Raw genomic sequence first — 72089 nt, forward strand, 5'->3', positions numbered from 1 at the left:
GCGACGGGTATGAATAAAACCGTCGCTAATTCAAAATTAGCGACGGAAAAAAACACGCTAATAGACAACGTTAGCGACGGGTAGCAATCAAGTCCGTCTCTAATTTTAGCGACGGTGAGTAATCAAGATTTCCGTCGCTAATTTGTTTCAAAAATAAAAAAAATACTTTTAATAATTTAATAAATCTATAAGAAACTAATAATCAAAACTAAAATCGTGTAAAAGAAAAAAATTTGAAGTGTTGTGAAGTAGTAAAATCGTGTAAAATAGAAAAATTTTAAGTGTTATGAAGTGGTTAGAAAAATTTAATGTGTTGTGTGAAAGTGATAAAATTGTGTAAGAGAGAAAAATTTTAAGTGTTGTGTGAAATGATAAAATGGTGTAAAAGAGAAAAATTTTAAGTGTTGTGGAGGAAAATGAATCGAAAATGGAGATATTTATAGACAGTTTGCGACGGGTTTTGGTTAAACCGTCGCTATTGGCGACGGTAATTGATAAACCGTCGCATTTATTTTATTTGGCAATGGTTTGGATTTAAACTGTCGCTAAAATTAGCGACGGTTTTAAAACAATGTCGGTAATTTTAGCGACGGGTTTTATTTAAGCGTCGTTAAATTTAAACATGCGACGGATTTTTTTAAAACGACCGCTAAGATTAGCGACGGTTATTGAAATAATCGTCGCTAATTTAAAATTAGCGATGGTTTTTCAAAAACCGTCGCAAAATATTGCAACGTTTTCCAAAACCGTTGTTGTTTGTGCAAAAAACTCGCTAATCGACAACGGTTTCTTCAAACCGTTGTCAATTGTCCAAAAAAAACACGCTAATAGACAACGGTTCTATGAACCGTTGTCGTTGACCCTAAAAAAACGCTCAAAGACAACGGTTTTTCATTCACCCCAACAACCGTTGTCTTTGACCCCAAAACGACGACGGTTTTTAAAAACCGTTGTCTTTGGCCCCCCAAAAGACAACGGTTTTCGATAAAACCGTTGTTAAAAAACATACGACAACGGTTTTTCACAAAAACCGTTGTCGTATGTGCGTTGTTGTATGCAGAATTTCTTGTAGTGACATGATCAAAACTAAACTTCAAAATAAAGTATAAAAATCTTTAAATAAATCATTCCCAAAATCTTTAATTTAAAACTTTAACTATCAAGCTAATACGGAAAATTAATATCTCTTAGGAGTGTACTGTCGGACTCGATCCACTCAAGCGTCAGCGCCTCTCTCAATATCATCCCCACCTGCAACCATCCAAACCTAATGAGTCTAATGACTCAGCACGTTCTAACCATATGTTACAAATAATATGTATACAGGCACATGCATAAAATCATACTTTTACTTAAAATAAGCTTGTAATCATAAATCATTTAATCGTAAAGATTTCCATCATCATATATTATTTTGGGTGAAGTTTTATCCTTGAAAGTGACTAGCTGTATCATGTGGTCGACTGATCAGTCTTACCTCACCATTGCGCATGGGGACGGGAACTAGGCACCGCCGTAAAATGGAAATACGATCGATGGGCTTCCTCTGGACCTTGTCCCATAAACGGTCTCTCTCTGGGGCCTTCTCCCTCATGATATTCTCAATCATCATATATCATATCATATTTGTCACAGTCAATTCACATCCTTGCAAATATTTTTCTTTCTTTTTTAATCATAAAATATTGTGTCCTTTCCAAATTCGGAAAATAGTATTTTAACAGTAAAAATCGTACAGTTTTATCATGCATCATAAAATTCCATATTTTCATCATAAACATTTTAAAATATCACTTAGCATGTATTATTATTCTTTGGGACAATGTCAAGCCTTTCGTACTACCTGAGACGTAAAATGAACATTTTGTCCTTGGACTCTAAAATTCACGATTTTGACAATTTCTTACTTTTATCAATTCGAGGCTATCTCAAACCATCATATAAGCTTAAAATTAATTTCTTATATTTTTCTTGGATGTAAACTCAAGCCTTTTGATTTATTTCCTTAGTTACTAAACTGTGAAGCGTTTTAATCTCGAATTAAATCAATACTTAATATTTTCTTCCCAAACTTTAATTATAAACTTTTCATACCTAAATTATCCCTGCGATCTACGAACTAGCCCTCGTGGAGCCATGGTTCGAACCATCTCCTTTGATCATAGCCAATCCGAACCCTAAGATCTAAGTCAAGAAACAGCGCCCAAACACCAAGCCACCTCGAGCCACCTAGGACAAGACCTAACCTGGACCCTACCCGAACCCTCCTAGACCAACGCACCAGACCCAGCCCACGCGAACCCCCTTGCGCATGAACTCCTAGCCGCGGCCCTCCCTCGTCAAGCCACCATGGACCATGCTACACTAGACCAAGCCTTGACCCCCAGCCATCCTCCCTAGACCCTACTGGACCAGCCTAGACCCCAAGACCAACCGCGAGCCCCTTGATACCGAATCACGCCGTGGGCGTGCATGTGGAGGAGTCCTAAGTTTTGTGGACTCTTCCCTCCTTCCCAAGCACCCTCCAGCCTGCCTAGGGACCCTTCCACAACTGCACCAGACCCTGTTGAGCCAGCCTCTGACCGGCCTTAACCCTTAAGCGCAGCCCCTCGTCCAAACTCCCATGCCGAGCCTTAACCCTCATGAAACCCTAGGTTGCGCCCCTTCAACATGCACAGCCCTAACATGCTCGTCTAGCCCTTAATCATCCTATATTGGCAGCATGTCCCTTAGAATTCATAACGTTCACAAATGAATCATAAAATCATCAAAACTTTGAAAATAATCATCAAAACGTTAAGCGATTTGTATTCAAATATTTATATGCTAAAATACGTAAAACATGCATATTATGATTTGAATTGTGTATCAAAAAAGTTTAGAAGGGTGCCTTTGCGTTTAAAACGCTCGAATATGCTATCGTTGGCGTGGGTTGCGATGAGAGACGAACGAGTGATGAACGAACTTGAATTTTTCTCTTGAAATTCTTGAAAATTTGTGTGTGAAGTGTGCGTATGTTTCAGCTGAATGGGAGTCTCAAGACCCTAGGTTTCCTTATAATATTTCGAAAATTTGATATTTAAAGGGGTTAGGGTTTTGGACTTTTTGTTTAGGAATAATTGGGCCCTTCGATCATTGGTAAATTAGTGTAATTTTAATCATATGTAATCATATTATTAAGCATAAAAAATATTTATCGAAAAATATTTTATCTTGGTCGTCCTCGATCTCTTTTCCCCAGCGTATTATTGAATATTTAAATAAAAGTCTTCAGTTTTCATGAAATCATGCAATTAGACCTTCAATCTTATACTAAGTATCATTCAAGCATTTAAAATAAATTAAATAAAGCAATTAAGTAATTTAAATCATTTGCATGTATGCGGTTTACGTTGGTTGATTTTTGATTCCTCCTCTCCTTATATAAAATTTCATGATCGAAATTAAGGCTTACCGAATAGTTCGAGGTAACGACTCCTCATATTTGACGCGGTCTCCCAAGTGGCTTCTTCCTCCGTGTGATTCCGTCACTTGACCTGGACCATTTTTATCACCTTGTTCTGCAGCCTTCTCTCTTGTCACCCAAGATTTGAGTAGGCCTCTCCTCGTACGACAGGTTTGGTGTAAGTTGCAATGGCTCAAAGTTCAGTACATGTGAAGGGTTTGATATGTACTTGCAGATCATCGATATGTGGAAGACATTGTGAACTTCTGCGAGATTAGGTGGCAACGCCACTAGATATATTAATGCTCCCACTCTTTCGAGTATCTCGAATGGTACGATGAATCTTTGACTAAGTTTGTCTTTCTTGCCAAATCTCATAACACCCTTCATAGGTGCTATCTTTATAAACATGTGCTTACGTACTGCAAACTCGAGATCTCGTTTTTTTTTTGCCCGTGTATCTCTTCTGTCGACTCTGAGCAGTTATCATTCTGTCTCGGATCTTAGCGACCATTTCTGCGGTGTGCTAAACTATCTCGGGTCTCATTGTAGCCCTTTCTCTTACCTCATCCCAATGGATAGACGATCTAAATTTCCTTCCATAGAGTTCCTCGTATGGAACCATCCCTATAGATGACTGAAAACTGTTGTTGTTAGTGAACTCCACTAAAGGTAGTTTCGGTTCCCAACTCTCTTGGAAATCGATTATGCAATCTCGGAATAGATCCTCCAAAATTTGTATGACTCTCTTAGACTGTCAGACTGACAGTCTGTCTGAGGATGAAATGTAGTAATGAATAGTAATTTGGTTCCCAAGGACGCATGTAAACTCTTCCAGAATGATGAAGTGAATCGCGTGTCTCTGTCCGACACTATAGAGACGGGAATTGCATGCAGTATGATTATCTTTCGAATATAAAGCTCCTCATACTGTGTCATGAAGAAACTCGTCTTTACTGGTAGGAAATGTGCTGACTTAGTAAGACGGTCCACTATTACCCAAATGGCGTTGAGTCCTTCCACCATCTTTGGCAATCCTACCATGAAGTCCATAGTAATGTTCTCCCACTTCCACTCGGGAATGGGAAGTGGTCGGAGCATTCCCGCTGGTCTTTGATGCTCTATCTTTACTTGTTGACACGTCAAGCATTCAGATACGAAACGCATAATATCACGTTACATTCCCGACCATCAATATAAAAGTTGCAAGTCCTTTTATATATCTCTGTACTTCCGGGATGATCAGAATAAGGGGAACTGTGGGCTTCAGTCATAATATCAACTCTAAGTGAATCTCCACTAGGAATGAAACGTCCACTACTCGTTTTGCTTAAAAAGTAATAGAATTTTTTTAAAAAAAAAAAAACCTAAACTATTGAATCAGCCGAACCCTCATGCAATTATATAAAATATTTTGCACCATTTTTAAAATAAAACAACCAACTAGTTTTTGAAAATAAAAGAAAATAGTCAAAACATGAAATTGTCAAACGTTTTACCAAACCTAAAAAGCAATAATTTGAAAATATAGCCCATACTAAAACCTCTCAAAAACCACTCAAAGCATAAATAAATAAATAGTCGTAAAATCTTTAACATAAATCATGAACGTAAATGTGGAAAGCTAGAAGCGCTGGTCCTCGGATTATGTGCACCTTCAGTCCAGTCAGGTCAACCATCAAGACCTCCATTAACATCATTATCATAACCACCTGCATCAATCACACCTATTGAGTCTAAAGACTCAACACACCATAATATTGATAACAAATAATACATATACAGATCACATTCAACAGTGAAAATATTTGTACTTAAAATAACATTTTTCATTATCAAGTGAAACATAACATTTTCATAATATCATCAACATATCCGTATCATTCATCATTTTATCATAATCATTTCCTTTTTTCATCATAAGTATATACGTTTCCTTTTATTGAATTTGGATCGTAAATTGTGACTTTCGTATCATCATAAGGTCGATGGATCCATCCATCATGTAACCACAGTATTGGGCGGCGGGGACATCAGCGACACTCTCACCCGTCAACTGAGCCTTGGCATATCATGATCATATGGAAATACGATCGTCGGGTTCTCTTTGGGACCTTCTCTCATAGACAGGCTTCCTCTGGGGCCTTCTCCCACGAATGAGCTCCCTCTGGGGGGCCTTCTCTTGTAAATGGGCTCCCTCGGGGGCCTTTTCACTCACGATATCCCCAATCATATCATCATAATATTATAATAATCACAATTACTTCACCTCCTCCAATGATGTGAGGCCTATTTACTCTAATGAAAATTAATTATCAAACAATAATGGTTTGATTTACAGCTGCAGCGGAAAAAGGTTTAAAATACTTTAAAACGGACCTTAGGGCCTAGAAAAATTTCGGCATGACCTCCCCGTAAGTAGGACATCCCGAAAACTCAACCAGCTATTTATATTAAAATATACTCCAACTAGAGTCATTAAAACAAAAACCGAAGTTAAACAACCTATAGCCGCACTGGCCAGGACTAAGCAGAAATTAAAACTTACCAAATACTCACCAGATCATAAATATCACAGAGTCGACTCAGAACGTCACAAAAACAACAAAATACCACTACAGATACACGGGGCATCTCCCCCAAAAAATAAACTACTACACAAGAATGAAACCAACTTAAGACATACATATAAACTAACAAGGAGACTCCACTGAACAGAACCAAGCAACCAACCTCAATCCCGAGCTCCACTGGCGGAACCTCGGCCTGATGCTGCAAAATGACTTGGGAAATCTACCATGGTGCCCAATAGCAACCACAGCAGGCCCCACAGAAAACAACTGAGGTTAGGATTCTGGTATGAAACAGTTCAACAATAATCATAAATTATGCATAATCATATAATAAAATGTAATATGCAATGCATGAAAGCTCAACGAATAATCGGGATAACAGGAGCCAACAAACGGTACGAAAAAAACTGAAATAATGCTCGAACAACAACACAGGGGAGCTACATCGTCATGCAGCTAAATCACCCTGCCAAGTATGCGAGGTATGCCAAGCTGTGCTGAATAACACCCTTGACTCGGCCTCCATACAGCTGATACGATATAACAGGATGGCACAACATAACGAACTAGATGACGCAATCCCAGCGCTCACCCAAAAGGCTGCACTAACCACGGTGTTGTTCAATCACATCTACAGTCTCATGTGTATAGGCCTATCAGTCACACTATGATCCCGAGATAAACGACAGTGGCAGATAACAACAGATATCAACAATGGGCTAAAAAGAATGATAGGGCTCAACATGAATGTCACAACAGTATGCCCTATGCTAAATGCCAATAATATGTCACAATAATAAATATATATCACAACGAAGGGATTTAACAAATTACAACAGTCAACAAGTCATAAACACGATCAATGTAACACAGAATGGCAATTAAACATAATTTATGTTTTACCGTCGTATGTTACCGAGCTGTAACATACCTATACCAACTTGACAATCCAATAACAACTTCACTTTAACACTCTCGGCCTAAACAAAACAACAATAAGCCGATCATGAAAACTACATTCCATACCAATGTCTGATTTGGCACAAAAAAGCATAAAATTCGTATCTCGCCCAATATTAACTCGAATCAATATCCGCCAATTGAAAATGAACGATAACTTGAATATCTAACTTTTTTTAGAAGAAACCATCTTCCAGATCTCAATAGATTAATCCCAGAATTATCAAGAACATCCTGACACTCAACAAATTTTCGGACAGAAATCTCCTACTGAGCAGTTTCTGAAAAACCATCATAACTTGCACAATTCTTACTGGAATTTAACGATTCTTATATCATTTTGAAGTTCTAACCAAAATTTCAGAATCTGAAGGCACGAAGGATAACATCCCAAATTACAGTAGGTATCCTGCACAGCACAATTGCAGAATTCAATTTCGGCACATTTTGGTAGAAAAATCACATCAAATCCGTTTCTAATCGAAATTCAATTATTCTAGCGGCTCTAGAAATCTAACCAACAGAACTACAAGTTCTATTGCAACCTAAAGTCGAGATTATTAGTGGACAATACACATAAACCCGAAATTCAGAAGCACAAAACTGAAACTCACCAACTATTGAACAGAAACAGGGCTCATGAAATCGAGCTTCGATCTGCTCGCTTCCTTGATCAAAATTCGTGTTTTATGACTCAAAACGAAGCTACTGATGTATGGAAGACAACGCCTCAAACCGATCGAGATTTCGACGCCGGAAGGAGGAAATATTGTGATTTTTCCGTGGGTGCTCCAAGGCTGACGGGAATGGGGTTTGGGGGAAAGTTTCTTTCTTTTCTTTTTCCTTTACTTCCTTCTCTCTGTAAGTTGTGTGTATGTATATGTATATTTATATGTTGTGTGTATGGTTACTAAAATAGTAACTCAAGCCCATTTATCTCGGTCTGTATTTATTTTGCTCTCGTGTGTTATTTAAACTCTATATGTATTTTATATCGTTAAATTTTCAGATATTCTAAAATACATATTTTTAACACACTTCTTGAATTTATTTGGCATAAATAATTATTTTAATTTACAACTCAATAATTATTCTAATTATGCCAAATTACCGAATAATTAATTACGGGACCTTACAAATGATTCATATTATCATAACTTTACAAAAATCATGCATAAAATATCATTTTTCTTTTAAACCAAGCATGCAACGTATCTTTTAATTTTCCATATTAAATCATGAAAATCCATAAACATTTAAAATAATTATTTTAACATATAAAAAAGTATTCAGAGCATTGTCAGTACGTTTACTAATTTTTAGGTGTACAATTACCGTTTTACCCTTAGACGTAAAATTTAACGTTTTTGACTTTTTTTTAATTCCATTGACTCTAACATGTCCCAAATAATTATTTAAGCTTAAATTAAATTTCTCATAATTTTATTTAACTTAAATACTAGACTTTTTAATTAATCCTTAATTATTCGTTTTTATGGTGTTTTAATCCTGAATAATTTCAAACTTTAATATAAAATTCCTAAATTAAAAACTTAGACTTTTTATATTATTTTAGCCCTCGTAAACCATGACTCAACCCCCGTGAGCCATGTTTCGATTTTATTTTAAAAGAGAAAACCCTAGGACCCTCGAACAAGCCCCTTCGAGCCATCTTGTTATTTCATCGAGCCAAGCTCGAACCATCATGAGCCAACCTCAAGCCAACCCTTTCCTAGACCCTACTGGACCCTAAGAACCAAAGGAACCTGAACCTAAGTTGAAAACCGAAGCTCCCTGTAATGCCCAAGAAATTGATTATCGTAATCTGCTATGATTTATTGATCATGAATTGATGTGAGTGTAGTTGGACCACTCCGAGACCAAATTGGTTAAAACATATGAGTTATGTGATTTTCGGGCAGAACCTGTGGCGCCCGAGCGGCCTGCTTTTGATTGCTAGCATGATTTACTGCTTTATAATGCATGTTTATCTATTTATCTGACTTGATTTGAAAACATGTGTTATTGAGAATGAATCAGCACCGATTCTGGATCAGCAGTAAGATGATCGGAGAAGGCCTGAAACATATTTGTGTATTGGGATTACTAATCCTTTTGATTATCAGATATGCCTCCGAGAAGAGTACCTGAACAGGGTAGTACTTCAAATCCTCCAATGGACGTTACAGCCACTCCAATGGAGACATTGTTGAAAAGGTTTCAGTCATTCCATCCACCGACTTTGAAGGGTACGAAGAACTCCGTGGAGTGTGAGAGTTGGTTGGACGATATTGAAATGATGTTCGAGTCTTTAGAGTATATTGATGAGCGGAGGGTGAAATTGATAGGACACCAGTTACACGACGTTGCTAAAAACTGGTGGATCACAACAAAACGGGCATTGGAACACCGAGGTACAATTATTACCTGGAATGTGTTTAGAACTGAATTTTATCAAAGGTTTTTTCCAGTGTCGTATCGGAAGGACAAGGGAGCCGAGTTCGCAAACTTGAGACAGGGCCAGCTAAATATTGAGGAATATGTGGCCAGATTCTCTACACTGCTCCGATTTGCTCCCCACGTAGCTGAACATGATGAGGCCGTTGCGGACCAGTTCATAAATGGCATAAATCCTGAAATCTTTACCTTGGTGAATACCTGGAGGCCAAACAATTTCACTGATGCCTTGAACAGAGCCAAGGGAGCCGAAGCCAGTCTGATGAGACAGAAAGAGGTTTCGTTTATGCCTTCAGCACCGAGATCACAGATGTCTCCACCATCTTCTCGATTAGAGAGCGGCAGTGGTAGTGGGAAGAAAGATATCCTGAAAGCTAAGAGAAAGCAATTCAAGAAATCTGGAAGTAGCTCCTCCAGTTCGAGTGGCTCGAGACAGACTGGTCAAGGCCAGAGTTATACAGGACCTTACTGTAGCACTTGTGGAGGGAAGCATTCCACAGAGCAGTGCCGAGGAGTGTTCGGCAACTGCCGCATTTGTAAACAGTATGTACACTTTGCCCGAGTGTGTCCACAGCAAGGTGCCCAGGGATCCCAGGCCGATGAGTCAGCTGGATCAGTGGCTCAGACAGGAAGACGATCTTCTGCCGTTCATTCCTTCCAGCCAGCACCACCTACCCAGTCACAGCCAAGGCCAGGAGGGAGCCAGACAGCGAGCCAGCCTCCTAGACAGCAGGCCCGAGTGTTCGCTTTGACTGAGGAGCAGGCACAGGATGCACCTGACGATGTTGTTGCAGGTAACTGTTTTATTTCTGGTTATCCTGCATATGTATTGATTGATACTGGTGCATCGCATACATTTATATCTGAGCGATTTGCTTTGATGCATTCTTTGCCTATTGAGTCATTGTCTGCGGTAGTGTTTGTCTCTTTTCCATTGGGGACATGTTTGATATCAGTGAAGTCTGTTAGATCGTGTATACTGCAGTATGATGGGCATGAGATTGAGTTGGACTGTATTGTGCTTGGGTTATCTGATTTTGATTGTATTATCAGTATCGATATATTAACCAAGTACAGAGCTACTGTTGATTGTTTCCACAAGATTGTTCGATTCAGACCTGAGATGGCTGAGGAGTGGAAATTTTATGGTAAGGGTTCTCGTGCCAGAATTCCTTGGATATCTACTATGAATATGGCTCGATTTATTGAAAGATTTTGATTGTGAAATCAAATATTATCCGGGGAAATCCAATGCAGCAGCAGATGCACTAAGTCGAAAGGTTTGTTCTTTATCCTTGTCGACGATTGGTGTTTCAAATTTGATAGAAGACTGCTGTTTGTCCGGATTAGCTTTTGAAACAGATTGTCAGCCTCTGAGATTATATACGATTCGCGCTGGACCAGAATTGATATTGAGAATCAAAGAGACACAAAAAGTTGATCAGAACGTACAGAAGTCGATTGCTATGGTCCGAGCTGGTCATCAATCGGAGTATCATGTTCGAAACAGTATTTTTATGTGAACAATCGTATTGTTGTGCCGAATGTTTCGGAGTTGAGACAACGTATACTAGCAGAAGCGCACAACAGTCGTTTTAGCATTCATCCTGGTGGTAGGAAAATGTATAATGATCTGAAGACACAATATTGGTGGAAGCAAATGAAATCAGATGCTACTGAATTTGTAGCCAAATGTCTGAATTGCCAACAGATGAAAGCTGAGAGGAAGAAACCAGGAGGATTGTTGCAGAGTTTGTCCATTCCTGAATGGAAATGGGATTACATTTCCATGGATTTTGTGACGCAGTTACCTAGATCCTCCAGAGGTTGTGATGCGATTTGGGTCGTGATTGATCGATTGACCAAATCTGCATGCTTCATTCCATATAAAATAACATACAGATATGACCAGATGGCCGATATTTATGTCAGAGAAGTTATTAGATTGCACGGAGTGCCGAAGTCAATTGTTTCAGACCGTGATCCTTGGTTTACTTCGCACTTCTGGCAGAGTTTGCAGCGAGCTCTCGGTACGAAGTTACATCTGAGTACCGCATATCATCCACAGACTGACGGACAGTCATAGCAGACGATTCAAACATTGGAAGATATGATGAGAGCTGTAGTGCTCGATTTTAGCACTAATTGGCAAGATGCATTGCCTCTCTGTGAGTTTTCGTACAACAATAGCTATCAAACGAGTATTGAGATGGCGCCTTTTGAAGCGTTGTACGGAAAGAAATGCAGATCCCCTCTTTATTGGGATTATATCTCTGAAGTTCCGGAGACTGGACCTAATATGATCAGAGATATGACTGAAAAAGTAAAACTAATTCAAAAGAAAATGAAGGCAGCTCAGGACCGACAGGCCAAGTATGCCAATGTTCGACGACGACCGTTGGTATTTGAGGCAGGAGACAGGGTATTCTTGAAGATTTCTCCTTTCAGGGGGGTTGTCCGATTTGGCAAGAAAGGAAAATTGTCTCCACGATACGTTGGTCCATATGAGATTCTCGAAAAGATAGGAGATCGTGCCTATCGACTTGCATTACCGCCTTCACATAATGTCTTCCATGTATCTATGCTGCGGAAGTATCTCCCCGATGATTCTCATATTATTCAGCCTGACGAGACCGAGCTGGATGAGACATTGAGTTATGTCGAGAAACCGATTCGGATTATCGATCGTAAAGAAAAATAGCTCAGAACAAAGACAATTCCGCTTGTGAAAGTTCAATGGACTCGGCATGGCATTGAAGAAGACACTTGGGAGACTGAATCAGACATGAAACAGGAATTCCCAGCATTGTTGCACTGATGTAAATTTCTATTACATCCTTTCTTATTGATATGATTAATTGCCTGTGATTTCAAGGACGAAATCATATCTTAGTGGGAGAGAAATGTAATGCCCGAGAAATTGATTATCGTAATCTGATATGATTTATTGATCATGAATTGATGTGAGTGTAGTTGGACCACTCCGAGACCAAATTGGTTAAAACATATGAGTTATGTGATTTTCGGGCAGAACCTGTGGCGCCCGAGCGGTAGAAGACGACCGCCCGAGCGCCAATGCATTACAAGAGCATGTTTTGGACAGAACGTCTGGCGCCCGAGCGGTAGTTCTTGACCGCCCGAGCGCCAGTGTTCAACAAAAGTATGTGTCGGACAGAAGGTGCCACGCCCGAGCGGTAAAGATTAACCGCCCGAGCGCCGCCTGAAAGTTGTGAAAAATGATGACACGTATCATTACATGCAATTGGATATATATATATATATATACAAATCCCTCAGAATTATTAGATAGAATCGGGAAAAGCTACGAGGGAAGCTTCAGAAATCCTTACGCCTTTATATTTTGATCCGTTCGTTAGATTTTGAATCCATCTTGGGTACTGTGTTCCTATCGACGTAGACCACAACTGGACGTAAGTTTTGCTACGTTTTGATATGTTTTGAAATTATGCTATTGTCAGAATTGGATAGGATTCATATATGATGTTCTTGGCATGTTAGACATCGTAGAATCGAAGTCAGATTGAGAAACAGACTGATTATGGAATTGTTATGAATTTTCAGGGTATATTGATTTATACCGGACATATTTGAATTGTGACTGGATTATAGATTGTATTGGATTTTGGTTATGGATTCTAACTGTTATCTGGTAATGTTGTATTGACGGGGATATTGAGATTTTACCGTTATGCCGTGGATTTTGAATTCAATCCAGAATAATCAGATTCAGTGTTGAATTGAGAATGTAATATTGATATTATGATTCTCGATATATCGTTTCAGATTTACAGAGACAGTCTTGAGTTCAGAACTGATATTGCTTCAGACCGAGACTACAAACAGAAGGTATAAGTCAATGTGGTATTGGAGATCGACTTGAGTCGGTTCAGACTTGAGTTTCCCTAAATCACATACTTTACTTTATTACATTGATATTTGCATGGATTTGATTGATGTACTTGTTCTCTTGATTTATAGATAGCAGGTATTAGACGAGTAATCTTGTGACAGAAGTGCCTGATAGTGGCGGGATCGCCACGGGCACATTGCACGATGTCACAAGATAGTGTATTGGCGAAAGTACCAAAGTCTGTCACCGGATGATTGGCTATCGATGTGGATAGAATTGTAGCTTCTTCTATTACTGGTGATCGGTACCGTATCGATGTGGATAGAATCCTAACTTCTTCTATTACTGATGATCGATATCGTATCGATGTGGATAGAATCGGAGTTTCTTCTATTACTGGTGATCGGTACCGTATCGATGTGGATAGAATCCTAACTTCTTTTATTTCTGATGATCGAGCTCGTACCGATGTGGATAGAATCGGAGTTTCTTATATTACTGGTGATCGATACTATATCGATGTGGATAAAATCAAAGCTTCTTCTATTACTGGTGATCGATATGGAATGCCAACTTCTGGAAACCGGGATCCCTAAACTAGGATTGAGTCTAGTCTGAATTGTAAAGTTACGAGCATTGTCGACGGTCTGATATTGATTATGTTTCAGATTTTGATACATATTGCTGTTATCTGTTACATGCTTTATATTTGTTTATATGATTGCATGTTTCGTTGATTTATACTGGGATTATATTCTCACCGGAAATATCCGGCTGTTGTCATGTTTGTATGTGTGCATGACAACAGGTGGGACAGGTTCAGGGTTGAGGAGATGAAGAGAGATCGTGATTAGAGTGGAGGCTCCGGACTTGGATTAGAGATAGGGTTGGACACTTGATATTAGCTGTTAAACCTTAGTTAAATTAATGTATGTGATACAGGACTTGTACTTTTATACTGAGATGTATATACGTTTTATTTCACTACGTTCCGCATTTAAAAAAAAATTTTAGACCCTGTTTGATAATTGATTAAATAGTCCCAATGATGATTAAGAACATGATTAGCGTCTGGGTCCCCACACTCCCCAACCATGCACATGCATGGCCGAGAACTCCTCACGTGAGTGGACTCCAAGTTTGTGCGCCTAGGACTCAGCCAACCAACCCAGCCCCTGAACCAGCACCAAGCGCGCAGCACTTGTGCGTTCGGGTTGGAAAAAAAAAAGCTAGGACTCCTCCCCAGCCCTCTTGACTCAAGAGTCCTGGTCCCAGCCGTGATCCAAGCCAAGCAACATGCCTCACAATCGAGCCACTTGATCAACCCCTACAAGATTCCGGTTCCAGCTTTTGTTATGTGTGTGCAACATGATCTCGTGCATGTTCTAGGACCCTAAAGCTTCGTATAAACACCCTTGATCATATTCCTAACACGGCAGCCCTCTTAAACACATGACAATCATGATTTTTCATCAAATTCAAGCGTTAAAAATTGACATATGACATAAAACCGAAAATATTTCATGTTGCAACTTGTTTTCCATGCAAACTGATTTTAAATAATTACTATGATGTGAATGATGAGTAAAATGGAGAATATGGAGTGCCTTTGCGTAATTTACGCACGAATAAACGTTGACGATTGAAGAACGATGACGAGGAGGGCCTTGGCTTGAAGAACTTGATGCTTTTCCCTTCAAATCTCCTTGTGTGTGCGTGTGTTTGTGTTGGAAAGCTTCGTGTGGGTTGTGGGGAAAAGGGGCGTGGGTTTTAGGGTTTAGTGGGGAGGGTTTGTATATTATATAGTTTAATTAAAACACTAATCAAGCCTTGGCCCATTAAGAAGGTTAATTAGTCCCATTATTGCTTAATTAAAATATTAAAAATTATTTTGAGTAGAAAAGTTTGTGAATTTATTAGCCGGGTTGTCAACATGTTCATATTTTTGTTGAAAATCCAACACCGATAAAATTTTCGTCCCGACGTATAAAATCACCTCAAAACCCTTTATTTCCAAAAATAAGAAAAAAACATCAACCATATTTTAAATAATTAAAAACAATTATTTAATAAAAACATTTTACATTTTTCAGCCATCGGTCTCCGTCCTTCGATCGCAACTCGAAGAACCCTTAAAAATTACATTTTAATCAATGTAAGTATAAAAACTACTAAAACATCATATAAGCATGTCACATAATCAATTTAGCAATTAAAATCAATTAATTAATAATTTATCATATTTCTTAGATTTGCATGTAGTTGGATTACGTCGTCTTTAATTTTTGGACCTTACAAGGAACCCATAGTCGACCTCGATATTTGACAATGCCATCGTCGACTGAATATAACATGCTGTCTTTTGATTCATCTCGTTGTTTCCATTTTTGTCGTTGCTCATCATTAGACTGTCCGGCTCGAATTCTATCTCGTAGAGTAGGTTGTACAGTCAAAGTAGCGAGATTAAGGGTTTTTCCCCTAGTATAGACTTCAAGATCAAACCTCTGAATTTCAGCTTGTAGAGGTTTCTTCACTGACAAGTGGGCCAAGACTATCCATTTCCTACTCAAAGCGTCCGCAACTACATTAGCTTTTTCGGGATGATAGCTAATGTCGCAGTCACAGTCCTTTAAAAGTGCTAGCCATCTTCTTTGTCTCATGTTTAGCTTTTTTTGGGTGAAAAAATACTTGAGGCTTTTGTGGTCAGTAAAGATCTTGCATTTCTCACCGTATAAGTAGTGCCTCCAAATTTTAAGTGTGAATACGACTGCTGCAAGCTCAAGGTCATGCGTTGGATAATTTTTCTCGTTGGTTTTCAACTGTCTAGACACATACTCTATGACTCAATCGTGTTGCATGAGCACTGCGCCAAGTCCAAGTTTCGAAGCGTTGGTAAATAACACATAATCCCCTTGTTCTGTCTTCATAGCTAGAACTAACGGGGTAGTGAATGCTTGCTTCAATTGGTCAAAGCTATTTTGACACTCCGATCCCCAAAAAAATTTCCCATTCTTCTTCATCAAAGATGTCAATGGCACTGCAATGGTCGAAAAACCCTTCATGAACTTGTGATAGTAGCCAGCTAAATCCAAGAAACTGCGGATTTTCGTTACACTTTTAGGCACTTGCCACTCTTTCGCTGACTCGAACTTAGAAGGGTCGACTTCTATTCCTTCTCTCGAAATGATGTGGCATAAGAATGCCACTCTCTCAAGCCAAAACTCGCACTTACTGAACTTTTCATATAATTTCTGATCTCATAAAACTTGCAAGGTCATCTTCAAATGATGATCATGCTCCTCTTGGCTCTTGGAATAGATCAAAATTTTATCAATGAAGACAATAATAAACTGATCGAGGTACGGTTGAAATACGCGATTCATGATATCCATGAAGATTGCCGAAGCATAAGTAAGTCCAAACGACACCACTAAAAACTCAAAATGCCCATAAAGCGTTCTGAAAGCCGTCTTATGCAGATCCGCCTCTTTCACTCTCAATTGGTGATGTATAAACTGAAGATCTGTCTTTGAAAACACCGAAGCTCCTTGCAGTTCATCAAACAAATCCTTGATTCGGGGTAATGGATATTTATTCTTCACTGTCACCCTATTCAACTCCCTATAATCGATACACATTATCATAGTCCCATCTTTTTTTCACAAACAGCACTGGCGCGCCCCATGGAGAGAAACTAGAGCGAATAAATCCCTTGTCTAGAAGCTCTTGAATTTGGTCCTTTGATTCTTTCATCTCAGTATTTAATTTATCATGCAGTTAGTAGGAATTTTCGAAAATGAGCTTTTTAAGGTATTTTTACGCATCAAGTCATATTTTCAACCGGTATTAATTTTTTAACAAAACGGGAGACTTTTTGAGGGTTCGAGAAATATTTTCAAAAACGTACCTAAACGAAATATTTTTCGAGAAGGTTATTGCTTCTAATGGGCCTATTTTAAAATATTTTGGGCCTAGACTCCAACTTATCCTCATTAATTTTAATTATGGCCCATTATGCACTTGTTTTTTATCAAACCCTACCCTCCCCAAAACCTAACCTCTCCTAACCTCACACTCGGCCGCCCTTCTCAAAGTTCCAGCAGCTTCTCATGACATTCCAGCAGCTTCTCGTTACATTCTAGCAGCAACCTTGCTAGGTTTTCTCAAGAATTTTTCATAGGAACTCTTCTTCGTCCCTCCAGTGTCCGTTCTACGCAATTGTTGTTGAGTTTTCGAGCGTAAATACGCAAAGGCATGCCCTATGCCACGTTTTTCTCATCATTCATGTCAATATATGTCTATTTGTGTGTTTATGCTTGAGAAGCATAGGATTTATCATTTTATGTGCATATGGATCGAGATTTCATGGAAAATACATCACTTTTCCTCATGTAAACTCACGTTTTTGGCTTGTATGCTAGGGGTCTGCCAGGTCTCGACTTCTAAGGGCTGTGTCATGTTAAGATCAAAGGTGGTTAGGTGTGTAGATCGGTTTTGGGATCGAATCATGCAAGGGCCGATGGGCTTGTCTAGTGCTAGGGCTTGATACGGCTAGATCGGATTTAAGGGGCGGGAGCAGCATGCATGGGCTCGGTCCAGGTCATGGTTCAGACCCTGGTGGGTTTGTGTCAAGGCTGGGAAGGGTCCATGAGCAACTAGACGCAAGGTTGGAGTCGATGCGAGGGTTATGTGGAAAGTTAGGTTGTTTCATGGATGAACCAAGCGATCCGACGTGTAGAGGTTGTAGGCATGGGATTGTTTAGTCCAGGAGGGGGCTCATGGCTTGGTAATGGTCTTAGGTGAGTTGTCTAAGGGCTGGTCACGTTGGCTCCGGGCCTAGGGTCGAGATTTGGGAGCTAGGTGCACTATGGTTCGAATGTTATGACGCGCAGAAAATTCCAGCAGCTGGTTGAGAGTTTTTGAGGGTCTTAGGTGGTCTGGAATAAGTGATTTAAGGGCTGGTCATGTGTGGTTAAATCATGGTTTAAGTTTGGAAAGATTTGGTTGAGTTTGGGATTAATTCGGATAAACCGGGACCCCAGTCCAAGTTTTAAAACAAATTATAGAAATTAATGCATGGGCTCGAGTTTACGTCTAGGAAATGGTTATAAATATTTTTTGAGGTGTTTTAATAAGTTCGGTTTGCTTTAGGTCGAAATTTTGAGGTCCACGGGTAAAATGGTCAATTAGGGTTTCTAGGGTCAAAATGGTCATTTTGTACCCAAGTCGAGCTAGCAGTCCTGGCAGTGCCCTGATAACCGAAATTGCATGTCTAAAATGTATATGTTTAATATAAATATGAATTTTTATGATAATACGGGAAAATACGTTGTATGCTTGGTTTTTAGAAAATGTACGTATATGCATGAATTTTATAAGTGATGAATACGTTGACATGTTTTTGAAGGAGGTGAGTTAGTTGTGACTAATACAAACACGAACACGAACATGTAAGGCCAAGGCTCAGTGGATGGGTAAAAATGTCACTGGGTAACTCGGTTATACATAGATGAATCCATCGACTTAGAACTGATACGAAAGTTACAACTAATGATCTGAATTCAATAAAAAAAATGAACACGTATACGATTACACGATGAGATATGATTTTAATATGTTTATGTTACGTTATGTTTAAGTTCACACTTTTAAGGATCACGAAGTTTACTTTAACTACAGTATTTTTCACTTTTGCATGCTATGTATATGTATTTGTTGTAACGGTTCAGGTGTGTTGGGTCTTTAGCCTCACTAGGTGTGATTGATGCAGGTGAACATGATGATGTGGAGACTGGAGGTGCTGAAGACTGAGTAGGCGGAGCTGGGAGTGCGCACGATAACCCGAGGACCTTGCATCCTTCCGCACTTTATGTTTATGAGTCAGGGGTAAAACAATGTTCTATATTTTTTGCATCTTTTCATATGTTGATGATTTTGACAAATGTTGAATTCTTTCAAAACAGTAGACTAGGAGTAGATGATATTTAGATTTTGTTAACTGCAGTTATTTTTATTCAGTGGATTAAAATCCATGATTGACTGCTTTTATTGCATGCATGTGTTTGAGTATTTTCGAAAAGAGCTTTCAAAAAAAAATCTACTAGTATTTTAATAGTAGATGTTATAGTTGTTATCAGAGCAATGGTTTTTGTAAAGGGTTGTGCCACCGCCAGCTTCAGAAGCTCAGTCTTCAAGCTACAAGTCTGTAAGTTTACATGTTTTAAATGCTTTTAATGCTATCACCTGCATGTCTACATGATTTATGTTATACAATACATGTTTAGCTGTTTATTTGTTTTGGAGATTAAATGTTTGAAAACTAGATTGAATTGCATGATGTGTTAAGTTTAGAATTTTGACTATATTCAGATATTACTCATCCCAAGATATCTCCCAGTACTGACAGGCAGGATGATAATCCTGGAGGTGACAGATGCTTTCCACCACCACCGCCAAGCGGTCCCGCTACCCGAGTTCTAGAGGGTATTTTGCGACTGATGGAGCAGGCTCAGCAGGCTCTGAGACCCAGACTGATATTTATGAGTAGTTCAGATGGCTCAACCCAAAGGAGTTTGGGGACACTACTGATCCATTTGTGACAGAGGGTTGGATTCGGTCACTGGAGTTGAAATTTAGACATGAGAGATGGGGACCAAGTCAGATGTGCCATATATATGCTGATGGATGATGCATTTTTTTGGTGGAAGGGAGCAGCATATGGAGTGGATTTGGATACCCTCACTTGGAATCAGTCCAAGGACATCTTCTACAACAAATATTTTCCGCCTGACGTCAGGGGATGCCTGACACGAGAGTTAATGAGTATCCTACAGGGAGAATTATCTTTTGCTGAGTTTATCAGGAGGTTCGATCGAGGCTGCCACTTTGTGCCCCTTATTGCGAGAGATGCAGCTGAGAAGCTGAGGCATTTCATGGATGGCCTCAGACTCACCATACGCTGAGATGTCATGTTGGTGAGGCCGGCTACTTACAATGTTGCCCCTGCTTGTGCTTTTCAGGCATAGCAGGCCTTAAGGGATATTGACGTGGAGATGCAGCGGAGGAGGCATCAAGTCCAGCAGAGTTCTCATCCTCAGAAGAAGCAGTTTATAGGACCACCTAGGAATCAGGGGCAGCTGAAGCCCTAGGGACAGTTCAGTAGACCAGGGCAGCAGACCGCAGGCCCCAGGTGCTTCTAAATCGGAGGAGAGACAGCCCTGCAAGCAGTGCAACCGTTTCATTATGGTAAGTGTATGTGGGGGACATTCAAGTGCTTCATCTGCAAGGATGAGGGCCACAAAGCTGCAGACTACCCTAGGAACAAGGCAAACAAAGGCGACGCCAAACGCGACTCTGATCATCGGTAACATTCTTGTTTAAAACTTTTATTTATCACCTTGATTGCATGGACTGTTAATTTGGTTGAGTAAATTATATTTGGGATCGAGAACTTAGGATAAAATAGGTTGCATGATTTCATAGGTGGGATTAAGGGTTGAATTGACTTAATTAAGAATCATAGGGGTTAAATTACAATAACCGAAAGTATAGGGGCTAAAGGGCAAAATCCGGAATTTTTGAAAATTCAGGGACTAAATTGAAAATTTTAAAAAAAATTAGGGTTTATTTTCCAAATTCTCGATAAATGGGGCATGTTTTCTCATTTTCTTGAATTTTAGGGATCAAAATAATTATTTTCGAGATTTTAGAGCCTAAACTGATTAAATTCGAATTTTATTGGGGCTAGAATGCAAATTTTCGAGAAATAAAGGACCAATTTGAAGAAAATTTGAAACTTTAGGGTCGAATTGCAATTTTCGAAAACTATTAGGGTCTAATGGTGTAATTTTTGAGGAATTACTAGGACTAAAATGGAGATTTTTGAGAATTTTGGGTAATTAACGATAGAAATTCCTTAAGTTTCATTACGACGGGATTTGATGGTATGTTTTGTCGCAGGAAGGATATTTATTTCAGGTGTAGCCACATATGCACTGCTAGATTCCGGAGCTACACATTCCTTTATATGCGAGACTTTTGTCAAGCGACTGGGGATCGTACCAGAGCCCATAGATTTGGGTTTCAGAGTTTCGATTCCTTTTGACAATCATACGTTTACATCGAGGATAGTAAGGAATCTGGAGCTTCGTTTACAGAAGAATGCTGTTCAGGAAGACCTGATTGTGCTACCGATGCCTGAGTTTGACATCATTCTGGGTATGGACTGGCTTTCGTCAAATGGAGCTTCGATAGATTTTCGACAGAGGTTAGTATCTGTTCGACCATCCAGAAGGAAGTCTTTTATTTTTGAGGCAGCAAGGAACAAGCAGATGTCGCACATCATTTCTTATATCAGTGCAAGGAAACTGATGAAGAGAGGATGCCAAGCATTTCTGGCGAGTATTATGACAGTGTCTGAGCTAGTCAGTCAGAGGCTAGAGGATGTCGAGGTGGTCAGGGATTTCCTCAGTGTCTTTTCGTAGGATGTTTTAGGCATTCCATCAGACCGAGATGTGTACTTCTCTATTGAGTTGATGCTGGGTACAGTGCCGATTTCTAAGGCACCCTATCATCTAGCACCTGTAGAGATGAAAGAGTTGAAGTATCGGATTCAGGACTTGCTCGACAAGGGTTTCATTCACCCGAGTTTTTCACCATGGGGCCCACCCGTACTATTTGTGAAGAACAAAGACGACATCATGTCACTCTACATCAATTACAGAAAACTGAACAGAGTCACAGTCAAGAACAAGTATCATCTGCCTAGGATCGAAGACTTATTTGATCAGCTTCAGGGAGCAACAGTGTTTTCGAAGATAGATCTTCGATCAAGATATCACCAGCTGAAGATGAGAGAGTCTGATGTGCACAAGACGGCTTTCAGGACGTGTTATGGGCGCTATGAGTTTATGGTGATGCTCTTCGGACTGATTAACAAACCAGCGATATTCATGGATCTCATTAATCGCGTGTTTCAACCGTATTTGGCTTAGTTCGTCATAGTTTTCATAGACGACATTCTGATCTATTCAAAGAGCAGAGAGGAGCACAGTCGGCACTTGAGGACCGCGCTATAGACTTTGCAGGACAGACAGTTGTATGCCAAGTTCAGCAAGTGTGAGTTCTATCTAGAAAGAGTGGCGTTCTTGGGCCACATCATATCACGAGATGGAGTCGAGGTTGATCCTAGCAAGGTCGAGGCAGTCAGAGATTGGTCAGTGCCTAAGAGTGTGATCGATATCCGTAGTTTCTTTGGATTGGCTGGGTACTATAGGAAGTTTATTAAGGCCTTCTCTTCTATTGTGGTGCCCATGACCGCTTTGATGAAGAAGAATGCCAAATTTCTTTGGGGATCAGAGTGCTAGGAAAGTTTTGATAAGCTGAAGCAAGCATTGACTTCAGCGCTAGTTCTAGCTATGCCATCAGGGCAAGTGGAGTATGTGCTATATACAGATGCTTCGAAGCTCAGTTTGGGCGCAGTTCTTATGCAGCATGATAGAGTGATAGTGTAGCGCCCTTACCCGAGCCACTACTAAACATACTAATAAGCCTGCAACATTAAAACTTAATAACAACAATTAAACAGCTGAAACCAAATAACTTAATCATCTTACAACTCAAACGAAAACAGAACAAATAACAGAAGTCTTAAACATTAATACAACCATATTGAAAACATAATTCTGAACGAGAAAACAATAAACCACATAAAACCTCCACTGGATCACCACCGAAAACCCAACTGCTCTAGCCACTACCCTGGTCGTCCGAACCGTCCAACCTAAGATCTGCCCCATGGAATGGGGTGCCCAAGATGAAAACAAAGACGTGAGTGAAAATCGCCCAATACGAGAATGTACGAGTATACAAACTGATATGATGCATGCGAAATGCAATATGCTCGGATATCAATGATCAAGTCAAGAATCTCATGCTCAGTCTAGAGACGACTGAGTGTGTAGTCTCTGATCTGCCCTAGGCATGTTTTGGCTCTCACACTCATCATCAAGACGTGGACCTAAAATGTCCAGGTCATCAGAGCCCGTGGGTCCCATCGAACATTGTAGCTCTCGATGCCCCATCGTCCACAATACAGAATAGGGCTGAGCGGCCCCAACAAACGAGGTATATCTCAAAAGATATCATGCTCAACATGATATGTCATGCATAATATGCCAAAACAGTAAAACATGTATCATGCAACACATAAATATGCAGCATATAAGTGTGTATACTACGCTTGGATATCTCAGTCAGTACATCACGTACCTCACTAGAACAATCTGACAGAAAGCTCTTAACCTAGACAATACCAACAATATGAAATCACTATCAATCAGATCCTGAATTACCAAACATGCTTCAAAGTTCTTCCTAAAGGCTTTAGGATTATACCTGCGTCCGTCGTCAGCCCGCTGATGATGTCTCGATCTCAGTTCATCGACCCTCCCTCGAGTCGACATTAGCTCCGAAACTTCTCGATAACAAAGTGCCCTAGAAACTAGCTAGAAAACCTAAGGTATAAGGCTAGAAATCTCTCTGAAAGATGCAGTGTAGGAAACAAAAAAATTCAACTTCCATTTATAGGCTGCATCCGGACTATTTCAGAAAATCCGAATCAATCTTATCTGCCACGTGTCAAATTCTCATTTGTCTAATGGATTTCTCGAGATAACGTAATCTGAAGTAGATCGGGTTATCCATTTAAAATTCGGTGGATCCCGACAACTTGATCTCGAATTATCAATTCCTTAATAATACTTAATTAACAACTATTTAATTATCTCTTAATTAATACTTCATTCAAAATAAAGATTCGGGTTATTACAGATAGCCTACTCATCCAAACAGTTGAAGGTTCATGAAAAGAATTATCCGACTCATGACCACGAGGTAGCAGCAGTAGTATTCGTTCTGAAGATTTGGAGGCACTATCTGTATGGGGAGAAGTGCAAGATTTTCACAGATCACAAAAGTTTGAAGTACTTCTTCACACAGAAAGAGCAGAATATGAGACAACGGAGATGGTTAGAGCTAGTGAAGGACTATGACTACGACATTAGCTACCATCCGGGTAAGGATAATGTGGTCGCAGATGCCTTGAGCAGGAAAAATGCAGTGTTGTCAGCTCAGAGACCCTTGTAGACAGAGATTCAGAGGTTTGAGTTTGCAGTTTATGCTAGGGGCGATGCTCCTAATCTTTCTACCCTGATAGTGCAATCGACACTGAGAGACATGATTCGAGCAGGGCAGTTATTTGATGAGCAATTACAGAAGTGTAGGCAGAGGGACGAGTCTAAGGGCCTGAGGTTGTATTCAGTTGAGGATGGCATAGTCAGATATCGTGACCGACTGTGAGTTCCTAGCGTTGATTCCTTAAGAGCAGATATTATGAGGGAAGCCCACAGCACCCCGTACTCCATTCACCCAGGGAGTACGAAGATGTATAATGATCTACAGTATTTGTACTGGTGGCCGGGCATGAAGCGAGATATTTTGCGTTTCGTGTCTGAGTGTTTGACGTGTCAGCAGGTTAAGACAGAGCATCAGAGACTTGCAGGAAAGCTGAGACCGCTCTCTATTCCCGAGTGGAAATTAGAGAACATCACCATGGATTTCGTGACAGAGCTACTGAGGACAGTTGGAAGGTTTAATGTCATTTGGGTGATAGTTGATCGGCTTACCAAGTCAGCACATTTTCTACCGATCAAGAAGACTTTCACCATGACTCAGTACACAGAGCTATATATCAGAGAGATAGTCAGACTGTATGGGATTCCAGTGTCCATCGTGTCAGACAGAGATCCGAGATTCACGTCTACATTCTGGAAGAGTCTGCATCAGGCATTAGGTATTAAGTTTCTATACAGAACCTTCCATCCTCAGACTGACGGTCAGTCAGAGAGGGTGATTCAGATCTTGGAAGACCTACTCAGAGCTTGTGTATATGTTTAATATGAATATGAATTTTTATGATAATACAGGAAAAAATACGTTGTATGCTTGGTTTTAAGAAAATGTACGTATATGCATGAATTTTATAAGTGATGAATATGATGACATGTTTTTGAAGGAGGTGAGTTGGTTGTGACGAATAAGAACATGAACACGAACATGTAAGGCCAAGGCTCAGTGATGGGTAAAACTGTCGCTGATGTCCCCGCCGTCGGGTACCACTGTTATACGTATATGGATCCATCGACTTAGAGCTGATACGAAAGTCACAACTAATTATTTGAATTCAATAAAGAAAATGAACATGTATACGATTACACGATGAGATATGATTTGAATATGTTTATTCTTTAGAGCTGATACGAAATTTAAAACCAATTATCTAAATTCAATAAAAGAAAATGAACACGTATACGATTACACGATGAGATATGATTTGAATATTTTTATGTTAAGTTATGTTTAAGTTCACGTTTTTAAGGATCATGAAGTTTATTTTAATTACAGTACTTTTCACTGTTGCACGCTATGTATATGTATTTGTTATAACGGTTCAGGTGTGTTGAATCTTTAGAATCACTAGGTGTGATTGATGCAGGTGAGCATGATGAATGTGGAGACTGCAGGCGCTGAAGGCTGAGTAGGCGAAGCTGGGAGTGCGCACGATAACTCGAGGACCTTGCATCCTTCCGCACTTTATGTTTATGAGTCAAGGGTGAAACAATGTTTTATATGTTTTGCATCTTTTCATATATTGATGATTTTGACAAGTGTTGAATTCTTTCAAAACAGTAGACTAGGAGTTGATGATATTTAGATTTATTTAATTGCAGTTATTTTTAATCAGTGGTTGAATGACTTTTTAAAATGCACGATTGACTGATTTTATTGCTTGCATGTGTGTGAGTATTTTTGAGAAGAGCTTTCAAAAAAGTAAAAAAAATAAATAAAAAATTCTAGTAGTATTTTAGTAGTAGATGTTACATGTGGACTCTTCCCTCCTTCCCAAGTCACCCTCCAGCCTGCCTAGGGATCCTTCCACGACTGCACCAGACCCTGTTGAGCCAACCTCTTACCGGCCCTAACCCTTATGCGTAGCCCCTCGCCCAAACTCCCATGGCCGAGCCTTAACCCTCATGAAACCCTAGGTCGCGGCCCTTCACCATGCACAGCCCTCACATGCTCGTCTAGCCCTCGTGTTGCCCCTTAAACGACACTTTTCCTAGCCCTTAATCATCCTATATTGGCAGCATGTCCCTTAGAATTCATAACGTTCACAAACGAATCGTAAAATCATCCAAACTTTGACAAATATCATCAAAACGTTAATCGAATTGTATTCAAATATTTTTCATGCTGAAATACGTAAAACTTGCATATTATGATTTGAATGGTGCATCAAAAAAGTTTAGAAAATTGCCTTTGTGTTTAAAATGCTCAAATATACGATCGTTGGCGTGAGTGGCGAAGAGAGACAAACGAGCGACGAACGACCTTGAATTTTCCTCTTGAAATTTTCGAAAATTTGTGTCTGAAGTGTGTGTATGTTTCGGCTGAATGGGAGTTTCAAGGCCTTAGATTTCCTTATAATAATTCGAAAATTTTATATGTAAAAGGGTTGGGGTTTTGGGATTTTTGTTTAGGAATAATTGAGCACTTCAATCATATGTAAATTAGGTCCATTAAGACCTATTTTAATTGAAAAATAAAAATTTACAAAATTTGTTTCCACAAATAATAAATTTTTTGGGCCTTTAAAATTCATACGTTTAACTAAAACGACTTCTCGGATAAAATCGAGCTCATCTCGTAAAATAATTTGGGCTCCAGCATTTTTAAAAATGTTTAATCATATTATTAAGCCTAAAAAATATTTATCGAAAAATATTTTATTTTGATATTCTCTGGTCTCCTTTCCCCAGCCTATTATCGAATATTCAGATAAAATTTTAAGTTTTCATGAAATCATACAATTAGACCTTCAATCATATACTAAGTATCATTCAAGCATTTAAAATCAATTAAATAAAGCAATTCAACAATTTAAATCATTTGTATGCATGCGTTTTACGTGGATTGACTTTTGGACATTACACATACAATCATAAAATATTTATTATGAATTTATTACAAAAATATTAATAGTATTAATAAATTTACTAAATAAAATAAAACACAATGAATGGCCATACATGGTCAATTTACAATATAAAGAGAAAATTTTAAAATAGTCTTTTATAGAACACTATAATCAAATTTGACCTTATAAAATAAATTAATTAGGATTCTAAGTATGTTAAAAATTCAAAACATATCCTTGCATAAAAAAATATGTTGTTTAACATTTGTACTTTCTTATAATGTTGCACGAACATAAATATAAATTATAATATTATATGTAATATTAAATTTACCATATTTATAGTGTAATTATAAACTATTTTTTAAAAAACACTTATAAATTTTTTTTTACAAAAGTTATTAAAAAATTTATTTTGCATATGTATTAAGTACGTTTGTTGCTTGAATAAAAGCTAAAACAATTTTCCCCTTAGTTCTGAATTACATATCACAATATTAAAAAAAAAAAACAACAAATATTTTAAAATAAAATTATTAGAATAATAAGAAAAATATATATTATCTGCATGCACGCACATTGTATAGGATTGTTATATTTTCATAAACCACTTTCTGATGCTATAATTTTGTAATTTCTGAATAATTTTATATAATTTTTTTAAAAAAGCCCAAAACAATACATACCGGTAAAAAAAAAAAAAGCCTATTGACTTCTATAATCATGAAAAAAAGAATTGTAGAAAATAATGGCAGATTAGTCCAAATGAATTCACCATTTGCTTGTTGGTGTGACCTGTTGTGAGTCCTCAAAGCTAATAACAACACATTTTCTCCGTTACCTCTCTTTGGTTTGCAACCCTCAAAATGGCGATTTCCACACTCCAGAAACTCGCCTCCCGAATCACCAAAGCACCTTCTCTCTACATTTCCTCGGGCTCCGCCATCACTCGATTTTCCTCTTCCGCGAAAGTTTCCGATCGAATCGTTAAACTCTCAGCTATCGACCCCGACGGCAACAAGCGGGAAGTCGTGGGGCTGTCGGGTCAAACCCTGCTCAAGGCGTTGGCCAACCAAGGTTTGATCGACCCGGATTCCCACCGCCTCGAGGAGATCGACGCCTGTTCCGCCGAGTGCGAGGTCCACATCGCTCAGGAGTGGCTTGAGAAACTGCCACCTCCCTCGTACGATGAGCAGTACGTGTTGAGGAGAAGCTCTAGGAATCGAGTTTTGAACAAGCACTCGAGGCTCGGATGCCAGGTGGTTCTGTCGCCGGAGCTGCAGGGAATGGTTGTTGCTGTTCCTGAACCCAAGCCGTGGGACATTCCGTGATTTTTTACCCTGACGCCTGTGAAGTCAGTTGTAAGCTTTTCATTTAATTTAAAATAATAAATATGCTGATGTTTTATTCGGATATTTGATCATGATGATTACTATGATTACCCGGGATCGGGTTTATTGTAATTTCTCAAGGTTTGATTCTATCCCATGTCTCTTATACTTTTATCAAACAAATTATCTAGTTACCCTGATTCTGTGATTGACTTGGATGGAAATAATTTTCACCTCTTTTGCGTGTGTTTGTTATTGATTTGATTTTTCTTAGTATATTGGTATAGTTCTGTGCCAGAGGATAAAATGTGACAATGAGAGCTCATTGGAATTTTGTTATTTTCTCTAATTTAGACCTCTGTGCCTGCATGTTGGTAGGTTATTCAAAGGTTTGGGGTTATAATATTGTCTTAGGTTGATTTACTGAGTGTGTGCGCGTGAAAGTGTAGTTGAGGAACAGTTTATTACTTACTACTTGGTGTACTTTCTGCTGAAATAGTGAAAACTTTTACATCGGGTGTGTTTTAGACTCCTAATAGGGTTTCTATGTTTAGGAAAACTAGGAAAAGGGTGCATCGTGTTTGTAGATTACGAATATGATTACCTGATATGGTTAGTAGATTTAGTTGTTGGCTAGGTATGTTTCACATCGCCGGCAAATGAAAGCTTTTCTGGAAAACTTGAAACCCCTGTATTCCTTATCGATGCAGGGAATAATGTTTTGTTATGCATTGCTATGAGTTACTGAATGATTGTTGTATGGGGTGGGGTCCGGAACCCTAAGGTTATAAGCGTTTATCTCTTCAAATAATGTTGGCAGTGACAGTTTTTATCAGTGACCAAGAAATTAAAGTGATTAGTTCATATATGGAACTATAAAATTTCCAAGTATTTGTGTTAATGAATAATCTATATATTAATCTAACTTTTCAAGTGGCTAAAAGATTTGTTATTGGAACAACTGCTAACTTGATTGCCAGATAAATTCATGGCTTTGTTCAATGAATTCTTGTTTCTTTAGTCAGCTTATTGCCTTTTATTTTAAAGGCATTTGGATTTTTGGTATTTTTTGGGTTTTTCCATTTCATGTGAATGGACATTGGAATATTGGATGATGTATGATATGAGCTTATGGACCATTTCATATGTTAAACGGATGGTGTATATATAGCATGATGATTTTGTCCCACATTGAGAAATAAAGTGAAAATGAGTGAACTTATACTGAATTACACTTTATGAAGGTAAAATATTAGTTTGTTAAGAGGCTCTCAAGCGCGCACTTGCGCAGGGGTATACACGTCAAGGGCTCGATTTGCACCGGAAAAGCTTGACTTGTGTGAGTGCGCGACCCGCGCGCGTCGAATGTTGGACCGGTTGAGACCAAAATCAGTCTTCTACCCTAACCGAACTTTTGCTAAAAAAAAATTTTCATGGAAAATAAATAAACAAAATCAAATCATTTCCTCTTCTTTTGTGTACACCTTTTTGCATGGCTGAGGCTCTTCGTATGCTGAGGCTTTCTGCATGGCTTTGAGTCCTTTGGCATGGCTGAGTTAATAGTAGACACTTATTGGTGTCTTCTCATGTGCCATCGGTCATGGAAGAGGAGAAGGATGCCCATACGCCTATGAGTAATCGCCTGACCTCCACAACCTATGCAACACCACAGCCTTGCTCTTGCCCTTTTCTTACTTGTTCCGTTCGTTCTGCAATAGTTTCAAACTCCTTCGTGATAAATTTGAGCTGTCGTTTAAGTTCGACGGTGTAGTAATTTGGTGCTAAGTTACTACAAGCCTAGCTTTTGTATCTTAGAAAAAAGTTTTCCATCGTGATCAACGAAGTACTTACCGGAGGGGACGAATCCGTTTTAATGAGAATGTAACATTTTACAGGCCTCTGTTTTTGTAACTGGTTTCGTTTCTGCATCATATTATTTGTTCCTTCATATCAACCGGCGTGGCCGTGCTATCCATCTCTTCCGGTCTTCCTGGCAATCCAACCATTCTGTCTGTATATTTATAAATTCAAATTATGCAATTACTTTATTTACCATACCTCGTTTTCAATTTTCATATCGGTTGATATTTATCTTGACATATGTTGTCTAACAAAGGTTTGAGACTTGGAGCTACATTTTTCTCTCTTTTCACAAACATGCTGAAAAGGATAAACAAAATGCAAAAAACAAGAGGTGTTTTTTCGTGATTGCAAACAACTTGGAAAGGCGGAGCTGAAGTATCACATCCCATCTCCGTCTATTAAAAATAACTCAAAACAATAAATCTTTTAGGCTCAGGCTGTTAGGCAGAAAGATACTATATTCCATGATTATAAATATTTTCTTCACGTATTGTTTGTTTAGTCGTTCAGCAGTACCTTTGGTATCCAAATTTTTAAATGGATATGGTTTTGTTCCTTCTATTGAGCCTGAAAATGATCAAATAACTAATGGTGTTTTGTTCAACACTAGTTTGCATTGTGATGGGTAATGGTTCTGTTGATATGTTAAGTCCGAGAGAGTTAAGTTTTAGTAGATAACGAGTGAGGTGAGATGATATGACAATGTCTGGACTCTGGACTCTATTGTTGGTTATTCAATGTTGAATAAAATTATGAACGACTGCTGCTTTTTCCCACATAAAAATAAGATACCAAAAAAAATTAAAAAATCCAAGTCATTATACCCTTGATCTGGACATTCCTTCATTGCCAGTGAAGAGTAACTAAAAGAATTTCAGGCAGTTTGGACAGAAGACCATACATATTCTAACCTTTTTAGGGTTTTCCATTTTCAAATCTAAACTTCAATAAAACTCGAAAATTACTCCTCGATTTTATTTGACCCACCTTTTTCGCTTATTCTTGATATTGAGTCCTTGAAGATCTATAAATTACATAGATATTTTCTGTATTTTTCTTTCTTCTGGTGGAGGCAATTGGAAATGAAATTATTAGATCTTTGGTTAATTTTTGGAGCAAAACTGGTGATGGATCTTGTTTTGAACTCACCAATGACTTGGGCAGACCAAGGAGCCATCTACTTCTCTCGTCGGCTATGTTGAAAGCTGCTTGTCCACCGGAGTTTGTTCGCCCAGTGATATGAGATGTTGGTGTTAGTTGTTCCACATCGGTTAGATAAAATATCTGAGAGTTGTATATATGGGATTGGACAATCCTCCCCTTTTGAGTTAGCTTTTGGGGTTGAGTTAGGTCCAAGTTCCAATCTTAACAGTTGAGATGAATCGATTTGTTTGAATTTCTTTTTTGTTAAAGGAATTAGCGTCGTGTAGCTAGGGCCAGTGTTCTATGTCGGATTGAAGGGCATTTTTAATATTTGACCTTGTAATTCAGGTTAATGTGGAATCGTTGATTTAATTACATAAATTTCTACCCTTCCATCCCTGATGTGACGATCCATCAATGTTACCATTCAAGGGATGAGGAGAATCCAGCTTTTATCCAATCTAACAAACGTGAGCTAGTTATATATAGTTTCTATTAGAGTAGATGTCCTGTAAGCCAACTGTTGGCTAGGAAATTTATTGACTCAGTTGTAACAAACAATCTTTATTTTAATATAATTCATTATTTCATGGTTTGTTATTTCTTTATCTGTATACTCATGTGATCAACATAGATAAATACCTTGATTATATTTTAGTACAAATGAATCGTAATTCGATGTTGAAACTCATTTGTAAACGCTGTATAATCTAAATTCGTTCCTAGTCTATTCAGCCGCCTAAAACATGGATAAAGGTCGCTTAAGCTCGAGACTAGCATCTGTGATGTTGTGTACCGCGTTTCTTGGTAATAACATAGAGATGCCCAAAGACTAGCATATGTGATGTTGTGTACCGCGTTCCTTGGTAATAAGATAGAGATGTCCAAACATGCAGATGTGTAGTCATAATATGATTATATCGAACTACCCTCCCTTGAACTTTCCAAGTGGTTATCATTCATTGAGAGGATAAGTCCTTTGTTATGATTGTACACCATTAGTCCTTAAGACCCGGGACAACACTAAGTCTCTATATGCTAGGGCTGTGCTTTGACTCGTTTACCGATTCCAGGAGAGTCATCAGGTGGCGAGATTGGGTACAGTTGCGACACATATAGGAGTCAGTGCATTGTAGTCGAGAATTCACCACTCACCTACGTATGTGGATATCCTATGTGATCTGATTAAATAATATTACATGGAATCTCTGGCCAGAGTATGAGATGTACGTTAGAGAATGAGTTCTCCAATTGTACATGTAATGCCACTATTTATTCTCAAATAGTGTCACATAGTTGTCGAATTCTTATGCAACCCTCGATGAACCAATGGTTCCAGATTCGATCGGGATATATGAGATGAAGGGACCGTACTGTACGTTAATCATAACCGACTGGTTCTTGTAGACACTATCAGTGATACCTAGGAAATCATGGGACGATGTTTCTAGACGCTCTTACCATGATTCGATGAGTTTAATCGGAAATATGATTTCTCATGATCAATTGTTGATACATAGAATGAGGCAAATTAGGGTAAATCCGAATAAAAGATTATGTCATGAACATAGTTGTTAAGGGCGCAAGGCGCACCGAGGCGCACAAGGGCTCTGGAGCCTGAGGCGCAAGGCGCAAGGCGAAGAGCGCGCCTTACCAAAGCAAGGCGCACATTTTTAATTTTTTTAAAAAATATATTTATCTTAGAAATTAGAATAATATATTAAAATATGAAATAATTAAGTCACAATGTCACACAAAACAACAAATAATTAATAAGTTCATAATAATAAGTAACACGATTAAAAATTTTCAATCATCCAAATCAAGTTCATCTTCTTCCATTGAATTATCAGAGTCCCTAGAACTTTCGGACTTGTATTCTTCTTGATCTTCACCATTTTCTTGATCGACATCAATTTCTTCTTCCTCTTCATCCAAAAGATGCGAAATTGGCCTTTTTCTGGTTGTTTTGGTTGTAGATGCCCTTACCTCGTTTGAAGAAGACGAAGCACGAGATCTAAAACCATAAATCGGTTCACCAACCCTAGACGCTCGGCCTACATCACCCCATGTCAAATCATCACCATCCCCAAAGACTAGATTATTTTCTTCATTGTCCAATCCTCCCATCAACCATTCATTGCTATCATCGATATCATCCAATGAAATAGGATCAATTTTGTTGCGCAAATCATATCGACTTTTCAATGCCCTGTTATATTTAATGAAGAATATATCATTCAAACACTTCTGCGCCAACCTGTTTCTTCTTTTCGAATGAAGCTGCAAAAATTTTAAAATACATCAATCCTGCATAAATTGTTCAAAATAATAATTATAATTAATATGTCAAGACTCAAGAATATCTATACAATGTTAAAATTTAAATACTTACATATTGAAACATACTCCAGTTTTGCTCACAACCAGAAGCACTGAACGTAAGGCTGAGAATTCTCACAGCAAAATCTTGCAATTGTGGGGTTGTAGAACCATAAGCCAACCACCATTCAGCTGTGAAATGAGATAAACAAATTTTCAAAATTCAAATACTTCAAGTTTTCAACAATATGTTATGATCTTGATTCCTTGAGATAAAAAACAAGAATTAATTACCTGGTGATAATTTATTTCTATGTCTAATAGCCATAGAACCGCCAAAAAGCCCATCAGCATTTTTATATTTTGAGAGTTGATATGTGATTTTATCTTGAAGGTCAACATCTTCACACATCTTTTCAACACACTCGTACAACCCCTTCATAACTTCAGCATCTTTTTCTATCTCAAGATTCATATATAAGAATTCCGGGTTCAAAAAGTAACCAGCTGCATGCAAATGCTTATGAAGCTGATCCGTCCACCTTTTATCAATGATTTCAAAAATCTTTTGGTGCTTCTCTTCATTGTTGTTGAAAGCCAAAGCAATAGCCTCCTTAGCTCGATCCATAGCCTCGTATATATATCCCATCGCAGGTTTTTTTCACCATCAACTAATCGAAGCACTTTAATAATTGGGCCACCAAATTTAATGGCATAAACAACATGATTCCAAAACGAAGGCATCAATATAATCTCTGTTGCACGTTTACCTTCTACCTCCTTCGCAAATCGACTCGTGTTCCACTTTTCTGAAGTGAACATCTTTCTTAAATTCACCTTCTGTTTTTGAAACCTTTTTAATGTCAGAAAAGCAGTGGCAAAACGAGTTTTCCAGCCCTAACCATTTCTCTTTGACCTGTGAATTCTCTCATCATGTTCAAGACTTGTGGCCTATTATATTTCATAAACTTTCTTCAGTACAGGAATTTTGAACAAATCTTCAAGCATTAAATCCAAACAATGGGCAGCACATGGAGTCCAGAATATGTGTGGAAATCTTATCGTCAAATACTTCCCTGCATATTAAAGATTTATGTTATTGCTTATAAGTAACAAATCTAATATTTATTAGAAAGTAATATCTTGAATTCACATTTCATATCTGCTGAAATATTTGCAGAGGCATTATCTGTAACCAGTTGAACAACATTCTTTGGACCAATTTGCTCCACATACTTTTCAAGTAAGTCAAACAACTTGAGACCGGTATGAGAAAAGCCGGAGACATCCACAGATTCCAAAAATACTGTCCCTCTTGGACCGTTCACCAAAAAATTAATCAAAGTTCTATTTTTTCCATCAGTCCATCTGTCAGCCATTAACGAGCATTCATATTTTTTATAGTCTTCCTCGTACTCTTTCAAAAGAATTTTCGTACTTTGTATTTTTTTATTTAAATACGTTACCCTAACTTCATGGTAACTTGGAGGCTTCCAATCATGAGTACAGTAAGATGCAGCTCTACAAAATTCCTTAAAGCTATCATACTTTACAGCATTGAACGGAATACTTGCATCGTACATCCATTTGACAAAATATTGCACCACAGAGTCTCTCACTTTTTTCTGACTTTCATCATATTTCTTCGAATCTTTTGCTCCTTTTGGCTTTCCTTGACTCACAACTTGATCCATATTGTTGACAAAGAAATAATCAAGAGGACCAACAGTTTTTTTCTTTTGACTTGAGAAAACAGGGGGGATGGTGGCGGAACTCGCTTTTGAACTAAATATTGGTTGTTTCCTTTTTCGAGGGATTGGAACCACATCATCATCTTCCAAAATTTCCAATTGCTCATCAAATTCATCAAAACTAGGATTTATGTCCATTTGCTGCTTGATTTCTTTTTTTTTTTATATGTAAACTTGAATTTCAGTTCTAACATGCTCAGGACATTTTGGACATGCTTTGGCATTTCGGTGGCCTCCAGCAAGATGTTGCTTGAGACGACAAATTCCTCCGTTGAGAATTTTGTCACAAAAAACACATTGCACGGAATTAGTGTCTTTTGGATTGATTAATTTCCCATAATTCCAGCCAAGATCTTTGCGATTCTCCAAATTTCCAGAGACAGACATTATCCTGGAGAAAATATTGCAACATATTATATCAATAATTCGGTATATATACTATAACATAATTTAATAAACCATTCAGAGCCAAATATTTGATATTTACAGTTTACTCACTTAATATTCATCCAAATTTAGTTATCTTTTCAAGGCTTTACATGAAATAACAAAAAAATCACTGAAATAAAAATATTAAAAGATATTAAAGGCAGTGGCATCCCTGGTTTGTGTAGATATGTTATTGTAGTGTTATTATTGTGGTAAAGACGGTCCAATTGGTCTGATATGATTGATAATGTGTCCCACTGTCCCTTCTCTTTAGCTATGGTTTCATGGATTTAAGACATGTGTAGCTCTGTAGCTTTATCTAATAATAACATGTGGCTTTTGTCTCTTCCTATTGCTACGTTTAATGAGTGTACTCCATACCTCCACAGGTCAAATATGTCGGTATAATTTAAGTTATTGAACTTTTAAAATTCAAATATCAGTGAAATATATTTTTTAAATTTCATTTTTGTACGAATTATATATTTTTTTGTTTGATGGAGTTTATATATTTAAACATGAAATTTACGTAAATTATTTTAGTAAATAAAAATAAAAAGATGTGCTTGCATGATATAAAATTTGGGAGAGTAGCTTAAAAAAGTAAAAATAAATAATAAGATATTGACAAGACGACAACATCAAGAAACGATACCTGAGCTTCTTCAATAAATAGTTATTGGCCGCCCTTCTCTTATTCACGCTCACGTTGTTGGCTTTTGTTGCAGTGTGCACACTGCTCTTGTCGGCTGTCACTGTTATTTAATTTGTGAATGGGCTGATAGGGTTTGGGCTTGGGGTTGGATTGGGCTTTCTACATGTTAAGTTGCTATTTAAAAAAAAAAACAGAGATGAAATTCTCTATTACTGAATTTAAAAAAAAAAAAAAGCAATCTTAGAGGCGTGCCCGAGAGCCCTTCTAAGGCAAGCCCAGGCGTGTGAATCGTTGCGCCTGGGGTGGAACAGCCCCAGGCGCAACACCCACGCCTGGTAGCGCCTCTCGTCTCTGACAACTATGGTCCTGAATCACAAAGAGTTGTGAACCAATGACTAGTTATATCTTTGAACCATTGAGGGTCACAAAAGTACTTGATCATTTTGTTCCCGTTTAAAGAATAAATACAAGTAGTTGAATTTATACAAAATTATGATATAGTAAATTCAAAGAGTTGAATTTATGATAATTAAATTTTGAGAAAATAAATTCAAGGAGTTGAATTTATGAGATAGTAAATTTAAGAAGTTGAATTTATGAATTTATAAAATTTGGAGAGAATAAACTCAAGGAGTTGAATTTATAAGATTTGAGAATTTAAATTATTAAACTCAAAAGTTGAGTTTATTAAATATTAAATTAAATATATTGAGAAATATGTTTAATGGGCTTGTAGGAATACAAACCCAACATGCTAAACGATTAAAATTCTTAATGGACTTTGATTAATTAATTAAACGAGTTGAACTAGTCTAATTAATTAATCAAGCCCATTAATATTAATTAAGAGGCTCAAATATTATATTATGGTAATTAGGTCATGAAGGCTTTATTTAAGTGGCAGACTTAAACCCTTGCCTCCACAAGACACCATATTTTCGAAAATCCTCCTCTCTTTCTCTCGAAATTTTCGGCCTCCATCATAGAAAGTTTGGTTTGAGCCGCCTCTCGTTTTTAATCTCCAACGAAAAATCCTTCTATACTTTCTAGTGCAAGTTGGAAGAGGAACAAGTGATCCAGTCGTGGACCGGATTAAGAGATTGAAGAAAGAAGATTTGAAGAACGTACGTTTTGATTTATAACAAGAGCTACGTTCGCTTATACCGACGTAGTTGGAGCCAAATGAAAATTTTTCACTAAAGGTAAAAGTTTTAAACATCCTATGTATGTTTGTTCATTAAAACCATACGAGTGCTCAAACAAATATTTTGATTGTCAAAATAAAATAAAAATTTTAAAACTTCCGCTGCGTTTGGGTATGAGAAAAACCGAGATTTAACAGTTTCAACATCATGGAATTGGATGTTACACTATTATAGTACAGGATGCTTCTGAACCTTGATTTAGCTAAGGTGGTGCGGATGTGGTGCAGCTGAAGCTTTGGTTTGAAGGATAGTTTTGATATAACTCTCTCTTGTAATGATTGGATTATCATGTACATGTCAAAAGGATTGCTTAATGTGTTTTTACATTGTCGTGTCTAGCATACATCGTCGATGATTAAGTGTGTGTATATGATATGAGAGAGAGTACGTGCTCCTGTAGTCTATGATCTGAGATCGAAATTGTCGGGTAAATCAAGTACATGAGCTGTTGGAGAGGTTGATGAAGCTGTATGTATATGCTCTTCTACGTGGTATGTGCGATATGCCTTCGTCTAAGAAAACCCTCGTGTAATTGGTTTCGACAATTTGATATGTTTATATACTAAAATTGAACTAACCGAAGTTATATTTGAGTTAATAGAGCTGATCCAAAATTTTCATAACCATCTGACTCTAATTAAATAAATCAAAAAATTTTCCCCATGATCGAACTTTTGATACTAATCGATTTGAAATATGTATATAAAACAAATTTTATTCCTAATCTCATCTTAGACATTCGATTTATTTGAGATATTTGAGGAAATGATCTTTGATAAAATTTCATTTTTCTTAGAAAAATGCCCTTCAAATGCACATCGGATGATCTTTTTGAAAAAATATATATTTAACTAGACTTGGCCACGGTTCAGGTCCTTTGTTCAATGGGTCGGTTAATCGGGTCAACTTGTGTAATCCGGAATCATGACTGTAACCGACTTTAGGCAGATCGGTTACGGTTTTAGCATTTAAAACCCGTCAATCCGTGGAGTTGGTATTATTAATTTTAAAAATATTAGTGATTGAGCCTTGAAAGAAAGAACAAAGCAGAAGAAGTCTTTGAGTAAGGTATGGACATCTACTAACCGCAAAAAATAGAGAAAATTATGACGATTTATATATATTTTAAAATATTTATTAATTAACAAATAATATTTTTTTTTTATAAAAAATTGACACCGGGTCCATGACCCGACTATAGCCATTTAAGGGTTGGGATTTTCCCACCATAACTCGCCGAGTTCGACCTGGACTCAGACCGCCCGTGATCAAGTTTACATTTGACCAATGTTATTTGGCTAGTTATCCTCTATATATTCCATGGGAAAAAAAATATAAATCGTCGATACGTCTAATCGTTAGAATTGATTTGTGGTCGAAGTGTAGCAAATTATTGTTTCAAAATGAATAACGTGTAGTCCAATTTGCCAAGTGGGCTGGCTAACATTTTTTTGGATGGCCCAAAATATAGCCCAATGTCATGTTATGGTGCCCTACCCCAAATTCCTCTATATATCATATACATGGAGACCTAATTACTCGATTTTCAGCCTTCTTCCAAATCTTCATGGGTGAGCAGCTCTTCTCTTAGCACACGCAAGTCAGCTTCTTGACTGGATCTGCACGAAAAGCACCGATCCAGCCAATTATAATTTTCAAACTTGCCATACTAAGTTTCCGGAATCACTCGCCTGAATCTGATTGCACTGATTATTCAGGCCCTTGTTCTTCCGGAACATTCTTTATGACCTTTTTGTTTTCTGTTTTCTGTTTTCCGGCGAACGCACTCTGTCCCAGAACCGCGCGTTCGAATGTTCTGAGGCAATTTCTACGTTTGCTAAATCAAGTGAACTTTTCCAATTTACTCGTCCATTTGTTCGCTTGATCATTTTGGGCACATGGTTGGATTACATTTTCGTTTTCACATGTTCCTAAATTGATGATAATTTTACTTTTTATTTTTATTTTTGTTACAGATTACAGATACTCTGTCCCGCACGAAACGAACATGTTCATATTCAAATATTGGAAATTGGAATTATTTAATTTCGCTGAGATGGTTTAATCAAATTATTTTACATTCTATTTTAAAACTTGATTTTTGAATTTTAATTTTCTTTCCTTTCAAAAATAATTGTATCATTGTAAATTTTGACGATTCCATGTCTAAATATTTATTAAAGAAATGTTACTTACAAAATAAAATTTGTACAATAATTTTTAAAATATAAAAATGCATTACAAAATTTTATTTATCAAAATTTTTTCATTATATATTCAATATAAAAAATTATGGTATAATGGTAAAATTTCATGACATAATTGTTTTAATATTATTGTATGATATATTGAATAAAAAAAAAAGTAGACCCGCGCGTGAACTCACCGCATTACTCTATTTATTATATATTATAATATAGATTAAGTTATTATGTGTGTTGAATTGATTCCAACACTTGAAATTTTGGTTTAAATAATTCACATCGTTTTTTATAACCTGGTTTGGATTTTAATTAACTAAAATTCATTTATATTAATAAAGAAAAATATATATTCTAATGATAGAGGTTATGATGTTCAATTGTTAGTTCAAACAAATTAATAAAAGATAAGACATTATTGTAAGTTACAAAATATATTTGATATTAACTAAAATAATTTGGTTTCTTTATGGAGATTCAAAATCGACCTATGCTCATGCTCTCGACCCGAGACGAACTTGAAACCACGAACAGAGTGCTAGAAGCGCGTCGGGATCTTCAAATCTCAAATAAAATTTTTGAATGGTTGTGTGATACAATTATTTATTAATATTTGCGGAAAAATTTAAAATTTTTTTATTAAATAATTTATTAAAAGTATAACTCTTAAAATAAAATAACAGTCACCACTAATACTAAAATAAAATTAATTTTAAAACTCCACTATTTAAAATAAATCACCAACATCCAAAATCGACTAATCTAATTTAAAAATAGTCTAACAAAACCATAAATTTATTTTGCTTGTTACCAATAATAATCGATAAAAAATCAAAGCAAATAGTTAAAAACGTGCGTGATAATATAACTTAAACTACAAGGTTCTCGGGTTTGCACTGGCTTGAGCGTGCTCATTGGTTACCGTCTCATTCTCCTCAACTACATTATTTGCATCGATCAAATCTAGTGAGTCTAATGACTCAGCATGCATAAATCGTAAATAATGAAAAATACGTAATAAAAATCCATGCAATTTAAACTTAACTTGTATGTAAAATGTTATAAGCATAAATATGCATAACGCGACTTTCCAGCATAAAAAATTTCATAAAAATCATAAAATCATATTTTCATACTCGACATGCATAATTGTAAACGTAAATAATTTTGCGTAGAATTTTGTTCAATACAAGTGACCCATACACATAAATCATTTGATTAAATTAAACCGCAGTACTGGACCGATAGGGATCACCACAACTCTTGGATTGAATGTCTGCTTCCTAACATAACATAATCCTCCGAAGAGGTTGTAGAGGTCCTCAGACACGTTCTCCGACTTCCAAGACCGTAACATAATTTGGCCACAAGACAAATCGTATAGCTCAAAAATAATTATTTTGCACGTGATACATATTTACGAAAATCGTGGACTTCGTTGGAACACCTTGGACATACTGCCATAACCTCATAAATTAACCAAACAAACATAGTCCCAAAGATGCACTCGAATGCGTACGATTCACGGATTAAATAAAATGGCTTACGACTTACCGAACGACTCGGGACTCGAACCATACTTAGCCAACACCCTAACCTACTGTCCAAGAGCCTAAACTATTCCCGAACCATGTTTGAACCACTTAAAAACTTGAACAACAGCCCATCCAAGAAAAACAGCCCATGAGATGTACTATGACCCGAATACGCTTCTCACGACTTCACGCCTAAACCAACCTGAACCGGACCCGAACCATACCATAGACTCGATCCTTATACATCCCATGAGACCTTGGTCCACCCCTTTCCGGCTCAGACCCACAACCCAAGCCTCCAACAAGCCAAAACCGTGACAGCTCCTTCATGAGACCCCATCGGCGCAGCTTTCATGTTTCCCTTCCAATTGAAACGTCTACTAATTTTTTTTTTTAAAAAAACTAATTACAAAATAAACATTTTTATGCATGCATGCGATAAAAACTGAAATTTACACATTTTAAAATACAATTATTCAACTATTAGTAAAAACACTATAGTAGAAAAATGCGACAAAACGTCAAACCCTAGACGGTCGAACATCGTGATTCAAATGCCACAAATGATTTTCTAAGAATTGTTCTATCATGAAATGATTTGATTTTTGCTTTATAAATCCTTGAACTCTCATACGCATCATTTCTGAGTTCATCAAGTTCATTAAATTACAATTTGCGCAATTTGTTGGCATCATTCATGCTTGAATTAAAAGTTTTGATCGCCCAATAATCTTTATATTCCAATTCCACAGGCAAATGACAATGTTTTCCGTAAACCAGAGAGACTTGTTCAATTATGTTTTAAAAGTTGTTCGATATGCTCAAAGCACATCATTAAGTCTCAGAGACCAATCTTTTCTATTTGGGTTAACAGTTTTTTCCAAAATTTTCTTTATCTCCCTATTAGCTAATTAAACTTGTCCATTTGTTTGAGGATGATAAGAAATAGTTACTTTGTGAGTAATACCATATTTTTCATTAATGAAGTAAATGGTTTATTTACAAAGTGAGTTCTCCCATCACTTATCTGAACGGAGATCGGTTACGGTTCCCGGAAGCGCAACGGAAATTGTTTTACAACAAGAAACCGAGCACCCTAAACCATAGTGTTTAGCAAATATCATAAAACACAAAAATGACATTCATACTGTGTTTAGTAATTTACCTATCAATCACAAGGATTGATTATGGCTCCAACTTAGTTGTCAAATAACTAAGTTCTTGAATGGATGACCCAATCTACAAGCTTCCCTTTTGCTCTTGGACTCTTTTCTTCAAATTAGGTCCACCACTAACAAAGTAGAACCACTCTAATTTTGCACTAGAAAAATTAGAGCATTTTTCATTGAGAAGTGTATATTTTTCTCAAACAAAAATGAAGAAAAATTGAGAGGATAGGATATGAAAATTTCGGCCATCTAGCATGTGTAGGAGAGAAGGATTTTTCTTGGTTGTGTAAAAAATTGCACGTGAGACACATGCCTTGTTTATTGAAAAAGTTGTCTCCAACCCTTGTTGATTAAACTACTTTTCATTGTTGCATGTTATGTACAAGTACTCGTTATAACATTACAGGTGTGTTGAGTCTTTAAAATCACTTGGTGTGAATGATGTATGTGAGCATATTGATCACGAGATTGGAGATGCCGAAGACTGAGTAGATAGAGTTGGTTGTGCGCACGCGAACCCGTGGACCGTAATTTCCACACATCATGTTTATGATATAGGAGTGATTTTGGATATTTTCATGCTATGTCTTTTTTTTATGGTAATTATTCAACAGGAGTTTTGGGAATATTTTTCATTGCAGTAATTTTTCTGTATTGGATTCCTCTTAATTTTAAATTTTTGATTTATAGCAGTTATTGCATGCATACTTGTAAAAATGTTTATTTCAAAATTTAGCTTTTAAAAAATATTTTAGTAGACGTTTCAGTTGGTATCAGAGCAAGGGTCCTGTATAGGTTTGTGCCACCGCCAGCTTCTGTAGCTCAGTCTTCAAACCTAAAGTCTGTAATTTTAAATGTTTTGATACTATCACCTGCATGTTTACATGATACATGAATTACATCGATTTACAGTACATGTTTAGCGGCTTTCATGATTTAGGATTAAATGCTTTAAAAACTAGATTAAATTTCATGATATGTTACGTTTAGAATTTGGAATGTATTCAGATATCATGCCTCCCAGACGCGCTCCCAGTTCAGATCGCCAGGATAATACTCTTGGAGGCGGCAGAGGCCCACCTCCACCACAACCGCCAGGGGACGCAGAAACACATGTTCTTGAGGGTATTGGTAGGCTTATGGAGCAAGCGCAGCAGGCTCCGAGACCACAGACGGACATCTACGAGCAGTTCGGACGGCTCAACCTGAAGGAGTTCGGGGGTACTACCGATCCGTTTTTGGCAAAGGGTTGGATCTGGTCTCTAGAGCTACACTTTAAGTATCTAGACATGAGAAACAGAGATCGGGTCAGATGCACCGCATATTTGCTGAGAGACGATGCATCCCTCTGGTGGGAGGGAGCAGCGCACGGGGTGAACTTCGCTACCCTCACTTGGGATCAGTTCAAGGTGGTGTTCTACGGCAAGTACTTTCCAAACTGAGGTCAGGAGTCACCTGAAGAGAGAGTTTATGAGTCTCAGACAGAGAGACTTGTTTGTGGCAGAGTTCATCAGGAAGTTTGACATGGGCTGTCATTTTGTACCCCTTATTTCGAGAGATGTCGCCAAGAAGCTGAGGCATTTTATGAATGGCATAAGGCCCACTTTGTATCGAGGTGTGATGCTGATGAGACCGGTATGTTATGATGAGGCCATTGCTTGTGCTTTTCAGGCGAAAAAGGCCATCTGAGATATCGACGCCGAGATGCAGTGCCTAGTTTACAGCCGCTGAAGAGGCAGTTCACCGGGCCGCCAAGGCATCAGGGGCAGCATAAACCCCAGGGACAATTTCAGAGGCATGGACAGCAGAGGCCCCCGCAGGTACCAAGGGCCCCTAAGCTAGCGAAGAGGCAACCATGCAAGCAGTGCAACCGGTTCCACTTCGAGAAGTGTATGTGGGGAACCTTCAAATGCTTCATATGCCAGGAAGAGGGCCACAAGGCCGCTGATTGCCCGAGGAACAAGGACCCCGCGACTGGCAGGGCCTATGTGATGCATATAGAGGAGGCAAAAGCATAGCCAGACTCTACATTGATCACCGGCAACCTTTATGTTTAAGATTTTAATTTAAAGCCTTGATTGCACGGGTTATATGATTGTTGTGGGAATTATTTTGGAATTGAGAATCTAGAATAAATTATGTTGCATGTTCTAAATAGTTAAACTTAAGGATTGGATTGAATTGAATTGATTAAGGGTTTTAAGGACCATATTGTAATAATCGAAAGTATAAGGACCTAATTGTAAAAATCAAAATTTGAAGGGCTGTTTTCGAATTTTTTGAATTTTTGGGATCAAATTCTTAATTTTTCGAGAATTTTAAGGTTTAATTAGGCTAAATTAGAGATTTTTGATTGGGTACTAGACATAAATCAGTAATATTTCGAGGATTTTGGGATAATTGCTATTAGAAAATTTCTTAAGTTTCAACACGATCAGATTTAATGATTGTTTTTTCGCATGAAGAATATATATTGCAGGAGTAGCCACGTATGCGTTGCTAGAATCCGAATGTAGAGGCCTCTAAATTCGTGCTTGAAAATTTGTGGAAAAACTTAAAAATTTTCTCTTTAATTAAATAAAATGCCTAGTTCATAAATAAACTGATAAATAAAGTTTAATGTTCAAAAATAGCAGCGGAAGTAAATAATGTTTCAAAACGACAGCTCAAAATAATTCATTGTAATAAAATGAGTTTTCGCAAAAATAATAAATAAACTGATAAATGAGGTCATCGGGTCCCACTACTGCAGACTCGAGCTGGCTCACTGGTCCCCACCCTCGGCCCCGACATCATCGGTACCCACAACAATCAAGTCTAGTGAGTCTAAAGACTCAGTATGCATATATTGTAAATAACAAGTAATAATAATAAAATTGCATGCAAGGTGGAAATATCATGCCATGAGTAAATGTAATACGTACATAACTGAACTGAAAATCGCATCATGAATATATATTACACGCATAACTGAACTGAAAGTAGTAAGTGAAATATTTGCCCCGTAGAGCCCTGTCATGAAATAACGTGTAATAATTTTCGGTTGAGATTATGTTATACGCAAGTGGCCCCTTGAACTGCACTGAACTGAACTGACCGGTAACTGACGACCGGGTGAAATAATGTACGTCTGTTCAGACTAATGCCACAGTATACTGGGTGGGACCGCTAAGTAGCCACCGGGTGGAACTGAACTGAACCGGTAACTGACGACTGAGTGAAGTAATAATCCCATGATAGTAAAGTGACCACAAGCAATATCGCATAAATCTCAAAAATGGATAATTTACATTTTATGCACGTAATATAATTAAATAACGTAATTAATTATCCTGTATAAATTTTTACCATAAGGGTTGGACCGTTCCCAGGCTCGCTGCGACCTAAATATGCCATGAAAATATGCAAATGATTTACTTGACCCAAACTTTGTAATTGAATCCAAAAACGAGATAATTACGCCCACTGACTTAGTATTTAATCATGACTTCAAGCCAACCTGAACCAACACCGAACCAACATTTAGTAATGATTAAAATATCCTTAAAATGATGAAATAATGCTCCTAAATTTACAGTACTCGAATTTTAGTGAATGGAGGCCAAAAACGTGAAACGCTCTTTCGAGAGTCATTTTGGCACATCGCACCGTAAATTCTTGTACGACCTCTAAAATGATCCGAATCACAAACAAAAAAAAACCTGACCTTCCTAACATGATGAGGTCCTGTCCAGTCCAAGGCCATAGGCTAAAAGCCAACCAAGAACCCAAACGAGCCTCTGAACCGAAGCACCAACTTGCTGTCCAAAAAATACAGCAGCAGCGCTTTCGTTTCCTTGCGTCGTTTTCGAGGCTACCGGCTATTGGGGCTTGAACCACCAACCAAAACCTCTTGCCAACATCCTAAGGAAATGTTGGAACCATGGCTAAGGGCCCAAGGCCATCCATAATTCGAACCATCCCCTTAACCAACCGAACGTCCACCCGAGTGCACCCTTGCGTGCGTGGGGTGTGTTTTGTTTCCTTTGCTGTCCCGCGTCGTTCCAGTGGCCATTTGCTTGACCATGGCACAATCTAGACATTGAGGGGTATGGCATGAACCGTGGCTAAGGGCTAGAGGCCAACCGAGATCCACACCATGCCGCCAAACTCGAAAGACACATGCAGAATTTTTTTAAAGGGGTCGACGGGGAGGGGCTGTTCCTTCTTTTTGATTTAAAAACCGATTCAGCCATGGACCAAGCCTCAAAAAGGCGACTTTTTCACGTCTTAGACATGCTAGGGAAGTGTTCTAACCATGGATATAGACCCTAGGGCAGCCAAGATCAAGAACATCACCCTTGATAGCAACACAGAATTTTCGAGACTCAATATGACACTATGGAAGTGTTGCTGTCATTTCTGAATTTCCAGCGGGTATGGGGCTTGAACGAATGGACCAATATGATCCTAACATGTCCTAGTACATGTCTAGATGCCCCCTTGGGAGCCTGGACACGAGCCAACCACCTGAAACACCAAAAGCAAGTGAACCGTGAGAGCACAAGGGGAGGGCCGAAAATTGTGCAACCTTTTCTTTGAAAGTTGTTGTCTAAATTTCGGTTTTTGCCTTCTAAATCATGCATGTGAAATGTTTTAAAATATTAATATGACTTGATTGATGAGTAAATAAAAATATAAGCATGCCTGGAAATCGTTTGAAAGGAAATCGAATTAACACGACGTTACGGCGCGACGGAGACGGAGTTGCTTTGCTCCTTTTTTTCTTGCTTTCTTTTCTCTCTTCTTTTCTCCCTAACTTCTCACGTTTTTCTGTCTATTTTTGCCACTGAATTTTTCGAAAATATGGAGAGGAGGTATGGCTAGGAGACTTAATGGAAATTTGCAAGATCAAGGGGAAGAATAAATCTTTCTTTCTTTTTAATTTGTGAGATAAGGAAAGGGTTTGATATCAAAGATTTTGAGGGGTAATTAGGAGGGTGCATTGGGTTGAATTTGAGTCTAGGTACAAGGGAGAAAATAGCTTAATTAATTATTTGATAGACATTTAAAAGTGGGGAGAATATCTTCCTAGGAAAAATTAAGGGGAAGAATAATAAAGAATGAGTTGTTAAAAAAATTTAAATCATTTAAAATAGGGGTGGTCGATTTTTAGCTAAAAAAATAAGGAAGAATATTGCTTAATTGTTTAATTATTGAGGATTAAAGTTGAGGGATTATCTACCAAAATTTTGGATAAGGAGATCAAAGTTTTGAGTTGACCAATTTTTTTTATTTAAATCTCCTAGGTGGCAGAAATTTTTAAGTAGAATGGAGGTAAAAATATTGATTAAATATTAATTATTGATGATTTAGTGTGATGGAATTATCTCTCAAGAATAATAGATAATGAAAGGTACTTAAAAAATAATTTGTCCCACTAATTAAAATCCTTTTAAAAAAATAAAGAGGAGGGCCGAAACTTTTAAAAAAGGAGGGGAAATAATTTTTAAATCTTGTATTTTAATTCTTTAGAGTTTGATCTACCCATTAAATATTTTCTTGAATAAATAAATTAATTAAGGAATACCATTATCTTGCATGCATGGATAATTCTTTAAATTTTAAAGATAAATTTAATATCATGTTAAATTATAATTTGTTAATTAAAATAATTCTAGATTAACTTATCTCAATTGGTCACATATTTTATTTTAGGCTTTTAATTAAATTATTGAACCTAAAAGAATTCATTTACTACTTATCCCTAATTAATTAAATGATTCCCCTAAACTTTCTCTTACAATAAATTAACTTATTATTTATCTTAAATAAATTATAGGAATATTTTCTTAATATTAAAATTTATCTCTTTACTCCAACTCCGGTCCGGCCTCACTTATTTAACAAAAAGGTAGCAACTAAACTACTGCATGAAATAAATACATTTAACGAAGAGAATTTAAAGACTCATAAAATAAAAATCATTTTAATTAAAATACTAAGAATTATACATGACTTATACGTAGTCTAATTTACGGGTTCTACAATCCTTCCCCCCTTAAAAGAAATTTCGTCCTCGAAATTAAAACTCACCGAATAACTCTGGGTATCGGCTCCTCATCTCTGGCTCAGACTCCCACGTAGCTTCCTCCTCTGAATGGTTAAGCCACTTGACTTTAACTCGCTTAACCAGCATGTTCCGAAGCTTCTTTTCCTGTCTGTCTAGGATCTGCACTGGTATCTCCTCATAAGATAGGTTCGGAGTAAGCTGCAACGGCTCAAAGTGCAGGACATGCGAAGGATTGTCCATATACTTCCTCAGCATCGCGACGTGGAACACATTGTGTACTCCGGCCAGATTCGGCGGAAGAGCAACACGATAAGTTAGCGTCCCAACTCTGTCACAGATCTCAAATGGTCCAATGAATCTCGGACTGAGCTTCCCTTTCTTCTCAAATCGCATGACACCCTTCATAGGTGCTACTTTCACAAAGACATGGTCGCCCACAGCGAACTCTAAATCTCTCCTCCGCTGGTCCGCATAAGTCTTCTGTCGACTCTGAGCAGTCCTCATCCTGTCACGGACCTGGGCTACTACATCGACAGTCTGCTGAATAATCTCTGGACCCAACTCGGCTCTCTCTCCTACCTCATCCCAATGAACAGGAGATCTACACTTGTGACCATATAATGTTTCATACGGAGCCATTCCTATAGACGACTGAAAGCTGTTGTTATAGGTGAACTCCACTAATGGCAAGTTTGACTCCCAACCCCCGGAGAAATCAATAACACAAGCACGGAGAAGATCCTCCAAAATCTGAATAACTCGCCCTGACTGCCCATCTGTGAGGGTGGAAAGCTGTGCTGAACAGCAACTTCGTACCCATCGTCGAATGCAAACTCTTCCAAAATGAGGAAGTGAATCTGGGGTCTCTGTCAGACACGATAGAAACTGGAATACCATGGAGGCGGACTATCTCCCGGATATACAACTCAGCATACTGGCTCATGGTGAAAGTCGTCTTAATAGGCAAGAAGTGCGCTGATTTGGTAAGACGATCGACAATAACCCAGATAGCATTAGATCTTCTGACTGACTTCGGTAAGCCGGTCACGAAATCCATGGTAACATTCTCCCACTTCCACTCGGGGATTAGGAGAGGCTTGAGAAGACTTGCTGGTCTCTGATGCTCTGCCTTCACTCTTGGATACAAAACGTCTGATATCCTTCTTCATTCTTGGCCACCAGTACAATAACTGCAGGTCTTTGTACATCTTCGTACTCCCTGGATGAATCGAGTAGGGCGACATATGGGCCTCTGATAGAATATCTGATCGGATAGAATCATTGCTAGGAACCCATATCCTGTCTCGATATCTGACAATACCGTCGCTAATTGTATACAAGACACTGCCCTTGGCCTCATCTCGCTGCTTCCACTTCGCCAACTGCTCATCTGCTGGCTGACTACTGCGAATACGGTCAATGAGCGAAGACTGATAGTCAAGGTAGATAGACGGGGAACTCTACCTTGAGGATATGCCTCCAGATCAAACCTCTACATCTCAGACTGAAGAGGTCTCTGAATCGTCAGATGGGCCATCACTGCAACTTTCCTGCTCAACGCATCCGCGACTACATTAGCCTTACCCGGGTGGAAGCTAATGTCACAATCATAATCTTTCACAAGCTCCAACCATCGCCTCTGACGCATTGTAATGCCCGAGATTTTGATTCCATTAATATGAGATTATTGATTTTTGAATTAACATGATTATAGATGGATCATTCCGAGACTAGATTGGGCAAAATATAGGATTATGCTATTTGTTGGACAGAACTATTGGCGTCCGAGCGGTAGAAAATGACCGCCCGAGCGCCAGTGCATCATCAGGTGGTTTTTGGACAGAACGTCTGGCGCGCGAGCGGTAGAAAATGACCGCCCGAGCGCCAGTGTGTAACAAGTCGAGCACTCGGGAAGAACATTCCGCGCCCGAGCGGTAATCGGTTACCGCCCGAGCGCCGACTGAAAGTTGTGAAAAATGATGACACGTATTCTAGCCATGCAACTTGTCATATATATATGTTCATGCCTTCAGAATTGATCAGAAAGAAGAAACGGAGAAAGGAAACGAGGGAAGTTTGAAGAAATCCTTACGCCTTTTATCTTCTATATTTGTGATTTGTGAAAGATCCGTCTGTCCGATTTTGAATCCGACTTCAGTACTGTGTTTCTATCGACGCAGGCTTCAACCGGACATTGAGTATTGACAGGCCTTGAGTTCGAGACTTCGACAGAGTCAGATTGACAGAAAGAAAGGTATAATTCATGTTGATTAGGGAAGATACAATTCGAGTTAGACTTGATTCGAGTTTCCCAAAATCACATACTAGATTTCTATACCTTGATATGCTTGTGCTTTATCTTGATTTATTTGCACGCAATGAGATAGGAGAGTCATTGGCAGATTTGCCAAACTTTCTAGATGTTCGGTGGTATCGAAGCATAGGAGAAGATCGACTCCGATTGTAGACATTCGATATAGACAGGACTGAAGTCTAGGAATAAGACGTACCGCCACCACGATTGGGAGAGTAGGTGGGAGACTTGTTACGTCTTATTCACACCGGGATCCCTAGACTTAGATATGAGTCGAGTCAAAGAATAAGAGTCGAAGAGTTTTATCTGTATTCACTAATGTGTCATAATTACTGATTTATGTGTTATGATTTTGTATTTAATTGCATGACATGCATGTATACATGTTTTATACTGGGATTTGTTCTCACCGGAGTTTCCGGCTATTGTTGTGTCTGTATGTGTGCATGACAACAGGTGGGACAGGATCAGGGTCACGCAGAGGATGAGAGATCGAGATAGCGTGGAGATTACGGGCGTAGAAGATCACTAGTGGTTTCTTACTAGACATGTACTGAATTTTTAAACACTAGTATGTTAATTGTAGACGAACATGTGAATGTTAATTGTAGTTGAATAAGATGACAGAATTTTATATAATGTCTTGTGCTTGTTTATATACATTTGAATAAATGTTAAAAGCAAAATTTTGACCCACATTTTCTAGCAAAGATCCAATTAATCCCAAAAATAATTGAGTTAGAGCCCGGGTCCCCACACGCATATTCAGCTCTTTCTGCGTAAAGAAATACTTGAGGCTCTTATGGTCGGTAAAGATCTGGCACTTCTCCCCATACAGATAATGCCTCCAGATTTTCAAAGCAAAAACAACGGCTGCTAACTCTAGATCATGGGTAGGGTAATTCTTCTCGTGAGTCTTCAACTGACGAGAAGCATATGCTATCACCTTCTCATTCTGCATCAATACAACGCCAAGACCGAGCTTCGAAGCATCGGTATATAGAACAAACTCACCGGGCCCTGATGGCATGGCCAAAACTGGTGCTGAGATAAGAGCTAGCTTCAAAGTATCGAAGCTTTTCTGACACTCATCGCTCCACACAAATTTCACATTCTTCTTGGTCAAAGCTGTAAGTGGAACTGCGATAGATGAGAATCCCTGAATTAACTTCCGGTAATATCCTGCTAAGCCAAGAAAACTGCGAATCTCAGATGCATTCTGTGGTACAACCCAATCTCTGACTGCTGCAATTTTTGCCGGGTCTACCTCAATACCACTTCTAGAAAAAATGTGGCCTAAGAACGCCACCTTCTCCAACCAGAATTCGCACTTACTGAACTTTGCGAACAATTTGTGCTTCTGTAAGGTCTGCAGCACGGTGGTCAAATGTCTGCCGTGATCCTCTTGATTGTTCGAGTAGACGAGAATGTCGTCGATGAACACTATCACAAACTGATCAAGATACGGCTGAAATACGCGATTCATAAGATCCATGAAGATCGCTGGCGTTTTCGTCAGACCGAATGGCATCACAAGGAACTCGTAGTGGCCATAACGAGTCCTGAAGGCAGTCTTGGAAACATCAGTATCTTTCACCCTCAACTGGTGATAACCGGAACGCAAATCAATCTTGGAGAATACCGAAGCTCCCTGCAACTGGTCAAATAGATCTTCAATCCTCGGAAGTGGGTATTTATTCTTCACTGTAACCTTGTTAAACTCCCGGTAATCGATGCAAAGTCTCATAGAGCCATCCTTCTTCTTCACAAACAAGACTGGCGCGCCCCATGGTGAAAAGCTCGGGCGAATGAACTCCTTGTCAAGAAGTTCCTGAATCTGCTTCTTAAGCTCTGCCATCTCTGTCGGTGCTAGTCGGTACGGTGCTTTTGAGATCGGAACCGTACCTGGCATAAGCTCAATGGAAAACTCCACCTCTCGCTTAGGTGGCATACCAGAGACGTCTTCCGAAAAAACGTCTAGAAAATCTCTGACAACTGGGACATCTGAGGCTGACTGACTGGGTGCCTTGGGGACAGATATAAAAGTTGCTAAAAACGCTCGACACCCTCTATGCATGAGTTTCCTAGCCTGGACATAAGGAATAATGCGCGGTAAGGGAAAGTACCTGTCCGGCTCAAATAAGAACNGGATGGCAGCCACCAATGTGATCCGAGACATAGATCTGGAGCTTCATGGCAACCTTGTTTATGCGGATCTGATTGTCTTGCCGATGNCTCTTAACTTTGAGAAAATTAGCGAAGACCTCTTAAATAAACGAGTGAGTAGCCCCTGAATCTATCAAGGCCTTCGTAGCTGAGCCAGCTATGAAAATTCTCCCTGAAAGGTTAGAACACTAGGCTGAACCTAATAATCACAAAACTAACTTATTGACATGCAAAGGTCAAAGTTCTTCTAACTTAAATTCCCCAAAAAAAGTAATACTGAGTAGAGCATGTAATCCTATCGCAATACTAGGTTCAAAACCTCCCCCAAAACATTAACTCCCAAATATAAATTTAAAGCTTAAAGGTACCTGTCATAAGCATGGTATCGGGGTTCGTCTCCGCTGCATGGAGAGCAAATACCCTGCCTTGGGTAGGCAGATTCCTCTGAGGGCACTGCGGTAGCACGTGGTCTGGGCTACCGCACTTATAACACTTCCCAGAGCTATGCATACATACTCCAGGATGGCGACGTGAGCATTTAGGACAGATCGGATGCTCAATAGGCTTAGGGACTGCGCGTCCCCGCTGCTGCTGCTGCTGCTGGTGGTGGCCTCTGTTTCTGGGCGGGCCATGGAAAGGCCTCTTATTCGGCTGCTGATGCTGCTGAGGAGGAGGGCGGTGTGGTACCTGGACTGGTCGCTTGCCCTGGCGGTCTCTCTCGATATCTCGCATATCTTGCTCTGCGACTATAGCTCTGGAGATAGCGACCTCGTAAGTAGTAGGGTCAGATACCCTAACATCACGGCGCAAGATCGGCCATAAACCCACCAAGAAATGCATTAACTTGGCCTTGGAATCATTCGCGATCAGGGGTACAAAATGACAACCCCTCTCAAATTTAAAGATGAACTCCGTAACAGTCAAATCTCCCTGTCTCAGACTCATGAATTCCGTGGTTAACCGGGTGCGCACTTCCTCAGTAAAATATTTGGAGTAGAATACCTCCGTGAAGCGCGTCCAACTCAGTGTAGCCAAGTTCAGGGCTACTGATGCTCCTTCCCACCATAAGCGGGCATCTCCTCCAAATAAATATGTGGCACAACGAACTCTGTCTGCATCTCCAAGCTTCATAAACTCGAAGATAACCTCGAGGGACTGGATCCAGCCCTCGGCAATAATGGGGTCCGTCGTCCCTGAAAACTCCTTAGGACGCATCTTCATGAATATCTCATAAATAGCTTCGGCCCCTGTCGGCCTAGCTGCTCCAGCGGCATTGTTCTCCGCAAACTGTGTGAAGAACCTAGTCATCCCAGCTAGCATCTGGGCATTCATGTCAGGTGGAGGGGGTGGAGGTCCGTTCCCCTCCTGTCTCTGGTCCTCCCTGTCCTCATGACGAGGCTCATCATCACCTCTCGGGCATCCAACCTGGCGTCTAGGAGGCATACTGTTCCATATATAACCCATACGTAACCAACATGCATAATTCCATAATTTATTTAAATTTAAATAAATACTGAACAATTAAGATCTGAACGTAAAAATACTCCATGAGAACATGCAGTTAAAATAATTCCGACTTTAAATAAAATGCATGAATGTAAAACTTACAGACCGAATATGTGACTTCGTGAGCTTCTCGTGTTCAGTAGTAGTGCAACCCTTTACAGAACCATTGCTCTGATACCACCTGTAGAGGCCTCTAAATTCGTGCTTGAAAATTTGCGGAAAAATTTAAAAATTTTCTCTTTAATTAAATAAAATGCCTCGTTCATAAATAAATTGATAAATAAAGTTTAGTGTTCAAAAATAGCAGCGAAAGTAAATAATGTTTCAAAACGACAGCTTAAAATAATTCATTGTAATAAAATGAGTTTTCGCGAAAATAATAAATAAACTGATAAATGAGGTCCTCGGGTCCCACTACTGCAGACTCGAGCTGGCTCACTGGTCCTCGCCCTCGACCCCGACATCATCGGTACCTACAACAATCAAGTCTAGTGAGTCTAAAGACTCAGCATGCATATATTGTAAATAACAAGTAATAATAATAAAATCGCATGCAAGGTGGAAATATCATGCCATGAATAAATGTAATACGTGCATAACTGAACTGAAAATCGCATCATGAATAATTAATATTACGTGCATAACTGAACTGAAAGTAGTAACTGAAATGTTTGCCCCGTAGAGCCCTGTCATAAAATAACGTGTAATAATTTTCGGTTGAGATTATGTTATTCGCAAGTGGCCCCCTGAACTGCACTGAACTGAACTGACCGATAACTGACGACCGGTGAAATAATGTACGTCTGATCAGACTAATGCCACAGAATACTGGGTGGGACCGGTAAGTAGCCACCGGGTGGAACTGAACTGAACTGGTAACTGATGACCGGGTGAAGTAATAATCACATGATAGTAAAGTGACCACAAGTAATATCGCATAAATCTCAAAAATGGATAATTTACATTTTATGCACGTAATATAACTAAATAGCGTAATTAATTATCATGTATAAATTTTTACCATAAGGGTTGGACCGTTCCCAGGCTCGCTGCGACCTAAATATGCCATGAAAATATGCAAATGATTTACTTGACCCAAACTTTGTAATTGAATCAAAAAACGAGACAATTACGTCCACTGACTTAGTATTTAATCATGACTTCGAGCCAACCCGAACCAACACCGAACCAATGTTTAGTCATGATTAAAATACCCTTAAAATGATGAAATAATGCTCCTAAATTTTCAATACTCGAAATTTAGTGAATGGAGGCAAAAAACGTGAAACGCTCTTTCTAGAGTCATTTTGGCACATCATACCGTAAATTCTCGTACGACCTCTAAAATGATCCGAATCACAAACGGCCAAAAACGTGACCTTTCTAACATGATGAGGTACTGTCCAGTCCAAGGCCATAGGCTAAAAGCCAACCAAGAACACAAACGAGCCTCTGAACCGAAGCACCAACTTGCTGTCCAAAAATACAGCATCAGCGCTTTAGTTTCCTTGCGTCGTTTTCGAGGCTACTGGCCATTGGGGCTTTAACCACCGACCATATGATCTTGCCAACATCCTAAGGAAAGGTTGGAACCATGGCTAAGGGCCCAAGGCCAGCCACAATTCGAACCATCCCCTTAACCAACCGAACGTCCACCCGAGTGCACCCTTGCGTGCGTGGGGTGTGTTTTGTTTCCTTTGCTGTCCTGCATCATTCCAGTGGCCATTTGCTTGACCATGGCACTATCTAGACATCAAGGGGTATGGCATGAACCATGGCTAAGGGCCATAGGCCAACCAAGATCCACACCATGCCGCCAAACTCGAAAGACACATGCATAATTTTTTTAAAGGGGTCGAAGGGGAGGGGTTGTTCCTTCTTTTTGATTTAAAAACCGATTCCGCCATGGACCAAGCCTCAAAGGGGTGACTTGTTCACGTCTTAGACATGATAGGGGAGTGTTATAACCATGGATATAGGCCCCTATGGCAGCCAAGATCAAGAACATCACCCTTGATAGCAACACAGAATTTTCGAGACTCAATATGACACTATGGAAGTGTTGCTGTCGTTTCTGAATTTCCAGCGGGTATGGGGCTTGAAAGAATGGACCAATATGATCCTAACATGTCCTAGTACATGTCTAGATACCGCCTTGGGAGCCTGGACACGAGCCAACCACTTGAAACACCAAAAGCAAGTGAACCGTGAGAGCACAAGGGGAGGGCCGAAAATTGTGCATCCTTTTCTTTGAAAGTTGTTGTCTAAATTTCGGTTTTTACCTTCTAAATCATGCACGTGAAATGTTTTAAAATATTAATATGACTTGATTGAAGAGTAAATAAAAATATAAGCATGCCTGGAAACTGTTTGAAAGGAAAACGAATTAACACGACGTTACGGCGCGACGGAGACGGAGTTGCTTTTCTCCTTTTCTTCCTTGCTTTCTTTTCTCTCTTCTTTTCTCCCTAGCTTCTCAAGTTTTTCTCTCTATTTTTGCCACTGAATTTTTTGAAAATATGGAGAGGAGGTACGACTAGGAGACTAAATTGAAATTTGCAAGATCAAGGAGAAGAATAAATCTTTCTATCTTTTTAATTTGTGAGATAAGGAAAGGGTTTGATATCAAATATTTTGATGGGTAATTAGGAGGGTGCATTGGGTTGAATTTGAGTCTAGGTACAAGGGAGAAAATAGCTTAATTAATTATTTGACAGAGATTTAAAAGTGGGGAGAATATCTTCCTAGGAAAAATTAAGGGGAAGAATAATAAAGAATGAGTTTTTAAACAAAATTAAATCTTTTAAAATAGGGGTGGTTGATTTTTAGCTAAAAAAAATAAGGAAGAATATTGCTTAATTGTTTAATTATTGAGGATTAAAGTTGAGGGATTATCTACCAAAATTTTGGATAAGGAGATCAAAGTTGTGAGTTGACCAATTTTTTTTATTTAAATCTCCTAGGTGGCCGAAATTTTTAAGTAGAATGGAGGTAAAAATATTGCTTAAATATTAATTATTGATGATTTAGTGTGATGGAATTATCTCTCAAGAATAATAGATAAGGAAAGGTACTTAAAGAATAATTTGCCCCACTAATTAAAATCTTTTTAAAAAAAATAAAGAGGAGGGCCGAAACTTTTAAAAAAGGAGGGGAAATATTTCTTAAATCTTGTATTTTAATTCTTTAGAGTTTGATCTACCCATTAAATATTTTATTGAATAAATAAATTAATTAAGGAATACCATTTTCTTGCATGCATGGATAATTCTTTAAATTTTAAAGATAAATTTACTATCATGTTAAATTATAATTTCTTAATTAAAATAAGTCTAGATTAACTTATCTCAATTGATCACATATTTTATTTTAGACTTTTAATTAAATTATTGAACCTAAAAGAATTCATTTACTACTTATCCCTAATTAATTAAATGATTCACCTAAACTTTCTTTTACAATAAATTAACTTATTATTTATCTTAAATAAATTCTAGGAATATTTTCTTAATATTAAAATTTATCTCTTTACTCCAACTCCGGTCCGGCCTCACTTATTTAACAAAACGATAGCAACTAAACTACTGCATAAAATAAATACATTTAACGAAGAGAATTTAAAGACTCGTGAAATAAAAATCATTTTAATTTAAATACTAAGAATTATGCATGACTTATACGTATTTTAATTTACGGGTTCTACACCGGAGCTACACATTCGTTTATATCCAAATCTTTTGTCAAACGACTAGGAATCATACTAAAGGCTATGGATTTGGGATTCAGAGTTTCGATTTCGTCCGGAGATCAGATGTTTATTTCGTAGATAGTGAAAAGATTGGAGTTTCGGTTAGAAAAAAATGTGGTGCAAGCAGACCTGATTGTGCTACAGTTACCGGAGTTTGATATTATTCTCGGTATGGACTGGCTTTCGTCGAACGGAGCTGCTATAGATTTTTGACAAAGATCAGTATCTGTCCGACAGCCTAGCGGTGAGTCATTTATATTCGAGGCATCCAGACATCAGCAGATGCCTCACATCATTTCTTGCATCTGTGCGAGGAAGCCAATGACGAGAGGCCGTCAAGAATTTTTGGTCAGTATCGTGACAGTAAACGATCCAGTCAATCTGAGGCTAGAGGAGGTCAAAGTGGTCAGGGACTTCCCCAATGTTTTCCAAGACGACGTCTCAGTTATTCCACCAGAGAGAGAAGTGGACTTTTCTATCAAGCTTATGCCAGGTGCAATGCCGATTTCTAAGGTACCCTATCGTCTAGCACCTGCAGAGATGAAAGAGCTGAAGGATCGGATACATGATTTTCTAGATAAGGGTTTTATTCGCCCTAGCTTTTCTCCATGGGGCGCACCGGTATTGTTTGTTAAGAAGAAAGATGGCAGCATGCAGCTCTGCATTGATTACAGAGAATTGAACATGTTCTCGATCAAGAACAAGTATCCACTGCCCAGGATCGATGATCTATTTGATCAGCTTCAGGGAGCATCAGTATTCTTGAAGATAGATCTCCGATCAGGATACAACTATCTGAAGGTGAGAGAGTATGACGTGCATATGACGGATTTGAAGACGTGTTATGGGCACTATGAGTTTATGGTGATGCCTTTCGGTTTGACGAACGTGCCAACGATCTTCATGGATCTCATGAATCGCGTGTTTCAGTCGTATTTGAATCAGTTCGTCATAGTTTTCATAGACGACATTCTAATCTATTCAAAGAGCAGAGAGGAGCACAGTTAGCATCTGAGGACCGTAATGAAGACTTTACAGGACAGTCGGTTGTATGCCAAGTTTAGTAAGTGTGAGTTATGGTTAGACAGAGTGGCAATCCCAGGCCCCATTGTATCCCGAGATGGAGTAGAGGTCGATCCCAGCAAGGTTGAGGCAGTCCGAGATTGGCCAGTGCCTAAGAGTGTGACAGAGATACGCAGCTTCTTGGTGTTGGCTGGGTACTACCTAAAATTCATTCAGGGTTTCTCTTCTATTTTCGTGCCTATGACCTCCTTGACAAAGAACAATGCCAAATTTATTTAAGGACCGAAGTGTCAGGAGAGTTTCGATAGACTGAAGCAGGCATTGACTTCAGCGCCGGTTCTAGCTATGCCATCAGGGCAAGGAGAGTTTGTGCTTTTTACAGAAGTATCAAAGCTTGGATTGGACACGGTTTTGATGCAGCATGACGGGGTTATAGCCTACGCGTCCAGACAGTTAAAGGTTCATGAAAAAAATTATCCCACTCATTACCTCGAACTAGCAGTAGTGGTTTTCTCCCTGAAGATATGGAGGCATTATCTGTATGGGGAGAAGTGCAGGATTTTAACTGATCACAAAAGTCTGAAGTACTTCTTCACACAGAAAGAGCTGAACATGAGACAACGGAGGTGGCTAGAGCTAGCGAATGACTACGACTGTGACATTAGATACCATCCAGGTAAAGCTAATGTGGCTGCGGATGCCCTTAGCAGGAAGAATGTAATGATCGCTTAGTTGTCGGTACAGAGACCGTTGCAGGCAGAGATTCAGAGGTTTGAGCTTGCAGTCTAATCCAGGAGCGATGACCTTAGTCTTTCTACGCTGATAGTACAATAGACACTGAGAGACAGGATTCGAGCGAGGCAGGTTTCGGACTAGCAGTTACAGAAGTGGAGACAGAGGGATGAGTCTAAGGGCCTGAGGGTGTATACAATTGAGGACGACATAGTCAGATATCTTGACCTATTGTGGGTTCCTAGCAGTGATTCCTTTAGAGCAGATATCATGAGTGAGGCCCAAAGCACCCCGTACTCATTTCATCCATGGAGTACGAAGATGTACAAGGATTTACAGACTCTGTATTGGTGGCCGGGAATGAAGAGAGATATTATGCGTTTCGTCTCTGAGTGTTTGACGTGTTAGCAGGTCAAGGCATAGCATCAGAGACTTGCAGGGAAGCTGCGACCACTCCATATTCTCGAGTGAAAATGAGAAAACATTACCATGGATTTCGTGACAGGGCTTCCGAGGACTACTGGAGGATATAATGCCATTTGGGTGATAGTTGATCGGCTCACTAAATCAGCACAATTTTTACCGATCAGGAAGACTTTCACCATGACTAAACACAAAGAGCTGTATATCAAAGAGATATTCAGACTGCAGAGGATTCCAGTGTCCATCGTGTCATATAGTGATCCTAGATTCACGTCTGCATATTTTTACTCGTCGGATTATATTTTTAACTGGTACGCAAAATTTAACGAATCAGGGGACTTTTGGAGAGTTTGGACAAAATTTTCAAAAAATTACCTAAACGAAATATTTTTTGCGAGTGTTATTGGGCTTGATGGGTTTATTTTAGTGCTTCATGGGCCCAAAACCCTTTTAACTTTTTAATTTTTAATTAAGGGGCCATTAGTGTATTATTTTTTGACTTAAACCTAAAGAAGCTAAATTCTAAACCTAATATCATCAAGTGGCCTCCGCTCCCTCTTTCAGCAGCCTCCATTTTTGAAAATATCCAGCAGACATATCGGTTTTCCCACAAAGCTTTCAAGGAAAATTCTTCCATGTCTCTCTGGTGCACGTTCTACGCAAAGGACTTCAAGTTTTCGAGCGTATAAACGCAAAGCACGCCCAAAATCTCGTTTTCCTCTTCATTCAGATCATAATATGCCAGTTTGTGTGTTCATGCATGAGGAATTATTTTTTCAATATTGTGGTATTTTTTTTTGCAAAGTTTTGACATGAAATATGCACGGTTTGATTTTTAACTCACGTTTTCTTGGTCTTTGTGTAATGGGGATGCTATGGCTAGGTTTTTAGAGGATGTCCACGTCGAGGAATAAGGCGTTAAGGGGCTGCAGTCGGCTAGGGGTTGAGACTTAGTGAGGGATGATCGGTATGTCTTGGTTGCTTGATTCGGTTGTGAGTAGATCGGAAGTTTTGAGCGAGCCGGCTGTGCACTGACCATTCCTAACCTTGGACCAGACCCTGGTGAGTCTAAGTCGTTGTCTAGAATGGCTCAAACATTTTTGGACTTGGTCACAAAGCCGATCGAGCGTGAGGGGTGAAGGTTGGTCTCGGTTGGAGTTTTTGGGTGGCTCTCGGGTATTTGCACCTAATGGCATGCATGGGGCTGAGAGGTAGGGTCATGTAGGTCCAGGAGATTCCAAGGGTGGTCTAGGAAGGGTTGGCTTGGGGCTGGTCCTTGTTGGTTTGAGCTAGAGTCGAGAAATCTAGGCTAGGGTAAAGCTAGGGTTTCGTGGTAGGTGCGCTGGAAATTTCCAGAAATTTTCGGGCATGGTTCGTTGATCCCAAGGGGTCTAGAACGAGTGGTTTAGGGGCTGGTTTTGTAGGTTCGAGTTACAGTTTAAATTGGGAGAAATTTGGTTAAGTTTGGGTTGATTCGGGTTAAAAAAGGGACCCCGGTCTAAGTTTTAAAACGAATCGTATAAGTTACAGAACAGGCTCGAGTTTACCCTCGAGAATGCTTATAATTATTTTTTTGGTGTTTTAAAGAGTTTGGTTGACTTCGGGTCGAAAGTTTGAGGTCTAGGGGTAAAATGGTCTACTAGGGTTTTGAGGGGCAAAATGTTAATTTTGCACCCGGGTCGGGTTAGCAGTCCTGGCGGCGCCCTATGCACGATTTGATGTGTTTTAAATGTTTATGTTATTACGAATATGACTTTTTATGTAAATATGAAAAATACGTTGCATGCTTGATTTTAAGGAAAAATACGTATATACATGATTTTGAAAAGTGATGAATATGATGACATGTTTTGAAGGATGTGAGTTGTTTGTGACTAATATGTATATGTATACGATGACATGTAAGGCCAAGGCTTAGTGGATGGGTAATACTGTTGCTGATTTCCCCGCCGTCGGGTACCACGGTTATACGTAGTTGGATCTGTCACGCCACGTATCCGAAGCGTCGGCGACATTCGGCATTGTTTAACAATTATATTGAAAACAATAAAGCCTCAGATCAAATCAAACCAGTCTTTTTCATAAATAAAGTATTGTCTTACAATGACAATGAAATAAAATACATCAAAGTTGCGAAATGCGGAACACTAAACAAAAGGGGATAACTTGACTCTTGCTCTTGATCATCGATCACCAACCCCAGAAAGCTTCCTGCTCCTCCTCATTTATTTGCTCTTCATTTTTATCTGAAATTGTAAGGAGGTGAGTGTTTTCGGAAACACTCAGCAAGTGGGGGTCGATCGATTCCAAAGATACATATAGAACTTAGTTTTTCTTAAAACGTCCTTTTAATAGGCTTTCAAAACTTAATACGCTTAACTTATCATGACGGAAGCGAATTGAATAAATGACAGAATTTATCAGATGATTCATAGCAATTCAGAAACAGATCAAATCAATTCAGAAAAGAACAGATCGGACAGAACACTGTTACTCATCTCATTTCCATGGTGAAATTGTCCCCAATATGTTAGTTCTCTAAGGGGTGAGGCCAGAACATGGTTTTATACCCACCAAAGGGGGCCATAACAGAACATGGTTTTATACCCACCAATGGGGGCCAGACAGAATTACAATTCTCGTCACATTTCAAATTCGAATCGTAACAGTGCAACAGAATTCAGAAGTCACAGACAAAACTTTTCAGATGTTCAGATATCAGAGTTTTCATACAGACACAGCGGAACCAAGAATTTCGAAGCATAGAAGAGAACACATAATCGATCGAAATTTTAAACGTAGTGCACAATAATTTTCGAAAATAGTTACATACATTAGCATGTCATGATATTTTTATGCAAAGAGCAAAATACAATTAAATACTTAACAAAAGCCCACTTACCTGTATTTTGTGAATATGTTCGAAATTTGTGAAATTTTTGACACCTTGTTTTCTCGAAAATTCTAAAGCAACTTGACGTATTCTTTTCAATCACTGTCTTCACTTCAGCAGCGCTTCGACGTAGAATTCTAGCACTCGAACCGTACGAATTCCTCTTTCTTCTTCCTTGAGTATCGGCCGAAAGCTATTTAGGGAGAGGAGGGCCGAAATTTTTGTGTTGCTTTGTGGGATGATTTTTCATTCACTTGAGTTGGTATTTATAGAAAAAAAGGTCCTTCCACCTAGCCTTGGCCGATTTCTTGGCTTCCAAGAATGATTTTATTATGTTCATTATGGTGGTCAAAGGATATCCAAGCATCAAGAGTCATTCTTTGCGTATTAAAGATGTCCTAGCCCTTAGCTCCTCCCGCAGCTCCTTCATGTGTTAACGCAAAGGTTATTTCCTGCACATTTAATTTGTACAAACTCTTGGCTCAACTTATAGCTCCCTTTTTGGTCTTGTTAGGACAAGCTTGGTTGAGCTGCTTTGAGCTAAAGGATCGAGTCCTTGAGCTGGGGTTTTATTCCTCCCGTGACAGTACTTTGAAGGATGCAGTTACTTTCAGCTTGGCTTCATGTTGAGTTGATCTCCGAGCTTTGAAGTTATTATCTCGAGTTAAATTTACTGAAATCTAAGTTAATATTCAATTTATCTAGTTGGAACGAAAATTTTAGGGTTTAGTTTGAGTTAAACTTCAAGTTCGTATTACTTACTTGATTCGCCTTGGATTGAAAAATCTCGGGTTCTCACATCCCTCCCTCTTTATTGAAAGTTTCGTCCTCAAAACTTGCATCAGCTCGTTCTTTCGAATAGATGAGGGTATTGTGATCGCATATTCTCCTCGAGTTCCCAAGTTGCCTCCCTTTCGGTATGATTTGACCATTGTACCTTGACATAAGGTATTGTCCGGTTTCTCAACACTTGGTCTTTTGAGTCCACTATTCGGGTTGGGACTTCTTCGTATTTGAGTTCTTCGTTGAGGTTTCCTTCAATCAGCAGCGGTGCAACTTTGAGTACATGACTGGGGTCTGGGACATACTTCCTTAGCTGTGAGATGTGGAAAACGTTATGTATTCTGACCATGTCCGGTGGTAACGCTAATCGATAAGCTAAGGTTCCAACCTTCTCTAGTATTTCGAACGGTCCCACATATCTCGGATTCAACTTTTCGAATTTACTGAACCGAACTACTCCTTTCATAGGAGAGACCTTGACATAAGCTTTTTCACCAATTTCCAATTCTAACGACCTCCTCTTCAAATCTGCCCAACTCTTTTGTCTATCTTGGGCTGCCTTGAGTTTTTTTTTGATTACAGCTACTTTGTCAACGGTTATTTGTACAAGTTTTGGTCCGGTAACAGCCTTTTCTTCAACTTCATCCCAATATAGAGGCGACCTACACCTTCTACCATACAAAGCTTCATACGGAGCCATCTCGATGCTACTGTGATAGCTGTTGTTATAGGCGAATTCTATCAGGGGTAACTGTTCACTCCAATTTTCATGAAAATCCAGAGCACATGCTCTCAACATGTCCTCGAGGGTTTGAATTGTCCTTTTGGTTTGGCCATCAGTCTGGGGATGATAGGCTGTGCTGAGAGTGACTTTGGTTCCCATCGCCTTTTGAAAACTTTTCCTGAATCTTGATACAAATCTTGGATCTCTGTCAGACAGTATACTTTTCGGGACTCCATGTAGTCTCACTATATTGTCCATATACAAGGTAGCAAGTTTATCCAGGTTGTAAGTCATCCGTACCGGTAAGAAATGTGCAGACTTCGTCAATGTGTCAACGATTACCCAGATTCCGTCATGACCTTGTCTTGATTTTGGTAGTCCGACTACAAAGTCCATGGAGATGTTATCCCACTTCCACGTGGGTATTTCCAATGGCTGTAAAAGTCCTCCAGGCTTTTGATGTTCTGCCTTGACTTGTTGACAGGTTAGGCATTATGAAACAAAGACGGCTACGTCTTTCTTCATTCCATTTCACCAGTAGTTGTTCTTCAGGTCTCTGTACATTTTGGTGCTTTCTGGATGTACTGAAAATCTCGATTTATGTGCCTCGGTCATTACTTCTTCTTGAATTCCATCGACGTCGGGCACATACAACCGTCCTTCCATCCAAAGGATACCATTATCATCAATTTGAAATCCTGGAAGTTTTCCTTCTTGGATCTGTTCCTTAATTTTAAAGATGGAGGTGTCTTGGCTCTGCTTCAATTTGATGGTTTCCCGGAGTCCTGATTGTGCTAATAGTGAAGATAAGCTTACTTTTCCAAAGTTTCTTCGGCTTAAAGCATCTGCCACCTTATTCGCCTTACCTGGATGATAATTGATTACCAAATCATAATCTTTTAGAAGTTCCATCCACTTCTTTGCCTCATATTTAATTCTTTTTGGGTGAAAATGTACTTGAGGCTCTGGTGATCGGTAAACACCTCACATTTTACTCCATAGAGGTAGTGCCTCCAGATTTTAAGTGCAAACACAACTGCAGCTAACTCAAGGTCATGAGTGGGGTAATTCTGCTCATACGGTTTCAATTGTCGTGAGGCATACACAATTACCTGACCATCTTGCATAGGCACACACTCTAATCCTTCCTTGGAAGCATCACTGTACACAGTGAAATTCTTACCATCCTCGGGAAGAACTAGTACTGGTGTGGATGCGAGTTTCGTCTTCAGGGTTTCAAAACTTCTTTCACAAGCTTCATTCCAAATGAACTTCGAGTTTTTCTGAGTAAGTTTGGTGAGTGGAATGGATATCGAAGAAAGTCCTTCCACAAATTTTCTATAATAGCCAGCTAATCCAAGAAAACTTCTCACCTCGGTTACAGTTTTCGGTTGAGGCCAATCCTTAATTGCCTCTACTTTCTTAGGATCTACTGACACTCCAAATTCTGAGATTATATGGCCTAAGAACGCCACACTCTTTAACCAGAATTCACACTTCTTGAATTTGGCATATAGTTCCTTTTCTAGCAGCGTTTGCAACGTGAGACGCAAATGTTCCTTGTGCTCTTCCTCACTTGGTGAATATACCAAGATATCATCTATAAAAACAACCACGAACTTGTCGAGATATGGTTTGAATACGCGGTTCATAAGGTCCATGAATGCTGCAGGAGCATTTGTTAGACCAAATGGCATTACCGTGAATTCGTAATGTCCATATCTTGTCCTGAAAGCACTCTTAGGTATATCTTCAGTTTTGACCTTCAATTGATGATAACCAGATCTCATATCGAGCTTTGAGAAAACCTTGGCTCCTTTTAACTGGTCAAAAAGATCTTCTATTCTCGGGAGTGGGTACTTATTCTTTATGGTTAACTTCCAAAACCAACCTACATAAACCACATTAATGCAAATGAATTAAATTAAATAATTGTATTAATTAATTAATTTTAAATGATTACTTGATGCATATTATATGATTAAAGATATGACTGCATGATTAAATGATTATATGGCATGATTTTATGAAATTGAAAGATTTTACCTAAATATTCGATAATATGCTGGCGAAATGAGACCGGGGACGACGTAGATAAAAATAAATATTTTCCATTAATTATTTTCAAGGCTTATTAATATCATTAAAAATGATTAAATTTTTCTAAAAATGATAGAGTTCAAATTATTTTACGAGACGAGCTAGATTTCACTCGGAAAGTCGGTTTTGGGTAAACAAAGGACTTTTAAAATATCAAATGCATTATTTTTGAAAATTAAGTTTTATAAACTTTTATTTTTCAATTAAATGAGAGTTATTGGGCTTAATTTAACTAATTTGAGCAGGCCCAATTGTCCCTATACTTGAAGGCCCAAAACCTAAGCTCATTAACATGCAAATTAAAATCTATAAAAACAAAATACAAAGCTAGGTCTTTATGAGACACCTATAAGCCGAAATATTCACACACCACACACATTAAAATTCGAAATTTTCAAGGATGAAAAGCTAGGGTTCTTCGTCGCCCGTTCGTCCCTCTTCGTGCCTCTCGCCGACGATCGTATACTCGAGCGTTTTAAACGCAAAGGCACGTTTTATAAACCCTTTTACGTAACATTCAAATCATATTATGTGTTTTTTAATTATTTTTCATGAAAATATTTGAGTTCAAATTGCTTAATGTTAGAACATTTAATGTTCTCTATCTTGATTTTGATGTTAACAAAACTTGTTATTTTTTTCAATTGAATTTACCTAAGTGTGCAGAAACTGGAACTAATCAAGATTCGGACTGATCAGTTATCAAGAAAAAACTGAAGCTATCGAGACGCAAGCTGAAAGCGCCAACTGATTGCTATAACTGAATCAGCTACAACTGATGTATCGAAGACCAGTTCAACTGATTGTCCAGTAGATAGGTGGTTCAGCAGAACAAGACCACCCCCGGCCAGCTGATGAAGAGCCCAGCTGAACAGTCCAACTGAATCAATGAAATCAGTTCAGCTGAAGAGCCAACTGATTTCACATCATCAGAACAAGACCAGTTCAACTGACCAGTTCAGAACATCAGTTAAGAGCCAACTAGTTTGCAGTTGCCGACAAGCTTACATAAATTGAATCCAGCTGTGCACAAAGGTACAAAAGCAATTGTCCAGTCAAGGACAATAATGAACGTTGCATCAGAGCTTAAAGAAAAAATGTTCCAGAGTCAATAAAAGACTTTAATTAATTACAGCAACTGTAATAACCCACTTCAGTTTGGACTTAACACTGCCTAACTGAAACTCTTAGTATCAATACAATATTATCAGTACGCGATTGAGGTATTTTTCTAAGCACAACTGATCTATAAAAGATCGAATATTACAACGATGAGTGTTTGTGCTTAAGCTCGAAGTGTAGCTTGAAAGCTATGAATAAATCTAACAAGCGTGAGCTTCTTGTAACTGATCTTTGAAAGCTTTTAACTCAAGAATGAATGTACGCGCAAAAGTCCTTTCTTAGCTGATCTTCTCGGCTATTTATAGGCTTTGCTTCCCAACGGTAATATTGAATGCATTCAAATAATTATATCCGTTGATTTTTCCTTAGTAAACACGTCATCATTCTTCTGAAAATCGTACACTGTGGCATTCTGATATGCGGCGTTCCCACTATAAGTTGCAGTCTGTTCTTGTACAAATTGTCGCTTTAAAGATACGTTCCTTAACTGATGACCTGTCAAGCTGATTTATCAGTTGACTTTCGTAGCTTATTGATGAATTGACTGTGTAACTGATCAATCTTAACTGATCGTCCAGTTAACTACATAGCTTCAATTAGCTTTGATCAGTTCAATTGCTTTCGATTATTAAGCTCTTTAATTATCAGTCAGGAATTCTGAGTTCGAGACATTTTAGATCAGTTGCGTTCAGTTGAGTTTATTAGTTCTTTAATCTTCAACGCTTGATTCTGTCAAACTCCAAAATTCTGATTCCAACACATAATGTTTTAACGATTATTCTTAAAGTTTTGAAAATATTTACATGTATATGAACGTGTTATGATTTCCAACTAGTACACTGCCAACATAGGATGTTTAAGGGATAAAACAAGGGCGGTTCAAAGAGGAAATGAGGTCTGGACAAGGACTAAAAAGGGCAGTGCATGGCTAATTGTAGAGACTAGGGTTTTCATGGGACATGTGCATGTAGGGCTCGGCCATGAGGAGGGGATGCACAAGGGCTCAAACAAGCTTGGTCTCGGCCCTGTGAAGGCAGCGTTCAAGGGCCAAGAAGAGTCCTAGCATGGGTAGAACTCAAGGTACAACGCGCGAGGAAGAGTCTGCATGAGCTAGGACTCTTCCTATGCGCGCAAGGGGCGAGTGCTGCGTGGGGAAGTCACGACTTGGTTGGGGATGGCTGTGCTGGTCCAATAGGGTCTAGGGAGGATGGTCTAGGGTCGGGTCAGGGGCTGGTGCTTGGTGGCTTGACCAAAGCTTGAGGAAAGCGTGCGGCTCTTGTTCTCGTGCGCAGGAAAACTGTGTGTGGGCTAGGGGCTGGTCAACTGAGTTAGGCTAGGTCAGAGAGGGTCCAGGGGGCTTGAGTGAGGGCATGGTTCATGATGGTCCGGGGGTGGCTCGGTGAAATCGAGCCGTGGCTCAAGGGAGTTAGCTTAGGGTTTGAAATATGAAGTTTAACAGTTAAGGGGTCTAACCATGGTCCAAGGGGGGTCGATTCATGGTTCACAAGGGTATTTTAGGTAATAAAATTTTAAGTTTAAAATTTGAAAAGAAAATATTAAAGTTCGAATTAATCCGAGAATAAAACGCTTCACGAATTAGTAATTAAAGAATTAAATCGAAATCCTCTAATTTAAATAAAAATGACTAAAATTTAATTTAAGCTTAAATAATTATTCAGAATGGTCTAGATTCAAAAAAAGTAAGAAAAAGTCAAAATTGAGAATTTTTACGTCTAGGAGAAAAACAGTCATTTTACATTTGGGTAGTAGGAAAAGGTTTGGCAGCGTCCCGAAGGGTTATAACGCATGATAAAGGATATAAAATGATGATTTTGATGAAAATACGATATTTTGTGATTTATGGTAAAGATGTGCAATTTTTACTGTTAAAATGCTATTTTTTGAAAGTCATGGTATTTTATGTAGAGCCCAAAAATAAGTACACGTAAACCCTTGTATTTATTTAAATTGCTAAATTATTTATTTAATTTTAAAATGATTTTAGCTAGGCATGATGAATTGTTGTGCATGACTTTAAATTATTATATGTTTAATTGATGCACGTTAAAATATTTTCTTGAGTTTTATGTTTGAGCCGAATATTCGATGCGGGATCGGGAAAAGAGACCGGCAACGATTTAGGCGATTTTGAGAAAATGTGTTATTTTATTTCAAGTCATGAAATTAGGTATTTTAAAATATTTATGAAATTTTAAGCATTTTTAAAGCTTAATTTAATTTATTATGTGATTTTAAGATTTTAAACTTTTAAAGTTTTTCACATGTGTATTTTATTTATAATTAGGGGATTTCAGTAAAGTTAGTATTAAGTTAGTATTTTTGAGGAGCAACCTAGGGTTTTAACTTTTCAGCAGCAGCCACCCCTTTCTCCTTGCAAAATTTCTGAAGATTTCGTTGGTTTTTCGAGAAAAAATCGTGCCGCAAATCGTCCCGATCGAGCCTCGCATTCCCTCGCGTCGTTATCCGCCGTATCGTGAGTTTTAAATATTAAATGCATGTATATTCTTTCGTTTTTTCATCGATCTTGTCATAGTATATGTTTTGATTTTATTGTATGAAAAATCCATGTATGTTGTGCAAAAAGTTTGAGCAAAAATGTTTTTAAACGATTTTGGATAAAAAATTTAGATCTCAAAAACAAGTCTGCTGTCATTTCGAGTACTGTGAATTTTTTATCGACTTTCTGGAAAAACTTTCTATTGTCATTTTGATTGTTGCACTCCCAAGAGCAGGTTGTCCACAAGTAGTATAATTCGGTGAGTCCGATATCGTATCCACAGGGAAGCTAAGGTAATTATAAGTCCATTACAATGTCTTTTTGTTTTGTTTTTGTTTCTTTTTAATTTTAATTGTTTGAATCTTTAATGGGTAAATTTTAATTGTTCAAATTTTAATTTAAGTAGTTGAGATTAAAGGATCCACTCTTGGTATTTTAATAAAGTCAACATTAACGAACAATATTAAAATCCACTTAATAAAATGGTTCCAATATATTAAATAATCATATTTATATTATGTTATAAATTATTATCTTATAAGTATATAATATATACCAAAACTTATAAATGTGGTCAAGTATTTATTGTGCTATATATATTTGTAAACACTAAATCAAGGTTCCCACTTTAAATGGTTGGTAAAACCAAACAAACATTTAAATAGTACCAATAAATTAATACTATGATATATTCATATATAATAAATCAAGGAATCCAAGTTAAATGGTTGGTAAAACCAAACTAACATTTAAATGGTTCCAAGAATTTAATATTATAATATATTTATATATAATAAATCAAGGCATCCACTTTAAATGGTTGGTAATACCAAACTAACATTTAAATGGTTCCAAGAATTTAGTGTAACATATAGCAACAATAAATCAAAACTCCCACTTATAAGTAGGGTATAAAAATGCTTAAAGAAATAAATATAACATAAATAATAAATAATGATTAAATAATATAAAACATAGATTCTTACCTTTTAATAACCTTATTATCATGCCAAGAGTTTCACCTTATCATCTCAACTTTA

At 38.4% G+C, this 72089-nt stretch overlaps 4 protein-coding genes across 4 annotated transcripts; 2 read left to right on the top strand and 2 right to left on the bottom strand.

Moving 5' to 3' along the window:
- Positions 1–28126: 28126 nt before the first annotated feature.
- LOC140991025 (uncharacterized) lies at positions 28127–28927 on the top strand. Its single transcript, XM_073460928.1, has one exon. The coding sequence runs from the start codon at positions 28208–28210 to the stop codon at positions 28670–28672; it is 465 nt and encodes a 154-aa protein (XP_073317029.1). The 5' UTR covers positions 28127–28207; the 3' UTR covers positions 28673–28927.
- A 4310-nt stretch (positions 28928–33237) lies between these two features.
- LOC140956305 (uncharacterized) lies at positions 33238–34961 on the bottom strand. The gene is made up of 3 exons (XM_073413019.1): positions 34295–34961; positions 34074–34192; positions 33238–33961 (listed from the first exon to the last, which is right to left on the bottom strand). The coding sequence occupies exons 1-3, from the start codon at positions 34647–34649 to the stop codon at positions 33488–33490; spliced, it is 948 nt and encodes a 315-aa protein (XP_073269120.1). The 5' UTR covers positions 34650–34961; the 3' UTR covers positions 33238–33487.
- A 3-nt stretch (positions 34962–34964) lies between these two features.
- LOC140956306 (uncharacterized) lies at positions 34965–36980 on the bottom strand. The gene is made up of 2 exons (XM_073413020.1): positions 36836–36980; positions 34965–36142 (listed from the first exon to the last, which is right to left on the bottom strand). Exon 2 carries the CDS (start codon positions 35887–35889, stop codon positions 35119–35121), a length of 771 nt encoding a protein of 256 aa, XP_073269121.1. The 5' UTR covers positions 35890–36142; positions 36836–36980; the 3' UTR covers positions 34965–35118.
- A 22072-nt stretch (positions 36981–59052) lies between these two features.
- On the top strand, positions 59053–60033 carry LOC140991216 (uncharacterized mitochondrial protein AtMg00860-like). The gene is made up of 2 exons (XM_073461159.1): positions 59053–59244; positions 59770–60033. The coding sequence occupies exons 1-2, from the start codon at positions 59053–59055 to the stop codon at positions 60031–60033; spliced, it is 456 nt and encodes a 151-aa protein (XP_073317260.1).
- Positions 60034–72089: the final 12056 nt, after the last annotated feature.

This window comes from Primulina huaijiensis, chromosome 13, assembly GCF_012295235.1.
Source record: "Primulina huaijiensis isolate GDHJ02 chromosome 13, ASM1229523v2, whole genome shotgun sequence".
Classification (NCBI taxonomy): Eukaryota; Viridiplantae; Streptophyta; class Magnoliopsida; order Lamiales; family Gesneriaceae; genus Primulina; species Primulina huaijiensis.

Bases quoted from the DNA above. Each gene is read 5' to 3' on its own strand.
- LOC140991216 (XM_073461159.1), top strand. From the start codon at position 59,053: ATGACGAGAGGCCGTCAAGAATTTTTGGTCAGTATCGTGACAGTAAAC. The intron at 59,245-59,769 runs GTACCCTATCGT...AAGACTTTACAG, and splicing joins GTGCAATGCCGATTTCTAAG to GACAGTCGGTTGTATGCCAA.
- LOC140991025 (XM_073460928.1), top strand. From the start codon at position 28,208: ATGGCGATTTCCACACTCCAGAAACTCGCCTCCCGAATCACCAAAGCA.
- LOC140956305 (XM_073413019.1), bottom strand. From the start codon at position 34,649: ATGGGATATATATACGAGGCTATGGATCGAGCTAAGGAGGCTATTGCT. The intron at 34,193-34,294 runs GTAATTAATTCT...CTCATTTCACAG, and splicing joins TAGAAATAAATTATCACCAG to CTGAATGGTGGTTGGCTTAT. The intron at 33,962-34,073 runs GTAAGTATTTAA...AAATTTTTGCAG, and splicing joins ACTGGAGTATGTTTCAATAT to CTTCATTCGAAAAGAAGAAA.
- LOC140956306 (XM_073413020.1), bottom strand. From the start codon at position 35,889: ATGGACATAAATCCTAGTTTTGATGAATTTGATGAGCAATTGGAAATT.